The 72,089-nt window shown below is 37.6% G+C and overlaps 3 protein-coding genes across 3 annotated transcripts; 1 reads left to right on the forward strand and 2 right to left on the reverse strand.

The window, feature by feature from the left end:
• The first annotated feature begins 5,395 nt into the window (after window positions 1-5,395).
• Window positions 5,396-5,998, forward strand: LOC143636413 (uncharacterized). The gene has a single exon (XM_077104008.1). The coding sequence runs from the start codon at window positions 5,396-5,398 to the stop codon at window positions 5,996-5,998; it is 603 nt and encodes a 200-aa protein (XP_076960123.1).
• A 9,172-nt stretch (window positions 5,999-15,170) lies between these two features.
• Window positions 15,171-15,563, reverse strand: LOC143636414 (uncharacterized). The gene has a single exon (XM_077104009.1). It carries the CDS (start codon window positions 15,561-15,563, stop codon window positions 15,171-15,173), a length of 393 nt encoding a protein of 130 aa, XP_076960124.1.
• Window positions 15,564-36,075: 20,512 nt separating this feature from the next.
• On the reverse strand, window positions 36,076-53,857 carry LOC143636419 (cytochrome P450 84A1-like). Its single transcript, XM_077104016.1, has 2 exons — window positions 52,931-53,857; window positions 36,076-36,860 (listed from the first exon to the last, which is right to left on the reverse strand). The coding sequence occupies exons 1-2, from the start codon at window positions 53,816-53,818 to the stop codon at window positions 36,234-36,236; spliced, it is 1,515 nt and encodes a 504-aa protein (XP_076960131.1). The 5' UTR covers window positions 53,819-53,857; the 3' UTR covers window positions 36,076-36,233.
• Window positions 53,858-72,089: the final 18,232 nt, after the last annotated feature.

Here is a 72,089-nt window from a genome sequence, read left to right on the forward strand (position 1 = left end):
ATTCAAATAAATTATTTATTAATTTTAGCCTAAGATTTCCAATACATCTTTTACTTAATTTTTTGATTTTCTTTGTGTTAGATATAATTGGTCACGTGTATCATGTCTTCAAGAGTAATGTTTCAAACGTCAAAGACAAAAACAAGCGTACAATGGAGTTATGTGATTTAAGGTACGACTATTTACACTACCATTTGGTGACATAATTTAGTTAATATACTTTATAGTGTATTTAACACTTCTCTTATTTCAGTGGAAATTGTGTATATCTCACACTATGGGATCATTATGCATCTGAGCTCTCTAAATATGTCGTTGATCATTTTGATGAAGCGCAGGCCATTATTGTACTGCAATTTGGTAGGGTTAAGTATTACACCGGTTATGATGGTAAATGCAAGTATGTCTATTATTTTCAAATTAATTGAGCTATAAATATATCACGTTAAACTAATTTTTCATTCAATAATATTCATTTTTTGTAGAGAAATTGTATGTGTCCAACTCTTTTGGATCTAATGTTAGCCATTTGTTCATAAACGACTTTTTATTTTAGATAGAAGAATACAAAAACAGGTATATTATTAAACCAGTCATTATTGTGTTTAGTACATAGATTTTGTTATGTAAATTTTAGATTATCTTAGTTTTTCTTAAATTTGTAAATTTTAAATTTGTAGCTTGTTGGGTTTGCTGAATGGCAATGATGTCGTTGTTCGTAAACCGATTCCAGTGAAGATGTTGTCGTCTGTTGATGATGAGTTTTTGAAAGCCAAAAATTTGTTTAACATTTGTGATATTTGTACCATTATATTTGTAAGTTAATTATTAAATTCTCTATTGTATACTATTTATCTTTGAAGATTTATTGAATATTGCAGATGTGCTTTTTACTTATTTGCAGCCTAAGAATAACATTATCCTTGGTACAATTAATGTCACCTGTCCAGATACAGAGTGGTATTACATTGGGTGTAATACTTATTGTAGCCGTAAACTCATGGAAAATAATGGTGAAGGGGGAAATGAATATGAATGCAAAACCGAAAGATGCAATGTGTTAGGTGTTCTTCCTACACCTAGGTACTTATTGAAAATAAATTCAAATGTTTACTTTGTCCAATATATAATTCTATGTTTTTATTGCTATTAACCTATTTTTAAAACTTATTTAGGTTCAAGATTCGACTGGAGTTGTGTCATTGACTCTCTTTGATAGATATGCTAAAATGCTGAAATAGCATCTGATGATTGATTCTCAAAAGCATGTTTGTTTTCAATTATTGTATTTTACTGTTTCGAACTAAGTCTTACACCAATCGATGCATATCCTCCTAACAATCAAAAGCCCTAAAACATTGGTTTGAAATTCAGAAAAAACTATAACGACGTTAAGTCATATTTAACGGGGGACCATTGGGGGCCAACTTTTTTGAATTTGGGACCGCCAGTGGCATTAAAATGAATAGGGATTATTATCGGCCAATACCATTTAATAGGGATTATTAAAATCCAATATTCCTTTTCTTTATTATAGATCATTGTTATTATGTTGTTTGTTTAACAATGATTAATATTATATTTGGTTTCATCTTATTTTATTACAGAATATGGTGGAAACGATGGATTCCCTACTGAGTTGGATTGTCTTTTAGAAAAGAAATTTGTTTTTAAGGTCGATGTGGCAGACTTCAATTTCAGAAACAATGTTGAAGACCATGGTATAAACAAGCTTACTGATGACACAAATATTCTCACTGAATTACAGAAAAGGCATAATGGTCGTTGAGTAATTATTTAATACTAACATTATTTTATAGTTAATGTTATTTTATAAGTATTTCAATTAACAGATTTTTTGGTTACACTTTGTATTTTCAGCAAAACGATTCTAATTCTGTTTTATTGGAGCATCTACTTCAGAATTCCAGTCATCCGGTTCGGTTTCCATTAAGGTATATAGAATTGTTTAATATATTTATTGAAACTTATAAATATAGGTAACACAAAGATGTCTAACATTATTTTGTGTTGTTGATTACTTTGTTAATAACAGATTTTTGATATTGGAGATAACCAAACTCCAAGTTCAAATGCTGATGGTCAAGATGTGGCAAATGATACAAAAGGAATTCCAACGTCTTCTAATGATAAACTTAAGAGAAAACTGGTTGAAGTTTTTGAAGTTGACGATCAAGCTATCATGTCGGCCACTAAGTTTAAGTCAAAGACTATTCAAGAGATGGGGAACCCTAGTGAATCATGTGATGGTGTAACTATTTTAACTTCTAAAGTGGAGAAGTATTCTAAGTGAATGGTTAAACTTTGGTTTCAAATTTATTCGTTTTGGTTTACCATGTTAAGTATTTTTTATAGTTTTGGATATTTTATGTTTGGTTTTTTCCATTTGTTTTTTGAAGCGACTATCTCTGCTACTTGGTTGTTTTGAACAATCTATCCTTATTTGAATGTTTGGTTATATTTATGTTTTGAGTTATTTTGACTTAATGTTTGGTTTTCTGTTCTATATATAATCAATTAATAAGGACCCTGCCATGCATTTTGAATTTTTGAATGTGACACAAGTTTAATTTATATTCGAAATAAATTTTTAATTACAATAACCTAAGATTTTTATAATATGAAAATGGCTTTTGGTTGATATTTTTAAATATACTATTTTGTGCTTTTCAAGTTTTGTTTTCGCTAGCACCTTTTTTATATAACCATATTGTCAAATTTTGTATACCAAGCTTTTTATTTAATATTTTTGTTACAAAGATAAAATTTATTTTCTAAAATATTTTGTATAACATATTACTAAATGTTACACCCTAATAAAAATACACTTACACGTATTGTTCACTATATATGTTAGACAAATCATATATTATATATATTTATCACTCAATTAATTTTATTTTATTCGATCTTATCAATAAATCAAAATTTATTTTGATTTGAGTTATAAATATAATAACTTATAAATGTTTGTTACATTTTTAAAAATCTGAGTTTAATAACAAATCAAAAAAGATTCTATTATACATGTTAAAAATATATTATTTATATATATTTTTATTAAATATTTAATTTAGAGTGTATTTTGGTAACAAATTACTAATTGAATTTAGTAATACAATTTATAAGTTTTTTAAAAATGATAATTTAAATCTTAGAAAAATAAAGAGAATTTTTTATATTTAATTATAATTTAATTTATGCATAATTTTATATCTTTATAACAAGATCCATTTGAATAAGCCCATTAATTGAGGCCCATACATATCTTCTTTTATCAATTTTAAAATTAACGACTCTTCATTTATATTTATGTTAATTATCATAATAAATTATATGTTCAGTCAGATATAATAATGGATAATAAAAGTGTTGTTCCATACAACAAGACTCTATTAAAAAATTTTCAAGCACATATTAACGTTGAGTGGTGCAATCAAGATGGACCAATAAAGTATTTGTTTAAATACATTAATAAGGGTCCAAACCGAGCAACAATTTCGCTTGTACAAAATAACAATGGTGATAACCGAGATCCTAATTTAGATTAAATCAAAGCGTTTTATGATTGCATATATGTCTTTGCATGCGAGGCAGCATGGAGGATATTTGCATTTGACGTGCATTATAGGCTTCCGTCTGTTATGAGGCTTGCTTTTCATTTACCCGATAACAACAGATAATATATGGTGCTAATGAAGATATTGAAGATATATTAAACAAAACAACTATTGCTTCTTTGATGTTTACCGGTTGGTTTGAGTGTAATAAGAACTATGAGCTTGAAAAGAGTCTCACATACTCTGAGTTTCCAACAAAGTTTGTTTGGAAAAAACAAGGTCATAAATGGGAGCCTCGGCTAAAGGATTTTGAAATCGGTAGAGTTCATGCTGTTCCACCCGCATTTTATGAGGCTTACTATCTAAGAATATTATTAAATAAAGTTAAAGGTCCTGAATGTTTTGAAGACATTCGAACAGTTGATGGAGTTGTGTGTGAAACTTTTCGAGATGCATGTTACAAAAGAGGTCTTTTAGATGATGATAAGGAATACATAGAAGCCATTGAAGAAGCAAGTCATACTTCTACCAAATATTATTTAAGGAATTTATTTGCTACAATGTTGATTACTTATAGTTTATCTAGACCTAAGTTTGTTTGGGAAAGCACATGACAACTTTTTAGTTGACGGTATACTATACAAACAACAAAATGATCAAAACAACCCCGGTACGTTTTATGTTTTTATAATGTTTTCAATTATGCCAAATATCTAATATCCATAAATATTTATTATATACTAATGAAGAACAGCTAAAAAACTTAGCACTCTTGGAAATTGAAATTTTTTTAATTTGCAACAACTCCAGTCTTAGAAGACATCAACAAATGCCTTTTCCAGATATGGATACAATTTCAAGAGCAACTAATCCGTTGATGGTGGAAGAGCTTTCATATGATACCGAGACAATGTATAACGAATTTAATAATCTATTTGATTCGTTAACAGATGAACAAAGAGGGGTTTATAATGAAATAATGAATGCTTTTGTTGATAAAAAAGGTGGCGTGTTTTTTGTTTATGGTTATGGTGGTACTGGAAAAACGTATTTATCGAAGACCTTATCTGCATCAATAAGGTCAAAGGGAGAAGTTGTGTTGAATGTTGCTTCAAGCGGTATAGCTTCTTTGCTTTTGGAGGGTGGAAGAACAGCACATTCGAGATTTTTAATACCCATTAATTTGACCGAAGATTCCATTTGTCCGGTAATATTACAACCTACTTTCTGTTACTTTTAGTATGAATCTTTTTTTAGTATATATGGTTTTATTTGTTATTCGAATATAAATTTACTTTTAAATATCTTACGTTATATATATATATATATATATATATATATATATATACATATCTTGTAATTAGGTTAAAGGAAATACTGGCGTCTATGAATTATTGAACAAGACAAGCTTAATAATTTGGGATGAAGCACCCATGATTCATAAGCATGCTTTCGAAGCTTTGGACAGAACTTTAAACGATGTTATGAATGGTGATTATGCAAATACTTCCGAAGCACTTTTTGGAGGTAAGGTTGTCGTTTTTGGTGGTGATTTTCGGCAAATTTTGCACGTTGTAACGAACAGTACAAGAAGTGAATGTGTCAATGCTTGTATCAATTCTTCTTATATATGGTCAAAGTGTAAGGTTCTTAAACTAACTAAGAACATGAGGCTTACAGTTGGATGTCGATCTTCAGACGTTGAAAACATCAAAGAATTTGCTGATTGGCTATTAGACATAGGTCAAGGAAGCGTGGGTGGTCCAAATGACGGAAAGTCGGTTATTGATGTAGTATAAGAAATTAATGAACGTATGTTAGCCCTCTTTCCTGGTGAGGAAATCGAGTATCTAAGTTCCGACAGTTTAGCTGAATGTGAAAACGTTTTAGACGATGTTGATCCAAAGTTGTACTCCCCTGATTTGTTAAATGGTTTAAGGATGTCAGGAATGCCTAATCATAGATTGGTTCTGAAAGTTGGTGTTCCTATCATACTATTAAGGAATATTAATCATAAAAAGGGTTTATGCAATGGAACGCGCCTTCAAGTCATTAGTCTCGGTAGATGTGTAATTGAAGCAAAAGTTGTCTCTGGTACGAATATCGGATATCACACTTTAATTAGTCGAGTAAGCCTTACACTAACTGATAAGAAACTTCCTTTCAAATTAAAAAGAAGACAATTTCCTATTTCCGTATGTCTTGCCATGACAATCAACAAAAGTCAAGGTCAATCATTGTCAAGAGTTAGATTGTATCTTAAAGATCCAGTATTTTCTCACGTTCAGCTTTATGTGGCTTTGTCAAGAGTGAAGAGTCGAGATGGTATTAAGTTAGTGATACTTGATAAAGAATCAAAGCTTACAAATAAAACAACAAATGTTGTGTACAAGGAGATTTTTGGAAACGTAGAATGATAAATATTATATTTGTTATGTAATTGAAATTGTTCTGTTCTACACTAATGGTTATCATGTAACTTATTTAGTTCTATACTTTTTTATATGTAGTTCAAAAACGTTTTGTATATTTGTTTGCTATCCTAACTTAAAATTTGTTAAATATGTATAAATACATATTTAATGTTAATATATACCAAAAATATCCGGATATGCATGTTTTATCAGATACCATTGTTTATATTTCAATTTTAAATTAAAGTATTTAAGATAGTTATAATAATATCTAATAAAATATTAAAAATATAGGGTAACTATACATTATACCTATTAGATAGATATAATCATTTACATCATTGGAAAAATAAACCGTCACTCCATTAATATATTTTATAATTTTTAATTTAATTCATCATCTTCTTCTTCTTTTGCAATCCAAAGCTTCTCATAACAAACTATATTGCTAAAATGTCTACCATTGTTAACTGGAAGTTTTCTACGGTTTTACGTAAGTATCAATTCGTCTTTAGCGATTTCCTCATGATACAAAAAGATAATATTGAATTTGTGATGATGTTCAATAACCTCTATGAACATCAGATTCATGAGATTGGTGTTAGGAAACTTTCTCCATGTATACAAGAAACCAATCTCATAAATCTTTTACGTGATTACCTTGATGATCTCCACCAAGATGTTTTACCATTTGAACATGTCAGGGATTGGTTTTATTATCCTAATCAAAACAAAGTTGTTATCAAGTTCGAGAATGGGCAGTATAAAAATTTGAATCCTAAACTACTATTGTCATGTGATGATTTGTTCCTGTTAAGAGAGCTAGATATGTTGAAGTTATCTAATCAGAGAAAAGAAATTGCACATCTTGAGTTGGTAAAGGAAGTGAGTTTGAAGGTTAAATGGTTAGCCGAATGTGCAAACTATGAAAGTGATTATGATGATTATCCCGAAAGTTTGTTGTCCGATGATGAATTAGAAGGTAATATATAAATGCTTTAGATATTGTTGATAGATTTAATAAAAGTGGTATATTGTCAACATCTTTTTAGACTTACTAATAAGTATATTTATGAAGTTTAGATTTGTTGGTTGTACATAACAACTTAGTAATGCTTAGATGTTAGTAATTATTAAACATGTTGTTATGTTAAATTTATTTTAATTGAATATTTTGTTGTTTTTAAAAATTTTCTGGTGTTTAGGAAATGGGAGTTTGTGTTGGTTTAATTTTTGAAGACTTTGATGATGTTTTAATATCAAAGAACATGGTTAGTTATTTTGTTAATGTCTTTTGATGGTTCGGTTTAAATTAAGTTATTGTAGTTTTGAAGTTTGAATCTATAGATAATGTAAATTTATAGCAGTTTGGTAACAAACTATGAATAAGTATTATGTTATCTTAAATGTATGTTTAAATTGATTATATGTAGTGACATGTTATTCCATCCGTGTGTCACACGGGTCTATACCCTAGTTTAGATCATTGACTTTCAATTTTACACCCTAACCACCTTACCACCTCATCAAAAAGTAGGAATGACAAGTATGTATCAAAGCTAGCCATAGTCAATGTAAAAAAAAAACTAGCACGTTTTAAAATACTTCAATGTGAATTTACATATTTACTTTGAACAATAATATAAGCTGCTTCTAATTCCAAATCACTAATCATCGTGGAGATGAAGTCTGAAACCCTCGAACGTCTAGTCTGAAGAGGGAAATTTATTTATTTGACACAAAATTAAATTGAAGCAATTTTTCAGTTGGTGAGTACTTGTGAAAATAATTTAATGCATGTGTGAAATAGTTAAAATGTTTAAATGTATGAGTGATCATTGTTAAATTTCTTCACCCATGTTAACATATTGATCAGAGGAATATTGTCAACAGACGTTCATGAAGGTTAACCCTTCACATTCGATCTTAAGCATCGTGTATGTATTGATTATTGAAAGTGAAGAAACACGGATTTACTCCCCCTTAACGGGTCTTAGATCCAATGAGTCTAAAGGGTAGGATACGGATAACAACCAATACGATACAAGCCCAATTCCCCGAAGTCCAGTGACCGGAACCTGCAAAACAGACACCGTGAGCTCGTTACGGGAAGGACAAGAGGGGGGGGGTCTTCCCGTAACCACCCTCCGGCGTGAGAATAAGTACAATCTTGATGAAGATAAGTACTTAAGTATAAAGTGAGAGTAGAGTGGGAGTGAATGAATACGTCATGATGGTTGAGAAGGTATTTATAGTCGAAGAGTGTGGAAAGATGATTGGGCCAGCTCTCCTTTTCAGAAGATGCTCTCGTAACCACCTGGACACGTGTCCCTGAATGATAGGTTCAGTTATACGCTGTATGTGCATGTATAACAACCTGGACGCGTGTCCTATCGGGATAGGATGATATACAACCCTTGCCATGTGCACGGTTATAATGGCATTGCCAGGTGTCCTTTATTTATTGGGTAAGAGATCACGTATTGCCCAAGAAAGCATCTTGGTAGATCTTCTAGAAGGTAATTAGTTATTGATAGCTGTCCCGAGGCATTACCTCTTGGTCATTTATGCGGACAAATACTCCGTCTTGCGGATGACTTCTGAGGGTTCCAGGATGTTTCCGCATATGTCATAAGGGTGTTTCTTCCTTAGATGGTTAAACGGGTGATCCATATGTCCCGTGAGTACTTTATGAGGGACCCTCAACTGACCCGTGGTTAGTACTTAAGGATATTTTGGTCTTTTTGGTACCCTACCTCTATAAGTCCCCTAGTCCAGTGTTTCTTCCGCACGAAGTATTTTATGCGGGTGAATTTTTGGACTTAAGGGTGTTTTTTGGGAATTTTTCTGAAATTTGCAAGTTGTGGTGATGATATTTTGTATTGTATAACCATTCAATAGTACAAGGTGACAGCTTGCAAGCGCGTGTGTCAGCAGATATGACGTTTATGCCGGCTGTCACTGTACCCGACTGTTCACCTTTTTGCTTTTTCAAAATTCCCGCGTGACGTGGCGTCTATTGATTGGATTTCTACATTCTCTCTCCACTGTTCATATCCCGTCGCATTAATTGCGATGGGTATAAATAGTGGTGGTTATCTTCACTTAGAAGTTTTTATCGCCTTTGATTTCTAAATATCTTTCTTCTTTTTCTCTCTTAAGCTTTCAATTAACCGCTTAATTTTTTCTTACAACTGCTCATTATTCATCATATCTTGCTGTAATGACGACTAGTCAATCTAAAATTGACGAGGTAGAGATTCACTAGAATCAATCTGATTATGAAAAGTTGATCAACACCTATGGTATTCCACCGGAGTGGGGACCAGAATTTCCCACTCCGGGATCTATCGCCAATCTACCACCGCCTGGCAAGATGGCTGTATATTCTGATTTTTTTATTTATGGGAATTTCCGTTTTCCCATGACCAAGTTTTTCATGAAGGTGTTAAGTGCTTATGGGATCCATTTATCCCAGTTACATCCTCGTTCTGTTATGCGAATTCGCCATTACGAATTTGTGTGTACTGCACATGGGATGTTACCCCAACTTGACCGATTTCCTATTTTTTACCGATTTGCCAACCGTGGTGGTTGGTTCACGTGTCAGGGACAAGCCGACAGAAGTATTGGTTATAAGGTCGAGAAAGGCTCAAAGGATTGGCGTGGTAAGTTTTTCTTGATATCTGAGGACGTAGTGCCCAATGCTATGGTCCGATGCCCGGCCACCGAAGCGCTCCCAGACTTTGTCACGGCTTCCCATGAGGGTCAAGAGTGGTTTCGTATCTTGGTTTCAGAGCCAACGTCAACGCGGGCATTACCTGAGGAAGCCCTTGTATGGGCAGGCATGAGCCGTTTATGGCCATCTCCGTATTTGGTGCCCGTCTTTATTGGTTTAGACGAGCGTAAGTCGCTCTCTTCCCTTTCCTTCTGTTTGGAATTTCATGATTAAGATTTTTTATGTTTATCTTTCAGGTCCAGGACCTATGCTAAATGCGCTTTTTGAGGACAGAGGCTGTGCGCGGAAGAGTATTCGCGACGCGAAAGATAAGCCTGTCCTTGAAAAGACTGAGGGCCACTTCCTTTTTCCCGTTAAGGTGTGTGCCGAACCAATTGTTTCAGACGCTACCTTTCAATCATGTGCGTATGTTTTAAACTCTCACCCACTTAATGCCCTAACTTCTGATGGGGTAATCGTCATTCTATCATCGAGTGACGATTCTGTGACCCAAGAAGAAGAAGGCTTTGATGATGCTTCTGAAATTTCATCTGTCTCGCACCTGTTGGTAGAGTTGGCGCAAATGAGGACTTTCAAGTCTTTTCAAGCGAGCGATATAGGCACAAGTGCTGCGGGTACCAAGGGTGAACCAGCGGCTAATAAGCGGCGGACTCATCGTCCTAAGAAGCCGCAGTCTAGTCTTGCCGAACGTATGAAGACGGTAACTGGTACGTACTTCACTTTCTATATTTCACTACTTTGACAGGTAATTAAGTGTGATTTTCTTGTGCAGATCCATCGATTATTGGAGACGATGTCTCAGAGAAATTACCATCACCAACTCCTATGTTTGAGAAACAACCATATTCTCCTCCAGAGAAGGAGACGGAAGATAAGCCTCCTACCCCTCCTACTAAGGCAAATGTGGAGGGGTCGAATCTCCAGTCTGGGACTAATGATTCTTTGGACTATCTTTTTCAGACTGGGGATGCTACCGGTTTCCAGGAGAATAACCCAGCTGTGAACGAAGATGGTTGCAGGACCCAAGAGTCCCCTCCTCGACCTCCTCCTCAATCTCCTTTCACTTCCTCACCTCTACCTACGGGTGCAGGAGGAGAGTTTTGGTTTAGGAGATTTTTCCATGATTTTGGATGAGGGTCGACACATGGTGTTCCTCAGCAATCTTCCTCTATCCCAGTTCGCCTCGACACGTCGAGTTCTGATTATTACGGGGAGGCGAACCCAGGGGAGGATTATCACTTGTTTACCCCAAATTGGGATCTTTTTAATGGGTCTCGCTTTACTGACCCGGGTGTATGCATGGCTTTTATTAAGAAATGTGTGCCACCCGCGGAGCGGATCCATCAACGTGGTCGCTCTCGCCGCGATCTTCACATGGACTTTTCTTCGTCTTTAGCCAACACTTTGGCATGCGGACAAGAAATTTTACACGAATGGCGAACAACAGGAGGCAAACTTTGAGAAGCTTCACGAACCGTCGAGGAGGCTAAAAAAGAAGTCGAGGGGCATCGGTCAGCGGCAAACACGGCGAAGTGGAAGCTCTCTGATGCCGAGAACGCCCTTAAGGGTGAAAGGAATGTCACTGTTGCCCGTCAATGGAAAGAAGCCTGCGAGAGGCAAAATGAAGTTCTTGAAGCTGCTCGCGCTGAAACCCAGAAGAAGAAGGATGACTTGGCGGGGGGCCTTGAAGCTAATTCGGCCTTAGAAAGCCAGGTAACCCGCCAAGGCAACTGGGTCCAGGAGCTTGAGGCAGAACTGAAGTTGCAGAAGGAGCGATCTGAGCTTAAAGACAAAAATGCTGCTGAAATGCAGTCTGCTTATGACTCCTTGCTGCAATCTTGCGTGGAAGCGGAAGCTCGTACCACTGAAGCTTCAAATGACAAACAAAGAATGGTTGATGATGCGAGAGCTTCGGAGCAGGGCCAAGCGCGCAGGGCAAGATCGCCATTGGATGCTCACCCGAGGACTTAACTCTGTAAGTTTTTTTTGCACGACATTTATTTGCACCTTCGATGTTGGTGCTAACGAACCATTTTTGCTTTCGTCAGGTCATTCGACACATTAAGGGAAGCTCTGAATTAACAGACAGTTTTGCCAACTTGATGACTGCTTCCTCTCAAGCTGGCCGTATGAAGGGTTTTAATGAAGGGATGGTGTATGCTCAATCTGGGCGTTCCTTTGAAAATCATCCGCTTCACGTCCTCGATGTTAAGCAAGAATATGATATGCCGATTAGGGAGTATGACAATCTTGTGTTTCCTTTGCAATATATGCTTTCGGAGTTTGCCTCATTTGATGACGGTGTGCAACAGCTGAGGAACTACCTGGATGATAAATCAGAGGATGCCTCGGCTGAGGACACTCCACCAACCCCTCCGGAGGATGCTCCAACTCCTAATCCATAGGATAGACCAGAGCTTGTAACTTATTTCCATATTTTTGTAACCATCTTTTGGATATGTAACTTCTCAAATCTATTAATCTTATGACTGGTGAGAAGAAGAATACCCCGGCTATTCACGAAGTTGTTGTAATTTAAAAGAAAAAGACTATAATGACGTCGTCCACGTGTACGGTTTGACGCTGGAGTGGGGCCCGGAACGTCCGGCCGACGGTTCGATTGCTACTGAACCTCCGGCGGGAAAAATGGCCGTACACGTTGACTTTTTTACGACGGGGAACTTCGGGTTACCCGTAACGAAGTTTATGAAGGCCATCTTGACGTCCTATGGTCTTCACTTGTCTCAGATTCATCCCTTTGGGATGTTGCGTGTTCTTCATTTTGAATTCTGCTGTCAGACCAACGTTATTGAGCCTACAGTTAGCCGGTTCGCCGTTTTTTATAAATTGACGAGCCGCGATGGGTGGTACGGTTGAGCTACCACCAAGAAGGGTCCTATCGGTACCGAGTGGTACCGGAGCCTTTACGAATGGAAACCCAAGTTTTTCTGGATTCGGGAAGATGCAATTCCATTCGTGATGCCCGCCGCAAAGCGAATGATGCTTCCCCATCCGTCACCGCTACCACCGAAATCAACCTTCCTTGGTATACCACTTTGACCAAGACACCCACGCCACTACGGGCGATTCATGAGGGGGAATTGGTACATGCGAAGATGAGCCGCTTATGGTCATTCCCAGACTTGGAGCCGTATTTTGAGAAGTCTGACAAGAGTGAGTTTTTATTTTATTCTTCCGGAGTTTCATCTCATAATCCTGACACTTTCAATTACAGGTGAAGGTTCTATTCTCTGCTCCCTTTTGGATAAAGTGGAAGGTCTGATGGTGCGCCGGCCTGTTCATCCAAACGAGTCACCGTTTCTTGAACGCACCCAACATAATTTTTTATTCTCCACCCGTCGCCCAGAACCTTTGGTGTCTGAAGCTATGTTTGCGAAAGGTGAGGAGTTCATATTGAAAGGTGAGGGAATTTTGCAAACCCGACCTATTACTGCTGCCACCTCCGGCGGAGTGATAGTACTTCTTTCGTCTAGCGAGGACGCATCACTCTGCGAAGGGGGTTTGACAGTTGATGCTACTAATCTGTCGCGTTCAACTGTAGGTCTAACCCGAAAGCAAGATTCAAAGGCAACCACAACCCTGGTGACGGGCGACGAGGGTAATCACCAAACGGTTGGTGATGTTAACGTTGAGGAGGACCCTCAAGCCGTTGGTGCGGGTGTTTACAAGGCAGCTGGCAAACGCAAAGTTCAACCCACCAAGGCTGCTCCGTCCAAAAAGTCAAAAGAGCCAAAACTTGTTAATTTGGAGATACGCCTTCACCAACTTGATTATGAAGATATTTCTTGGGTAAGTTCAATGCTTCTCAAATTTGTCCATTACTATGGATCAAATACATATCTGATGTACTATTTGACGTTTTACAGTAGCCCGGAAAGACTTTTCTGAGGATGTTTCAGGTCTGAAGAGCTCGACTGCACCACCGCCTCCGTCTACACCATCCTCACCACCCGAGACCGCACAAGATCCGATCATTGTTGCGGATGATTCTCCCCTGAAGGAGAAAAAACATGGTCATTTTGAAGATCCCAATGTCTCCACATCCCTCCACACTACCCAACGCTTTAGGGATAATGGAGGAGTTAGTGCCTTTTCCTATGGGCCCCAATAATCTCCCTCCCGTCGTGAGGAGGAAGCTCCCATACATCGTCCGCAATGGAACGTACGCCAAAATTCGATATTTAGAGATACGGACGTTTGTATCGAGTACTTACAAGAGAGCCTTCCTCCCGCCGAAAGTGAGCGTCAACGCCATCGTATTCGCGAAGAACTGCTGAATACGTATTTTTATCATTCGGTGAACGCTATGTCTGCCAGTCGCGAAATTTGCCCGAGACTGATTGGGGATGAATCATTCCTGGGATGATCTGGAGGCTAATTTGGCCGAAGCTACGAAGGAAGCCCTCGGGGCTATGAATGAGGCTAAAGAGAGCCGTCATGCCTTGGAAACGGAGAAGACTAACCGTCTTGCTGCTGAGGAAGCCAAGAATGTTCTCCAAAAACAGTTGGATGAACGAGATATATTGATAAAAACTCTGCAGGCTGACTCAGCAGCCAAAGATGAACGCCTCGCCACTCTTGCTTCCAAGAATCGGGAACAAGCTTTAGAATGCGCTGGCCATAAGATGGAACTTTTTTTGGCCAAAGCGGATAAGAAATGGCTACTAGCAAAGGGAGTTCTCGGTATTTTTCTTTTTCAACCGGAAACAACCAAATTAGCCATAATCACTTATGTTTAATTATTCTAACATGTTATTGCTTATGTTCGGAATGGTGACGAGCTTGGGGACTGTGTTTTCGTGCTTCTGAATGCGTCCAAGCAAGACGGACGTCATATAGGTTTCCGGGAATGTTACAACTTTTCCTCAAAAGGCAAACTTCCGGAAGAATTTATCTTGCACAGCCAGGATACTGCTGCAATACTTATTGAGAAAACGAAGACTTATGACAAATTAAAGTTTTCGATTGAAGAGCAGATATCAAAGCTTGCATACAAGGAAGATGGAATAGAACAATTAAAAGATCTCCTTGGTCTTGATGAAGAGGATGAAGAACCTTAAAACGACGCGGAAGGCGAGAACGCGGAACACGAAGGCGTAGCATCGTAGATATAACCTCTTCTTTTTTTTTGTAGTTATTCTCCTTTTGTAATCCCTTTTGATGAATAATAAGAAGTTTTTTCTTAGTTCGGTACACTTTGTCTTATACTTCATAATATAAGTGCCTTTGTAGGACCTTCGTTGTTATCAATAAAGGATTACAAACTCAACAAAATTACAAGAGACTAACATAAAATTTCATAAATCAGGCATAATTCGAATTACAAAAAATGAAATTACATAGTTTCTGCTAGTCTATTTGTGCACGCAGGCCAAAATCAGAAAGGAAAATAGTCGTACTACATGTAGCACTTTTTCAATTAAGCCCCGTTCGAATTTTAGGAACCTCGGTCCCGTCCAAATTTTCTAACTTGTAAGCACATTTAGATAATACTTGTTTAACTTTGTAAGGTCCCTCCCAAGTTGGGGCTAATTTGCCCGGAGGCTCTTGGCCAGAAGCCTCATTATTGCGGTAGACAAAGTCTCCCGCATCGAACTCGCATTTTTTGACCCGCGAGTTGTAATATTTTTGCAATTGGCGTTTATAACTGTGCTCACGAATCGATGCTAATTCCCTTCTCTCCTCAAGGAGGTCAAGATTCATCCGGAGTTCATGATCATTATCATCGATCATCAAAACTCTTGCGGATGGAATCCCAATTTCGGCTGGGATCATGGCCTCAGTGCCGTAGGTTAAACTAAAAGGCATCTCCAAATTACTGCAATTCTTTTGGGTACGGAAGGCCCTAAGTACATGGGCAACTCGTCAACCTAGCCCGTCCGTTTATTTCCTAACCTCGCTTTGATCCCTTCCTTAATTGTTCGGTTAGTTCGTTCAACCTAACTGTTTGCTTGCGGATGGGCTACAGATGTGAAATTTTGAATGACTTGAAGTTCTTTCAGCCATTCTTGCAGTCCGCTGTCCACAAACTGGGTCCCATTATCATTTACCAGTTCCTGCGGAAGACCAAACCGACAGATAATGAATCCCCAAAAGAATTTTGATACTTGATGCCGTGATTGATGCGACTAGTTTGGCTTCCACCCATTTGGTGAAGTAATCAATGGCCACCATCAGGAATTTGACTCGTCCAAGAGCTTTCGGGAAAGGTCCCATAATGTCAATAGCCCATTTCTAGAACGGCTAGGCGGATGTCACCGGAATTAACTAGTTCTTTGGGAGCATGGTATTGGGTGCATGACGTTGGCAGGAATCACATTTCCTGATTTCTTGCACAACGTCTAAATGCATGCAAGGCCAATAATACCCCGCATTCATGAGTTTCGCCACAGTCATTCTAGGACCTGCGTGTAAGCCACATATGCTTTCCTGTACTTCTCGTATTATGTAGTTTGCATCTTCCGCGTCTACACAACGCAACAGCGGTCCTAGAAACGATCTTCGGTACAACACGCCATCATTCATTTGGTAATTTAAGGCCTTGTGTTTTATCTTGCGGGCCTCAGCTTTTTCTGTTGGGAGGATTCCAGATGACAGATAAGCCTTGATCGGTGTCATCCATGATTCGACACCTGTATGAATGACCAGAACTTGATTTTGTGGAATAGACGGGTGGTCAAGGACTTCAACACGAATATCCTTAGCGAAGTGCTCAAAATTTGTTGAAGCTAATTTGCTAAGGGCGTCTGCAGACTTGTTCTCGCTCCTCTTGATGTGAATAATGTTGAAAGAGGAAAATTGGCGAATTAAGTCCTTTGCTTGCGACAGATATGAAGCAATGACATCATTCTTAGCTTCGTAAATTCCATTAATCTGTCCCGAAATTAGCAAAGAGTCCACCCGTGCTTCCAAATGTTTTACCCCGAGCTTTTTAGCTATCCTCAAGCTTGCCAGGAAAGCCTCATATTCTGCCTTGTTGTTAGTGCTCTTGAAGTCTAACTTTATGGCGTATGTGAACTCATGGCCTTCGGGATTGACTAGCATGAGGCTTGCGCCAGATCCCTCATTGCTTGAGGCTCCGTCCATGAACAGTGACCAAATTTGTCCTTGTTCAGGAGGTGTTTGGGGTTGCTGCTCGATCAAACATTCTTTTTCTTTGTGCTGCGGAACCTTAGTAAAGAAGTCCGCCAGCACCTGCCCTTTAATTGCTGGTCTGGGTTAATACTCTATCGCATGTTCTCTTAACTCGATGGCCCATTTCGCCAATCGCCCAGACAATTCGGGTTTACTCAGTACATTCTTGAGCTTGTATCCCGTTTGCACATTAATGGGATGACCTTGAAAATATCTGCGGAGACGCCGGGCAGCATAAACCAGTGCTAAAACTAGTTTTTCAAGCATTGAATATCTGGTCTCTGGATCTGACAACGTCTTACTGACATAGTAAATTGGAGTTTAAACATTCTTTCCATCTGTCAGTAGTACGGCTCCAATAGCGATGTCAAAAGTAGACACGTATTGCGTCAAGGGTTCTCCCGTATAAGGTGCCGTAAGAGTAGGCAACTCTATTAGGCACTGTTTGACCTCTAGAAAATCTTGTTCGGCTTCCGCGGTCCATTTGAAGTGTGCCTTTTTTAGGCAATTTCTCAACGTTGAAACGAATGGGTAAGATTTAGCTACATGATTTGCTAAAAAGCGATTTAGCGCCACTAATCTCCCATTGAATGTCTGAACCTCCTTGAGGGTAGAAGGAGAAGGCATGCGGTCTACAGCTTGAACTTTATCAGGATTGACTTTGAAGCCCGCACCCGTCACGATGACTCCAAGAAATTTCCCCTCTTCCATCCCAAATGAACATTTGGCTGGATTCAGCTTCATGTTGATACTTCTCAAGGTTTCAAAAGTTTCTTCGATGTCACTTAGCATCTGATCTTCCTCGGTGCTCTTGATTACTAAGTCGTCCATATAAACTTCCAAATTTTGACCAATCTGCTCCTTGAATGCTTGATCCATTAATCGCTGATACGTGGCGCCCGCATTTTTCAATCCAAAGGGCATCATTTTATAACAAAATGTCCCTTGATCAGTGCGGAATGCTGTTTTATCCTCAACACCAGTGGCCATGCGGATCTGGTGGAGCCTTTGTAGGCATCGAGGAAACATTTATACTTGAACGGGGTCACGTCGTCTACTTTGAGATCAATCTATGGTAATGGATAACAGTCTTTCGGGCAAGCTTCGTTTAAGTCTTTAAAATCGATGCACATCCGCCACGTTCCGTTACTCTTTGGAACGATGACTGGATTAGCTACCCATGTCTGGTACTTGATTTCCCGGATGATTCTGGCGTGAAGTAGATCTTGCACTTGCTCATTCATAGCTTTCGTCTTTTCTGGGCCCATCTTCCGCTTCTTTTGAACAATTGGGGTAAACATCGGCTTTACTCTTAATTTATGTTCAGCAATGCTCCGCGGGACACCAGTTACGTCCGCGGGCTGCCAAGCGAAGATGTCCATATTCTTGGTCAATAGCTGCTTTAAGAATGTTCTTACTATCTTAGAGATAACCGGCCCAATCACAATTGTCTGATCGGGGAACTTCTTATTCAATACCCACTTTTCTGGCTCGGTCCTCTGAGTTTGTTTTGGGACTTTGCTGGGTTTTGAGCTTTCTTTTGCAAAGTAGTATCGATTGACATGAATGATTGCTACGCCTGTGCGGGTTGGAACTCCAACCGCACCATGAGTTGTGGACGGATGAGCGTTGAAATCGCCAATTGCTTCCCGTCCTAGAATGATATCATGTTTGAAAGTTGCTGGTAAGACTAGAAATGAAACTTCCTCAGTTCTTGAATGAATCCCGTCACTGAGAGTGACCGGGAATGATATTACCCCTCGCGGTGCATTATCTCTCCTCCAAAACCAGATACATGAGCATGAATTGGTTTTAACCTCTCTTTGTCTTCATCATCGAGCTGTTCGAAGCATTGTTCATACATAATATCAAATGTACTACCAGTGTCGAAGAAGACGTATTGTGATCTGTAGTGACCAAAGAGAGTGGTTATAATCAAGGAATTCTTGTTACATGGCCCGCCTTTAACTCTTGGGAAGATCACTGGTTCATTTTTCCATTCCTCATCCTCCAATTCTCTTCTCTTCCCACTTATTTTATGTCCTCCTTGAATCATGTAAGCATTTAAGTCCTTAACCTGTTTTCTGGATGGGCCCTAGTTATCTCGCGCGGAGGCCTTATCAGTCCCAGGTTTCACACCTTTGACTAAATGTTCAAGTTTGCCAGACTTCACAGCTGCTTCGATTTCATTGTTTAAAGCCACGCACTCGTTCGTGTTATGTCCGATATCGTTGTGAAACGAGCAGTGCTTCTTGGCGTCCAGGAAAGATCTTCTTGCAAGCGGTTGAGGTTTGCGGAAATTCATATTCTCAGTTGTGAGAATTTCTGACGGAGTTTTTGATAATGGCGTCCAGCTATTAGAGAACCGAGTTAACGCGTTCTGTTTGTTTTTATTGCCAATCAAAGATCTTGTGTCAAATGGCTTCGAGGTTTCCGCATTTGGCTGGAGCCTGGACAAAATTGTTCCTTTCGCTTGTTTGTTCAGTCTTGGATTTTGAAATTCTACCTTCAATTTTTTCTTTGAATTGTTATAGCCCAAAATTTTTTCAGTTCTGGCATATAACTTCGTCACAGTCATAATGTCATCCCACTCTTGTGGCATTCGATCTCTGCCAGTCAGCGTTCGGATTAGCGTGTCACATCTGACGTTCTTGCGGAAGGAACCGAGAAGCATGTCTTTGCTAATCCCACAAATATTCAGACTTTCATCATTAAATCGAGTGATAAAATCTTCCACAGATTCATTATCCCGGCGGATAACGTCCAAAATTTCTGACTAATCACAAGTGTGCTTCTTTTTTTGATTGAATTGCTAGGAAAATTTTTTCACTAAATCATCCCAGCTGGAAATCTGACCGTCCGGAAGTTTTTCAAACCATTCACGCGCTACCCCTGTTAGTGTCAATGCGAACATGTGACACCAATAAGGGAGTTTCCACCCGCTTACACCTCCCACTGCCATAAAATTTTGGAGATGATCGCTTGGATCAGTCATTCCATTATATTTTCCAACCGACGTAGGTATTTTGGCATTAATCGGGAAGGGTGCGGTTGCAATGCATGTTATGAATTTCGATTTTTCAGCAAAAGTTGTTGGGCGATATGGTTTAGTAAAATCTTCCTCTTCATCGCTGTGATATTGAGTATGACGGTCTACGTCTCGTGGACGGCTGATCTCCACCTGCGAGCGTAATCTGCTATTACCAGTGTAGAAACTGTTACCACCCGAGTGATAAGTTGAATCATAACTGTCTAGTTTGTCTATGTAAGATGGCATCTCCATGTGTATGCGAGGAAGGAAACGTAATATTTATATTTCACCAAAATCCTGCTTTGCTTGTTGACTGTAACGGATCTGACTTCCTCTCCCCGTAGGTGGGGGAGAATGAGATCTTATGGGAGTTTCATCATAATTCAGAGTGCGGACATGAAAATGCTCGTTGCGCACTCTTCGTTCATATTCAGCTTCCATATTTTCTTGTTGAATCCGGAGCCATTCCTCTGGAGATAATGGCCTCCTTGATCTGGAATTATGGTGTTGAGTTCTTGCCAGATCAGATTCGCTAGACTCATCTTCCAAACCTAACCCTGAACGAGTTCGGCGGGTCTCCCTCATAATTCGTCCAAGTTCGCCCAAATTCGTAGCTTCTGGTGCTGTGACATGTCCCAAATCGGTAGGAGTTGTTCCGATTGGTGTTGTGACACGCTCGAGGGTATGACCACTAGGTGTTATGTCAGATGTTCGTGAACCAGGAGCTGTGGTACGTGCAAAAATACTCGAAGCAAAACCTTCAGGTATTTCTGTCCCAGTAACACGTGAAGTAGGAGCTGGAATTCCCGTCGGCTCTTCAGGAATTTGACTGATATCGTACAACGAACCAAAAAACACTGAATTATCGATGTAATATCTGACGTATAACTTCGTCACAGTCATAATGTCATCCCACTCTTGTGGCATTCGATCTCTGCCAGTCAGCGTTCGGATTAGCGTGTCACATCTGACGTTCTTGCGGAAGGAACCGAGAAGCATGTCTTTGCTAATCCCACAAATATTCAGACTTTCATCATTAAATCGAGTGATAAAATCTTCCACAGATTCATTATCCCGGCGGATAACGTCCAAAATTTCTGACTAATCACAAGTGTGCTTCTTTTTTTGATTGAATTGCTAGGAAAATTTTTTCACTAAATCATCCCAGCTGGAAATCTGACCGTCCGGAAGTTTTTCAAACCATTCACGCGCTACCCCTGTTAGTGTCAATGCGAACATGTGACACCAATAAGGGAGTTTCCACCCGCTTACACCTCCCACTGCCATAAAATTTTGGAGATGATCGCTTGGATCAGTCATTCCATTATATTTTCCAACCGACGTAGGTATTTTGGCATTAATCGGGAAGGGTGCGGTTGCAATGCATGTTATGAATTTCGATTTTTCAGCAAAAGTTGTTGGGCGATATGGTTTAGTAAAATCTTCCTCTTCATCGCTGTGATATTGAGTATGACGGTCTACGTCTCGTGGACGGCTGATCTCCACCTGCGAGCGTAATCTGCTATTACCAGTGTAGAAACTGTTACCACCCGAGTGATAAGTTGAATCATAACTGTCTAGTTTGTCTATGTAAGATGGCATCTCCATGTGTATGCGAGGAAGGGGACGTAATATTTATATTTCACCAAAATCCTGCTTTGCTTGTTGACTGTAACGGATCTGACTTCCTCTCCCCGTAGGTGGGGGAGAATGAGATCTTATGGGAGTTTCATCATAATTCAGAGTGCGGACATGAAAATGCTCGTTGCGCACTCTTCGTTCATATTCAGCTTCCATATTTTCTTGTTGAATCCGGAGCCATTCCTCTGGAGATAATGGCCTCCTTGATCTGGAATTATGGTGTTGAGTTCTTGCCAGATCAGATTCGCTAGACTCATCTTCCAAACCTAACCCTGAACGAGTTCGGCGGGTCTCCCTCATAATTCGTCCAAGTTCGCCCAAATTCGTAGCTTCTGGTGCTGTGACATGTCCCAAATCGGTAGGAGTTGTTCCGATTGGTGTTGTGACACGCTCGAGGGTATGACCACTAGGTGTTATGTCAGATGTTCGTGAACCAGGAGCTGTGGTACGTGCAAAAATACTCGAAGCAAAACCTTCAGGTATTTCTGTCCCAGTAACACGTGAAGTAGGAGCAGGAATTCCCGTCGGCTCTTCAGGAATTTGACTGATATCGTACAACGAACCAAAAAACACTGAATTATCGATGTTCTAACACAAGAACGGATGGCGCCAATGAAGAAACACGGATCTACTCCCCCTTAACGGGTCTTAGATCCAATGAGTCTACAGGGTAGGATACAGATAACAACCAATACGATACAAGCCCAATTCCCCAAATTCCGGTGACCGGAACCTGCAAAACAGACACTGTGAGCTCGTTACGGGAAGGACAAGAGGGGGGTTTTCCCGTAACCACCCTCCGGCGTGAGAATAAGTACAATCCTGATGAAGATAAGTACTTAAGTATAAAGTGAGAGCATAGTGGGAGTGAATGAATACCTCATGATGGTTGAGAAGGTATTTATAGCCGAAGAGTGTGGAAAGATGATTGGGCCAGCTCTCCTTTTCAGAAGATGCTCTCGTAACCACCTGGACACGTGTCCCCGAATGATAGGTTCAGTTATACGCTGCATGTGCATGTATAACAACCTGGACACGTGTCCTATCGGGATAGGATGATATACAACCCTTGCCATGTGCACGGTTATAACGGCCTTGCCAGGTGTCCTTTATTTATTGGGTAAGAGATCACGTATTGCCCAAGAAAGCATCTTGGTAGATCTTCTAGAAGGTAATGAGTTATTGAAAGTTGTCTCGGGGCATTACCTCTTGGTCATTTATGCGGACAAATACTCCGTCTTGCGGATGACTTCTGAGGATGCCAGGATGTTTACGCATATGTCATAAGGGTGTTCTTTCTTAGATGGTTAAGCGGGTGATTCATATGTCCCGCGGGTGCTTTATAAGGGACCCTCAACTGACCCGCGGGTAGTACTTAAGAGTATTTGAGTCTTTTTGGTATCCTACCTTTATAGGAAGTTTGAAACTACGTTGTTGGACATATGTACCAAAACTAGTCAATGTAAAAAAAAGCATGGTTTAAAATACTTCAAAATTATTATGAAAGTGTCGGCAAGACATCCATGTGATGGATGGCAAATTTTTCAAATCAATTATAGGAACATGTCCCCTCAATAGTAAGACTTTTGTGTATATATATCTACATATGTAACCGAAGAAGATACACCATAAAAAGTTACTGAATCATTTAATATCTTATTCTCTTGTTTTGTTATCTTCAAGTTCTCACACTACCAATAATCTTGTTATAGTTAGAGCTAATATTATAACACGTTATCAGCACGAGCCGCTTATATCCTAACCAAGAAAGGTAATAGACACAAAGGTATCTACATAAGCATCATAAACACTTCTTTAATTATGTACATTAGATATATATCTATGCATATACATATACTAACTAATATATTGAGTAATAGCAATAATGTGTATAAACATTGTTATTAAAATTTGATAACTATTCTAACTTTTATTTATATATGCACACTAATATCTCATTTAGAAGTTAGATTTATTTACACTAACAATTCTATTCTTATTATTGTGCATACTAATTATATATATTTTATAAAATAAACTGTATTTAATATCTTATTTATTATCTTACTTTAAAATAATTAATATTATATATTATATATATATACACACACAAACGGTAATGTTACCGTTATAAACGGTAATATAACCGATATAAAAGGGTTTTAAATTTTCACTATAAATAACCAATCATTAACCCCATTTCATTTACAACAAATATTCTTCTTATTAAATTTATCCAAGATAAAATTCTCAAAATGATTCACCCGGTTTTGATGTTGGTCACTATAATGCTTATACTACTTCTCATTCTAATTTTTAATCTCCCATCTGAAGATTTTGGCATTTTCTTTTTCTTTTATATGTTTATAGCTCTACCAACGTATTGTATCTCATTGTTGATTGATATATATGGATTCTAATATTTATCTTATTATTTGCTCTATTATGTTTAGCAACAAAATGTCAAATATAGCAAAACTCGAATTCCCTGCACTCAACATTTCTGGAGAAAATTATATGTCTTGGACAGCAAATGTCAAAAGACATTTAAAATCTATGGATGTGTTAGACGCAATCCAAGAATACAATGATTGCTCTGACCAGGATAAAGCAAGAGCTGATGTTTTCATCCATAAACATATTGATGAATTACTACAGCATGAGTATTTTAATTATGATAACCCATATATGATATGGGAAGATTTGAAAAGCAGATTCGGTCATCTAAAGGAAGTTTTACTTCCTACTTCTAGAGATGAATGGAACAGTCTTAGGTTCCAAGATTTTAAGAGGGTAAATGATTACATCTCTGCTTTATACCGAATTTGTTCAAAGCTAGAATTTTGTGGGTATCCCGTAACAGAGGAAGAAAAGTTAGAGAAAACTTTCTCCACGTTTCATGCATCAGATATAAACTTGCAAACACATTATCGTTTGTAGAATTTTAAGAGATACTCTGATCTAAATGCATTACTCTTTGTAGCAGAGAAAAATAATGAATTATTGATGAAAAATCATCAATCTCGTCCCACGGGTTCATTAGCAATACCAGAAGCACATGTTGCTCACAAAAGTTCTCATAAAAATTTTGATCATAAATGGGAACAAAGTCGAGGACGGGGCCGTGGACGTGGACGTGGTCATTTTGACAAAAGGCATTTTAATGATCGTAAGCATCCATTCAAATGGAACAATAACTCTTACGGTCGTGGTCGTGGCCGTGATCGTGGTCATAACTAGAGAGCCAATAATTATCATGTCCCACACAATACCAATTCCAACCACCAAAATAAATGGAATGAAGCTGGTAGGTCCGAAAACAATGGCACTTCATGTTTTAGATGTGGAAGTACAAACCACTGGGCAAAGGCTTGTCGCACAGCTCCACATCTGTGTGAACTGTACCAAGCCTCTCTAAAAGGAAAAGAGAAAGAAGTGAACCATGTTGATAACTTTAATAATATCAATGTTGAGCTGAGCGTTGAAGACTTTGGGGTAGAACTTTGAAACAAAGTTGCTTGACCACTATAATTAGATGCAGTTATTAAGTGTGTTCTCATTATTTTTAATTATGTAGTTCCTCTTTCATGTACTACTTGTGTTTCAATTAAATATAGTTCTTATTAAAATATCATATGTCTTCGTTATACACTAATTTTTTTTCTTACTATTTTTCAAGATTTAAAATGAAAATCACCGGAGCACAAGATCAAACAAATGAAGAAGATATATGTATAGCGGATAGTGGAGCCACGCATACTATACTTAGATCTAAAAAATATTTTTATAAACTGAAACCAACAAAAGGGATCATCAATACAATATCAGGTCCTACAAACTTGATAGAAGGAGTGGGAAAAGCTAATTTAGCATTACCAAATAGTACAAAGCTCAAAATAGAAAATGCTTTATTTTCCCCAAAATCAACAAGAAATTTGTTGAGTTTCAGAAACATATATCATAATGGATATGATACTCAGTCAAGGACTGTTAGTAACGAAAAATATTTGCATATCATAAGCAAAGATCAAATATTGGAAAAATTGTCAATGCTCCATTCTGGTTTGCATTATACATATATAAATGTGCCTCTAGCACATATGGCAGTCAAAGAAAATTGTTGCGATTCTGGTATCATATACTTATGGCATGACAGATTAGGCCATCCAGGATCCACAATGATGAAAAGGATCATTGAAAATACACATGGGCATCCACTGAAAGGTCAAAAGATCCATAAAATAGATAAAATGCCTCAATGTACATCTTGTTCTCTTGGAAAATTAATTACAAGGCCTTCGCCATTAAAAGTCGATAAAGAAACACCAATGTTTCTTGAAAGAATTCAAGGTGACATATGTGGACCAATTCATCCACCATGTGGACCATTTAGATACTTCATGGTCTTAATAGACGCATCCAGCAGATGGTCTAATATCTCTTTATTATCGACTCGTAATGTTGCTTTTGCAAAATTTCTTGCTCAAATTATCAAATTACGTGCACATTTTCCGGATTATACCATTAAAAGAGTAAGGCTTGATAATGCGGGAGAATTTACATCACATGCTTTTGATGATTATTGCATATCTGTGGGGATTGTTGTAGAACACCCTGTTGCTCATGTACACACACAAAATGGCTTAGCCGAGTCGTTGATCAAACGCCTACAGCTAATAGCTAGACCATTAATAATGAGGACAAAATTCCCTGTTTCTATTTGGGGTCATGCAATTATGCATGCTGGATCATTAATCCGCGTGAGACCAAGTGCAAATCATAAATACTCTCCCACACAACTTGTTTCTGGAAATGAGCCAAATATCTCTCATCTTAGAATTTTTGGTTGTGCTGTGTATGTTTCAATTGCACCACCACAACGCACAAAAATGGGTCCCCAAAGAAGGTTGTGAATATATGTTGGATATGAAACATCTTCTATCATAAGATACCTTGAACCTTTAACAGGTGATGTATTTACAGCACGTTTTGCTGATTGTCATTTTAACGAGACAATGTTCCCGACATTAGGGGGAGAAATGAAAAAGCAAGAAAGAGATATATCATGGTGTGTGCCATCATTGTTACACCTAGACCCAAGATCAAAACAAAGTGAGACAGAGGTTCAAAAAATAATACATCTACAAGAAATTGCAAATCAGTTACCTGATGCATTTACTGATATAAACAGGGTCACTAAATCTCATATACCAGCTGCTAATGCTCCAGCTCGAGTTGAGATTCCAAACAAGCAAAACCATAATAATGCACCTCATGAATCTCAAAAACGTTTAAAACGTGGAAGGCCAATCGGTTCAAAGGATAAAAATCCTCGAAAAAGAAAGGGTTCTGAGAAGGATACTGACCCTAAGGAAGGAATGATTGACAAAACCTTCCCTCAGGAAAGAATAAATGATATAACATTTCCTCAGGAAGAAATAAATGATTCCAATAAAGAATTGTCAATAAACTATGGTAAATCACATATAATGTGGGATCGAGATGAAATGGAAAATATTGATGATATATTTTCTTATTCTGTGGAAGCGATATCATGGAAGAAAATGATGACCCTGAACCAAAATCTGTAGATGATTGTAAAAATCGACAAGATTGGAACAAATGGAAAGATGCTATGCAAGCTGAATTAAACTCACTAAACAATCGAAAGGTTTTTGGACCTATTGTCATTACACCAAAGTCAATGAAACCTGTAGGATATAAATGGGTTTTTGTGAGAAAACAAAATGAGAAAAATGAAGTTACAAGATATAAAGCAAGACTTGTAGCTCAAGGTTTTTCTCAGAGGCCAGGAATTGACTATGAAGAAACGTATTCTCCTATCATGGATGCTATTACGTTTAGATATTTAATCAGCTTAGCAGTCTCTAAAAATTTAGAGATGCGCCTTATGGATGTTGTCACAGCTTACTTGTATGGATCAATAAATAGTGACATCTATATGAAAATTCCCGAAGGATTTAAACTCCCCGATGCAATAAGCTCAAAGCCTAAGGAAATGTATTCCGTCAAATTACAAAGATCCTTGTATGGACTGAAACAATCTGGAAGGATGTGGTACAATCGTTTGAGTGATTATTTGATAAGCAAAGGATACACAAATAATCTTATTTGTCCATGTGTCTTCATCAAGAAGACAACATCAGGATATGTGATCATAGCTGTGTATGTTGACGATCTAAATTTAATTGGGACACAAAAAGAAATTAATGAAGCAATTGCTCTTTTAAAGAAAGAATTCGAAATGAAAGATCTTGGAAAAACCAAATATTGTCTTGGTTTACAAATTGAGCATATGCATAATGGGATACTTGTGCATCAGTCAACTTATACTGAGAAACTCTTAAAACGTTTCAATATGGACAAAGCAAATCCTTTAAGCACACCGATGGTTGTTAGATCACTCAATGTTGACAATGATCCATTTCGTCCTTGCGAAGATAATGAAGAGATTCTTGGTCCCGAAGTACCATACCTCAGTGCAATTGGAGCACTTATGTATCTTACTAACTGTACAAGACCTGACATTTCTTTTGCAGTTAATTTATTGGCAAGATTCAGTTCATCCCCTACTAAAAGACATTGGAATGGCATTAAACATATTTTTCGGTATTTAAAATGAACTGTTGATTTAGGTTTATTTTATCCTAACGATTCAAAAGAAGGGTTAGTTGGTTATGCAGATGCAGGTTATTTATCTGATCCCCATAAAGCAAAATCTCAAACTGGATATGTATTTAAGAATGGAGGAACTGCGATTTCATGGCGTTCTCAGAAACAAAACACTCATTGCAACATCTTCAAATCATGCTGAAGTCATTGCATTGCATGAAGCTTCAAGAGAATGTGTATGGTTAAGATCTATGTCACGACACATATTGATTTCTTGTGGACTAGAGAAAGATCGAATTCCAACTCCTATCTATGAAGATAATGCAGCTTGTGTCTCGCAAATGAAGGAAGGATATATCAAAAGTGACAGAACAAAGCATATACCACCAAGATACTTTGAGTATACTCGAGACCTTATTAAAGACAATCAGGTTGAAATGAGATATGTCCAGTCCAACAACAACTCAGCTGATCTTTTCACAAAAGCACTTCCCACAACAACATTCAGGAAACATGTTCATGATATTGGCATGCGCCATGTACGAACAATGTAACGACCTTCAATTTGAGGGGGAGCTATATACTGCACTCTTTTTCCCTTAGCTAAAGCTTTTTCCCATTGGGTTTTTCTTTAGCAAGGTTTTTAATGAGGCAGTACTTCAAGACCCCGAAGTTTGAAAAATGTGTCATCCAAGGGGGAGTATTATAAAAGTGTCGGCAAGACATCCATGTGATGGATGGCAAATTTTTCAAACCAATTATAGGAACATGTCCCCTCAATAGTAAGGCTTTTGTGTATATATATCTACATATGTAACCGAAGAAGATACACCATAAAAAGTTACTGAATCATTTAATATCTTATTCTCTTGTTTTGTTATCTTCAAGTTCTCACACTACCAATAATCTTGTTATAGTTAGAGCTAATATTATAACAAAAATGAATTTATTTATTTATTTGAACAATAATGTAATTTGCTTCTAAATAGAGGAACTACTTTACAGAGGGGGGAAAATCCCCTTTGGTGGCATGAAATTTATTTATTCGATACAAAATGAGAATATTGATGTAGTTTTTTCGGCTGACTTATTTAATCTTAATGCATCTCTGCCCAAGACCATGTGTAGTCAAAACGTCTCATCCTTATGTATTTTGCGTCATGTGGCATCCCCGTCATCAATTGAGAGTTATACAAAAAATGGCGTAATGGTCAAAATGTCATAACTCTTCTACAAGAATACATTTATTCCCTCTCTCTCCTCTCCCCACACACAATTTTATCAAAACGCCAGCCACCTTCGCGTTTTGTAGAAAAAGCTACCCCCAAAACGCCGAGGGGGGCGGTGTTCCCCGGCGTTTTGGGTCCAAAACGCTTGCACTACGGACGATCTAAATTAAAAAAAGTTAAAATGTATGAGTAGTCTGATATATCTTTATCGTATACGTTGTTCCTAATAAAGGAAATTAAAATGCATGAGTGATCATTGTCACATTTTTTCATCCATGTTCATATCGAGATCTAGGGAGTGTTGTCCACCGACATTCATGAAGGTTAACCTTACTTCATAGTTAAAAGTCGGACACTTGTGTGTTACCTTTTAATTTTATTATTATTATTCTTTTTCAAGTATCGTGTATATAATGAAAGTACATTGTCAGACATATGTACCAAAACTAACCAATGTAAAAAAAATTAGTATGGTTTAAAACCCTTAACCAAGAATTTATTTATTTATTTGAACAATAATTTAATATGCTTCTAGTTTTAAATGATTACTCGTCATGGAACTGAAACCCTCGACCTCCTGAAAATGAAACTATTTACAGAGAAAAAAAATCCTATGGCAGCATGAAATTTATTTACTTGATACAAAATAAGTATATTGATGTAATTTTTTGGTTAATTTGTAAAAATAATTTTAATGTGTCAGGAGTCTATTTGTATAATTAAGAAAAGTTTAAAAGTATGAGTAGTCTGATATATCTTTCTCGTATACTTTATCCATCATAAAGGAAATTAAACGTATGAGTGATCATTTTCCCATTTCTTCAGCCATGTTCACATAGAGATCATAGGAATGTTGTCAATCGACATTCATGAAGGTTAACCTTACCTCACAGTCATAAATTGTGCACTTGTGTGCTACCTTTTTTTATTGCTATTTGTTTTTGGTATCATGTATGTAATGAAAGTTTGAAACTATGCTAGCTATCAGATGTATGTTTCAAAACTAGTCAATTTAAAAAAAGTAGCATGCTTTAAAATACTTATACATGAATTTATTTATTTATTTTCAACAATAATAAAATCTTCTGTTACTTTTAATTTATTAATCATTGTGGAACTGATACCCTCGACCACCTAAAGATGGGAACTACTTTATAGAGGTAAAAACCCTTTGGTAGCTTGAAATTTATTTATTTCATACAAAATAAATATAATCATTCAATATTTTAATTTACTTGTGAAATAAATTTTAGTGCATCTGTCGTCTAATTATATACTTAAAAATAGTTTAAATGTGTGAACAGTGTAATATACATTTCTCATATACGTTTTCCATCATAAAGAAAATTAAGTGTAGGAGCGATCATTGTCCCACTTCTTCACCCATGTTCACTTCGAGATCAAAAGAACGTTGTCAACCGACATTCGTTAATACATCTAAGAGTTCATTGCAGTTTGCACCCTCAGTAGTCAGCATGGTTTTGCTGGTTGCAACCCTGGTCTCTGATTTTTGGCATCCGACACTCTGACGTCTGTAGGGTATGGAAAATCAAATCCTTCCGTCAGACAACATTAAAATTGACCGTCTAATTTAGTATTACCCCATGGGTATGTTGGTAACTTCGTGTCACATGAGCTTATAAAATCCTAGAGTCGTCGTTTAGCTAACACTATTCAACCCGTAACAATCAACTGAGGAGCTCCGATCGTCATCGCCTTCATTCAAATGGTATTTCGATACCAAGAAATCATCCAGACCTCATTGTTCATAGGTTAGTTGTTGATTTCTTAATTCGATTAGACGTTTTTGAAATGAAATTGATCGAATTTTTAATGGAATTGAAGGAGGAATTAGGGTAAATTCTGTGACATTCGTCAATTTCGGGTCTCGTTTGTATTCGTTTATCATGTAAACCGACCCATTTTGTAAACCAAAGCTTATGATATAATCAAAATGATGGATTTTATGTTACAATATTGTTTTACATTTTTTGGGTCTTGAAAACATCCTTTTTGGTCCTTAAAACTCCTTAAAAATGACTTAAACCAAACTTTGGGGACTATTATTGTCATTTACCAAAAACTTGTTTGACCATTTCAACCATCACATGCATCTTTACCCTGTTTATATGAACCATACTCTTACCATTATAAAAGCAAGGCTCCATACACTACTTTGGTTGTTCATCTTCTCCAAAATCTCTCTCAAATCCAAGTATTCATCTTCAACATTTTGCTATTTTGACTACTTAAGGTCAAACTAAAAGCTACCTTGTTCTAACTAATTCTTATTACTTGAATATGGTGGTACAACATATATATATATATATATATATATATAGACCCATTTTGTAAACCAAAGCTTATGATATAATCAAAATGATGGATTTTATGTTACAATATTGTTTTACATTTTTTGGGTCTTGAAAACATCTTTTTTGGTCCTTAAAACTCCTTAAAAATGACTTAAACCAAACTTTGGGGACTATTATTGTCATTTACCAAAAACTTGTTTGACCATTTCAACCATCACATGCATCTTTACCCTGTTTATATGAACCATACTCTTACCATTATAAAAGCAAGGCTCCATACACTACTTTGGTTGTTCATCTTCTCCAAAATCTCTCTCAAATCCAAGTATTCATCTTCAACATTTTGCTATTTTGACTACTTAAGGTCAAACTAAAAGTTACCTTGTTCTAACTAATTCTTATTACTTGAATATGGTGGTACACCATATATATATATATATATATATATATATATATATATATATATATATATATATAATGCACGCCCCTTGTTACCTTTGGTAGTTACTTCTCCGACTCCGGTTGGTTAAGTTTCGGACCTCGTAAGGCAAGGCTTCGTGTTCTTGATATATATACACACACATAACTTGTTTGCACATACTAACCATGACTAACTTTTACTCTTTTTAGTTTTTTTTTGTCATATTTATGAAGTTCAATGGTGGGGGTTTGTAGAGACTAACCTCGGTTTAACCGTAAATAGTCTGAACCGTGAACCGAACTTTTGCTTACTAGTTTTGTTAAAATAGTTGTTTAAACATGTTTAATGTTATATTCGAGTTTCAAAAATCATTTTTACAAGTTCTTTGATATTAAGCATGTGGAATTCATCTATGAACTCGTTAGGAGATGGAAATTGAACCAAACCGAAACTTTTGCTTAAAAGACTTGTTAACTTTTTAATTGTAAAACTTAAATATTTTTCATTTATAAATTATTATACAAGATCAATGATATTTGGGCATGTGAAAACCATCAAGGAACATATTGTGAGATGGAAAACAAACTAATCCGATTTTTACTCGCTTAAGACACATAAGTGTGTTTTTAGCTATCAAGACTTGTATATTTCTCTAAAAATAGTTTACAAAATGATCTTAATTATTTTCTTAAGTACTTGGAAATGTTGGATCAACTTGATCTCATAACATAGTTTGGACCGACAAACCGAACACTCGCTTAACGTACGTTGTTAGTTCTAAAACAATAGATCTACATACTTGGTTAAGTCTTATAAAGTTTTATTGAGTTATCTCATAATATTCATTATTTTGGAAAGTTGACTTTGGGTTTGACCAATTATCAAGATCCGAACCAACAACCCGAACACTCGTTAAAGACCCGTTTTAGTATCTTTGTCCCAAAGGAACTTGCATTTAGCATTTTCTCACCTTATTACTTAACATAGGTTAAGTAAATATTAAGGTTAGATCCTTTAACCCGGTTTCGAGCAAACTTACATTTTTAAAGGGTTATTATTATAAATTCTTAAATAGTTACATTATAAACCTTGAACTTTAATTGTTTACTTTTTGCAACAATTATTTTATTTAAAGATCTTCAAGACAACCTTTCTAAATCCAAGACTTTCTTTTATTTAGGCTTCATGCGTTAACTCGTCGTTCGGGCGAATCTCTACATAATCAATCTTTCAAGTTTATTACTTGAACGTGAGTAACTTCATACCCCGTTTTCTATCTTTTGTTTTGGGGGTGACATTTCATCTTATCTAAACTAAATATTTTATACTTGGGTCTTAAACCACAAACGTTGTTGAACACTTTACTTGAATAATTGCTCGATTTGTTGTTCTATGCTTATTTGCCTATGTGTTTATCGCTTTTGGATGGTGGAACTATAAATCCTAGACCATTTGGCAACCCCTCATGGCAAGGTGTCGTTAACGTAATGCAATTAACGATAACTATAAAATCCTAAACTATTTGGCATCCCCTTATAGCTGGGTGTCGCTAACTTGTTAGCGATAACTATTTTATCCAAGTTTATAGCTCTTATTTATTGTTTCGTATACTAGTTTGTGGCTTTTCTTACTATATACTATCGTTGCTCAAACTTATGAATTGTTCACCAACCTTTGTGTTGACAAACTTTATTTTATGAAATGTTACGGGTTTACATCTCGGTTGATTTGATGCTTGTGGAGAAAATAAATGTCAAGACCTTTAAGTTATTAGCAAAAAATGAACAATATTTGAATTGCTATATTTTGTTATATTTTGTATTGACTATCTCTTGAATATTGTTATGTGACATTTTCGATGATGTGAAATGAAATAAGTTTGTTAAATATTATCGCTTTAATTAGTGTCATGCGCTTATGGGCAATCGTTACACCTCGGCATGTCCCGCCGCCTTTCGTCGGGGTGTGACAAATTCTGTCAGCAGAAGTCTTCGGATGCTGCATAAGGTTGTTTTTTGGACTTGGTCAGGCCTGAATTTTACCTTACGACTTGAACGAGTCCTGGATCTTAGCGAGTAAGTTTAATTAGGTTTAATACATTAATGACTTATGCCTTATGCTTTTAGTATGATCAAGTTTGTTTTGATGATCAAGGTTATATCTTGATCATGGTTTTACCTTGATTTTGGTTTAATTAGGTTTAATGTAATAACTTTTTTATGAGTTATGACTTATATGTATATTATGGTAATGAATGTTAATTTTTACTATATAATTATCAATTGTTCGCCAATTTGTACATGAGTTTGTGCTATATGTAGTATATTAGTAGTGTAAGTGTGTTTAAAGTTGTGTATATGTTAGTTAATAAGTTTCATGTAAATAATAGGTTGGTTAAAGTTCAATGTTAGTTTTATGTTAATCATGGTATAGGGTTCTTATTGGTTGTTCATCCTAGTTTACTTAATCAGTAGCATATCCTAAATCTTAATCATGGATTTTGCTCATGCAGCCTGTCCTATACGCTTAATTATAAAGGCTCTTTTAACATGCAACACGTTATGTATATAAATATAACAAATTTTGTCTAGTAATCTACTACATAAGTATGGAAAGGTATGCAATGTGTATGCATGCAGTGAATGTATGAAAAAGTTTGATTGCAAATTATTGTGTGTGCTGTGTTTTATAATATAGAAAATGCATATTTATGATGAAGGCAGTGAAGAGTGTTGGAAGGATTGTACTAAGTATCAGGTTATTTAATCTTATGATTGAAATGCTCCTGAACCTAACACAATGGTTGCAACACTTTAAAAATAGGTAGTATGCAATGACTGGTCTCACAGTGATTAAACACACACTACTCAAACAAATTCAAATTCACAGTGGTCAAAGACACACTGGTCGAACAAAGTCAAACTCACAATGGTTAAAGACATACTTGTAAAAAAAGTCAAACTCATAGTGGTCAAAGACACACTGGTCAAACAAAGTCAAACTCACATTGGTCAAACACACACTGGTCAAACGAAGTCAAATTCACAGTGGTCAAACACACACTTGTCAAACAAAGTCAAACTCACAGTGGTCAAACACAATGTTAAACACAAAGGTCACAAACATTATTCATATTTAGAGGAAAAAACAAACGAGAGTTCAAGCTTTATATTTTTAAATACCACAAAGATGGAAAGTGCAAAGGGGAGGGGTATAATAGTATTTTCATCGAATTTCAAAGGGTTGTTTGACGACATTGTTTAATTTGCCACACCCTGCAGATATCAGGGTGTCGGATGCCAAGAATTGAAAACAAGGGTTGTAACCAGCAAAACCGTGCTTACCACATGGATGCAAATTGCAATTAACTCTACTTCTAGCTAAGTACATGTTCATTATGTTTAGTGAATTATCTGAAATAAGTTAAAAGTACTTATGTTTTGTTTCTAATATATTTACCTTGTTGGTTAGTCATCAATCTCGCTAAAGTTTCGTTAGTTTATTAAAAAATAGTTAAAACATTGTTAGAATTTACTAGTTAGTGTAGTTAAGGTGTAAAGTGTAATTAGTTAACTGTTTTTGTAAATATTGTAATTAGTTAGAAATTAACCAGTGTGTTGTGTTTGTTTGTGAAATGTTGCGACGATAAGAACGAACTTTTGTTGACCTATAAATAGGGTCAGTATCATCAGTTGTAACCATCCCGTTTCAATACAAAATCAATAATACATATTCATTCTTCATAATTATTGTTATTTACGTATTAATCATTGTTTTGTTAATCGATCCTGAGGCTATCACACTTTATGTTTGAACTTGTTTCTAGTACTTTGAAATCTTAATTTTTTTAAAGGGTAAAATAGTTTTAATAGAAACCAACACGTCTTCAGCAAATTTGAAAACAAAAGCTTGTCTTATTTGGAAGAAATAAAATTTTAACATTATCACAACATACAAGCAGTTTAAATTCAAACATGTATACATAAAAATACAATTTTCATGTTTTTTTTTCTTTCTCTTTTCTTTATAATGTAAAACATTACTAGTTTTCATTCTTTTAAGTTGATGATAGTTTTAATACAATGGGCACAATAGACGTGGAGTTGGTACTGCCACAAGTCGAGTTGCCTTTGGTGCAGTGAGTCCAAACACATCAGTCATATCAATCTCACTTGGTTTCATACCATCCGGCGGCAATTGCCATGTGAACGAGTGAAGAAGATGAGCCACCGCCATCTCCAATGCGTGTAATCCAAGTTGCATCCCCGGACATGATCTACGCCCGGACCCAAATGGAATAAACTCGTAGTTGCTTCCTTTAAAGTCGGGAGCCCCACTTTCCAAGAACCGTGACGGGTTGAAAGTGTTAGGATCCTTCCAAGCGTTCCTGTCACGGTTAACTGCGTACGCGTTAATCATGACTCTGGTGCCTTTAGGGATGTGGTAGCCTGCGACCTCGGTAGCTTCAGAAGATTGATGTAAAAGGAGTGGAATTGGCGGGTGCATGCGGAGTGTTTCTTTGATAACACATCGAAAGTAGGTGAGTTTCTCCAAGTCTGATTCTTCAACACGACGATCAAGACCGACCACATCAGCTAGCTCTTGTTGTACACGCTTGAGTGATTCAGGGGTGTGCATTAGCTCAGTCAAAGCCCATTCAATAGCAGAGGCCACGGTTTCGGTACCTCCAAACATTACATCCTGTAAATCATGATTTAAAGATGTTAATAATTTGATTCCAATAACGTAGTTATTTTTTTTTTATAAATAGATCTCTCTCACACACACACACTCGCTGGATACTTTGAGAACAGCTTATTTGAATTTGAGAGCTCGTTTATTTAATTTGATAGCTCTATTTAACAATAACTTAGTTTTTTTTTTCTTATTTATTAGATGTAAACAGCTACAAAAAAATAATAATAATATACATGGATCGACTTTGTATACATGTATAACACACACATACACACACATATATATAGATATAAAACGTTCGTTACATCTGTTTTAATAGTCGATAAATATATGCCTTTTTAGATACAACTTACATGTATAATACATATAAAAAAAGTACTAAATGTATTTCTCTCGAGTTCTCATGCATTATTTCTCATCTTCTCTACAATTCTCAAAACTATAAACATAAGTCGTTAATTCATAGAGCCTAGATATGTGTAAATAGTGTGTATTAATAGTTCCTACAGTTGTGTAGTTAACGTTTAAAAAAATAAATAAACAAATTGATTTAATAGTTAGAGAGAGAGAGAGAGAGAGAGAGAGAGAGAGAGAGAGAGAGAAGTGAATTAACATACAATAATCGGCTAACGTATATTGCATACGTGAAATACGTTCAAGGTTAAAAACACTAAAACGTTCAAGCCAAATTCCCAACCCTAAAACGTTCAAGGTTAAACCTTTAAAAGTTCGGGTTAAAAATCTAAAGCGTCCAGGCAAAAAATCTTAAACATTCAGGCTTAAATCTTGATACAATCAAGGTTAAAACTCATCATTCAAAACTCAAAATTGATCAATTAAAGTTTCAAATTGATGATTAACTGAATCGATTTCAAAGATTAACTAATCAATTGGCTTTACTTTCAATTTCAATTCTTATGAAAAGCAAAACAAAAACCTGTGACACAAGGGGAGCGGTGTTCGTGTATTTTTGGCGAGTTGCAAACTCTCGTTGTCGACTCCGGTGATGATGAAGGAGGTGTGTTAATGCCGGCGAGTGGTGGATTGGTGGTGGTGGAGATGGATTGAGGGAGAGCGGCGGGGGGCATATGAGTGTATTGTGTGATTAATGGTTTCTGAAATCAACGTTTTATGTGCTAGCGTACGTAATGTACAATAATGAATTAATGTATCGATCTTTTATATATATATATATATATATATATATATATACTATTTTTTATCCTCGTATTACGGGGGTTGTTTTATATTGTTTGTTTTAATATTTATTTATTTTTCGAATATAGATTTTTTTTATTGTATGAAAGTTAATAATATACTTATGGTTTGATGATAAATTGTTTCACAAATAAATGAGATGTTATAACCCGGTTTAAAAGCTATATGGTTTTGTTGAGACCCAAGACCCGTTTATTTTTTTTATTATAAAATTGGTTTTTTAATTATAAATAATATTTATGAAAGTTAATAATATACTTATGGTTTGATGAGACCCAAGACTCGTTTATTTTTTTTACTATAAAATTGGTTTATTAATTTAAATAATATATATATCTTTTTTAAAATAAATAAGATCTTAATTTTTACTATATCCTATTTTATAGGATTTTTACATCAATATTTTGGTGAGAATAATTTTTTATTTAATTAGATGTTATAACCCGTTTATAGGATATATGGGCTTGGTAAAACCCATACCCATTAATTCGGGTTAAATGCATGAGAAGCTTCCATTTAAAAATCAAGTAAATCTGATGACTCCAAAAAAAGGAGAAGCGATCACATCGCGACACGTACGATTTTTATATTTGCGTTTATATATAGATTATACATAGATAGATATACAAACACGTGTGTGTGTGATTTGATTATTACAAATATGCTACTTATACATGTATGTATTTTGTTTGTTACATGCATGTAGTTCGTCGTTATAAATATTGTTACAGATTAAATTTTATTTTCTGTCATATAATTTATATGATTGCGTTATGTAGTTCCGTATGTTACATAGATTAAATTTTATTTTCTATCATCTAATTTCTATGATTGCATTATGTAGTTCCGTATTTAGGTTACTATCAGCTTCTTGATTACTTGCATATTAATGGAATCCGACATTTTGCAATTTTTCTTTTTAAGGAAAACCAAAAACCTATAGATAGAGAAATGAAAAATGCTAGTAATTTCTTTCGATAGTGTACGTTTACAAAGTCAAAAGAATGTAAAACTTTTATTGTATCCTTAATGAAAAATAGCTTATTAAATTTTAATTATTAACAAAGTATAATTACTTACAGTAACATTAACTAGAACCAATATAACTAGGTATGACAATAAAACCCGAACCGATGAGAAAAATTCAAAACCCAAAATATTTGAAACAGTTATTAGCCGTACCATTAGAAATTTAGAATATGAGACGAATTTGAGATGACTTTTGAAATTTTTTACAGATTTGAGACGGGTATGGGATTTGTCATATCCTCACTTACCTGACCCGATGACACGATAACATAGATATACCCGAGTAACCCGACATAACTTTCTTTTTATTTATTATAAATATATAAGAAAGAATGCCCATCTTTCTTCTTATTTGTTTCTATATTAACGTGAGTTCTGATTTAATTTATAAACAAGAAATTGGGGTTGTTGAAATGAGAAAGAAGAATGTGAAATGAAACTAGCAGTTCCAATACAAAACATGTATTTTATTTTTCTCCCACGTCGATCATAAAATCATTATATAAAGAGATGCCTCTTCAAATAAATTAATTCATCCATCTACCATCTTTCGACTTGGTTGGCCATGCTAACCTAAGAAGCAGACTGTATTAGTTTAGTTTCCATTCTAACCAGAATTATTTTTACAAATGTAATGGATTACTTGATTAGTTATATTTCCTTAAAAACCTGATAGATACCAATTGGATTTAGGCCAAGTTTACATGACGGGGATTTTCTATAAGCTAATGGGTAATCTCAACATCCATGGGTATACCCGATATCAAATTAGTAATTAATAAATCGAAAAATACCCGAGAGGTTTGAGACGTATAGAGGTAGGGTACCAAAAAGACCCAAATTCCCTTAAATATCACCCGCGGGTCGGAGGGGACCTCCTCATATGTTACCCGCGGGGCATATAAATCACCCGCATAACTCAAGACAAAGGAAGAATGATCATACATCCTAGAGACTATGCGCGGGAGAACCTAGACTCCCTCAGAAGTCATCCGCGGGGTACTGTTCTCCTCGCAAAGATGGCCAGAAGGCAACGTCATATGACAGTTGTAATTAACCAACCTCCTTCTAGAAGATCTACCAAGATCCTTTCTTGGAAAGCACGTGATCCGTTAACCAATAGAAGAAGGATAGCTAGCCAGGTTGTTATAACCGTGCACATGGTCAGGCATATCTCGTCCTATCACGCACCAACACGTGTCCAGGTTGTTACAACTATGCACGTGAGCCTTATAGCTCAACCTATCACAGGAGGACATGTGTCTAGACACGAGAGCATCTTCTAGAAAGTGACAACTGGGCAATTATATTCCAAATCTTTTGGCTATAAATACCTTCACAATCTTCATGAGGTATTCATTCACTCCCAACTATCTACTCTCAATACTCTAAGTACTTTATCTTCACCGGAATAGTACTTATTCTCACGCCGGATGGTGGTTGCGGGAAGACCCCCCCTTGTCCTTCCCGTAACGAGCTCACGGTGTCTGTTTTGCAGGTTTCTGTCATTGGACTTTGGGAGATTGGACTCGTATCGTTGTTAGTAATTGTTCGTTCCATACCCTGTAGACTCATTGAATCTAAGACCTGTTAAGGGGATTAGGTCCGTGTTTCTTCAAGACGGGTTTTGAGTAAGTTTTAATAATCAGCATGGGTTTAGAAATACCTAATTCCGTCTCAAACCCTACCCGTTTTTATCCCTAAATAAAACAATGATCATTAGTTAGAAATGAGTTTTCAAAATCTAGTTGTTTAGTGAGAGAGGGAGCGATTTCTAAATCTATCCCAATCCGAGTGTGACTTGACCAAACGCTATCCCAATTACACCTAATAATATGCTTATTTTTATACTGTTTAATTAAAATAAAAATAAAAATTCAAAAAATGAATTAAAATAAAATAAATTTGGGTGAAAGATTTGTGAAGAAACACTAATCGACCCCGGGCAGATTACGGATAATCTGGGGGTTAAATAGATGTTTCCCACGAGGGGTTAGATCCGGCGAAGATGGTTCTTCTGATAACCTGCAAAACAGACACCGTGAGCTCGTCACTGAGAAGGGGGGGTACCTCGTTGTGACCACCCTCCGGCGTGAGAATCAGACTAGATTGCTCTTGAATATAAGTGTATATTAAGAGAATGACTAGAGCAGATATCAGGTAATATATCAAGATATGAGATATGAGATAAGATGATACCATTCCAAGGTGTTGGAGTATTTATAGCCGAAGGTAGGTTTCCAAGAAGGTACAGCCGGCTGAATAGTGTTCCTGTTCTGCCAACTGTGGGCTACGCACATGCCATGCTGGTGGTTGGTGGGTAGGCAGCGGCTGATAGTGACCAGGCCGGTTGTGTACTATTCCTGTTCCACCAACTGCAGGCTATGTACGTCCTCCGACAGGTTGGTGAGTAGGCAGCGGCTAATAGTGACATACAGTACAAGAGCGTGCTGCTCGTCATACTGTTGTCAGTGAGCTGTCGTATCCTTGGTCAGATCTTTTGTCCATACCTCGTCAGGTACAGTACAAAAGATCCTCCGGTATCGTACGGACTGGCTCATTTGGGCGGGAGTTTTCCCGGCTTTGTGCGGGAGTGTTCCCGGCTTGCTCACTCCTTCTTCAGGTGACATTACTGAATTATTTAAGAGTTAAGTGCCTTGTGCGTGTAGCCTTGCTGCGCGGGTAGCCTTCCCTGATGGCTAGTATCCGTTGCTGCGGGAACAGGCGGAGTACGTCGACCATTGGGAGGCTTTTCCTGCGGGAACAGCTTGCGTACTGCGCGTAAGGACGTCACGTCTCTGAGCATGGTGAGTCATGCGGATCCAGTTGGTTTCTGCGCAGACGTCTCTTCAAGGAGTCTTGCGAGTTTAGTCTTTGCGCAGACGTCCCTGTTGAAGGTGAGTCTTGCGGGTTCAACTGCGCAGACGTCCCTCTTCGAGGTGAGTCTTGCGGGTCCAACTGGGCTCTGCTGGGACCTACCTCTTCAAGTCCCCCCAGTCCAATGTTCTTCTCATGAATTGTTAATAAGTGAGGTGAACTTTTGGACTTAAGCAAAGGGTTTTGAAAAGGGTTTAGTTTTAAGGTTTTCCATGGGGATTTTTCCCGCGGAAGTCCTAATGTCACGTGCAGAAATTCCCGCCTTTTCTGCTTGATCTTTGGGTATGATGCGGGTAGGTCTGTAACCTCCTCGCAAGTCAGGAGCGTTGAGTTCCACTTGTATAGATTCTCCATGAGGTTTTGGTAGTTTTGAACATAATGATCAATTATGTTAAAACAACCAATTCCATATTGGAGCTTCAAACAATCTAGTTCTCTACGTTCCCGCTATGCGGGGATGTTATTCCCGTTTCCGCAAGCATGGCCCAGAAGATTCTTCTTGGTTTCAATTCCCTGAGTAGTCCGACGGCTTCTTCTGACAGTTTCAGGACGTGCAGGAAGTTATGGCGACGTGACCGTATATGGTCATTCCAGACGCTTTTTCAGGCGCGTGGGCGCGAGTTTTCGGGCGCGTGGCCGCGAAATTTATGGCACGCGTCCTTTCAACAGCTGTTGCCCGCTTGCTCTTTGCCACGTGTCATAGTTTCATTGCACCTGCGATTTCTCTCTCTTCCGCATTAAATTCACCGCATTTATTGCGATGAGTATATAAAGGGGGAGAGAGTGCATCTTAATCCACACTTTCACTTCTTTCTTCTTCAAGCGATTTACGGCGAATACTCAACCTTTCTGTTGAGCATTCTCCTGAAATCGTTGCCTTTCATCCTTCCAGAATGTCTTCTTCCCATGATGTTGAGGCAACTGCCGAGGAGTCTGACGTGTTCGTCGAGAATCCGTCGTCCACTTCTGATAAGGACGATAAGAGTACTGTTGGCGAGTGCCAGTGTGCTCTTCCCGTCGGCCAGTATCAGTATATCGTCAGGAAGTTCATGCTCGAGCCTTTCGAGCCTGAGTTTCCTGAGCCACACCAGACGGTGTATGATGCCACCAAGGGCAAAATAGGGGTGTATGTTGCATTCTTCATCCATGGGAATCTCAGGTTCCCATTGACGAAGTTTGTATACCGTGTTCTGGAGAGACACGGTGTGCACCTGACGGAGGTACACCCAATGGCGATCGCAAAGATCCGCCATTTTGAATGGGTGTGCCTCATTCTGGGCGTGGAGCCCCATGTCAACCGCCTGATGACCTTCTATTCTTGGAGGTGCATCCAGGGGTGGTATACCTTGGTCAATCGGATCAAGAGTCTGAAGATTTGCGCAACCGAGCGCAGTCTTCGGTCTTGGAAGCGGGAGTTCTTCTATATCTCCGCTCGCGTCGTCCCGATAGCGATGACGTTTAAGAACGGGAGAGCTCTCCCGAACCTTCACGCCTCCAACTATGAGGTGGCGGAATGGTTCGCCAAGATATCCCGGATCCAATCTCCGGTTTACCGCTTTGCGGAGTCTGGGATGGTGATGCTCGGAATGAGCCGGGTGTGGAAGAATGCTGGGGCGGAGGCGCCGCAGATTCCCATCGTCCTTGAATACGGTTTGAACTCTATCCCTTACGGTATGCTTCACATCTTTTTGTTGATTTAGGGTTTTTCCGCTAAACTGTTTTTTTCTTTTTTCAGAGGGAAACGATTTGCAATCGCTTCTGTACCCGCGGGAAGCTGATGGTCCCGCTCGGATGGGTACCCATGCTCTTGATGAGAACGAGTTACCCATCTTGGAGCAAACGAGGGATCGGTTTGTGGAGGTCTACCCGCCGGGCCACCCGATTCTGAGCGCCACGCGGCCAGGTAAGGAGTTATTTGACCCTCGCCCTCTCAATGCTGAAACCTCTGCTGGAATTCCTCTAATTCTGTCATCTTCTGATGAGGAATCCGCAGACGGTCCTTTCTTGACGCGGAAGAAGAAGGCTGCTGGCGGAAAGGGCAAGGCGAAGGTTGCCTCCACCGTCGATCAGGGGAACCGGTCAAACTCGGAAACCGAGAGCGAGGAGGCGGCGGGGAACCCAGGTGGTGTTGAGACCACTGCTCCGGAGGCTGAGACGACTGTCACCTCCGAGCAGCCCAGGACGACGACAATGACCGGTATGAAGAGGCCGGCTCCATCGGGTTCGTCCCCGCCTGTTCGCACCTTTAGGCTCAAGAAAACCCGTAAGTATAATCTTCCTTTACTTTAACTGCATAGCTTTCCACCATTATACTTGTATCTTCTTTGTGCAGGCGTGGATGCTACCGCATTCCAGGGTGGAGCGGGGAGGAGCACCTCCGGACCCATGACGGTAGGCTTGGTCAACCTACCTGAGGCGATGACCCAGGCGACTGCGCCTGCTTCAGTTGGTTCAGTTGCTCACCCAGTTGAGCCAACTGTTCCAACTGTGACCACATCTCCGCCGGCTGTCAGTTCCATATTCACTGATTCCTTCACTGAGCCGGCGGTGAGTGTTTCTGTGGATTCTTCCGCAGCCGCGGCCACGGTTGTGAGTTCACCTCCGTTGGTTTCCACCGCAGCGGCTTCGACCGTGCCTCCCGCGCCGGCAACTACCTCGCCCCCGGCCGGTTCAGCAGGTATGTTTGGGGCTTCAAGCCAATCTGTGCCTCCTTCCCATCTGCCTGACCTCTTGGATGGATATCCGTTAGGTTCAGGTGATGGGTTCGGCGGCTACCGGACTGTTGTCGACCCTACAGGTGCGTAGGGTGAATTTGGCCTCTTTTTTTTTATATATCATCTTTTCCTAACTGCCTTTTGTTTTTGCAGTGTCGGATTCGAATGAGGTGTTTGTTCCGCGGTGGAACATCCGCCGGGGAACCACCCTTCGGATGCCTGTAGACTGCGTTGAATGGCCCGCCACGCCGCCCCCGCTGGTGCGCTGTGGGAAGCAATGTCAAGCTACCAGGAGGGTAGGTTGACAAATGAGCTCCGGATTCTCCTAGCCCGGATGCAGCCGCGCGTCGAGCTGCTTTGTCGTGAAAACGACAAGTTAAAGGCAGCTCGGATCCAAGAAGTAGCTCAGGCGCGGGCTGTCCGAGAGGAGAACAGGAGGCTCTCCGCTGTTGCTGCGGAGAAGGAGAAGGCCTTCAAGGCCCTTGAGGTTGAAGTTCAGGCCCGTCTCGAGGCCCGTTCCAAGGCTGCCAAGCTGTTAACGAACAGCTTCGGCTGGCTAAGGAAACTGCACGGAACGCAACTGAGAGGGCCACCAAGGCTGAAGCTGTTGCTGAGCCTCTACGCCTCGAGAATGAGGAACTTAAAGCCAAACTAGAGAGGCTCCAACAGGCTCATGATGCCTTGGCCATGGAAGACGCCAAGAAGCTCCAAGAGATCTTGGACCAGAGGGGCGTGCTTGACCATACTGAGCGTAAGCTTAAGGGCGTCGAAGAGGCTGCGGCTAAAGAAGTGTTGCTTGCCAACCTTAACAAAAGTGAAGCCAAACGTGCCCGTAACCAAGCTCAAGCTGCCCTCCAGGAGGCTCTGGTTACCAAGGAATGGCTTCTACGAGAAGCGTTGTCGCAGGTAAGCTTAGCTTCATAATGTCTTCACGCTTTTCTTTATACTTAGAAAAGGTTTTGATAGTTGTATTTTTGCTTTGTAGGTTGTGCATCGGGTCTTCACGGACACATCATATGACGATGCCATGAGCTCAGCCCTCAACGCTTCTCATGAGGATGGGGAAAAGGCTGGCTTCCTGCTTGGTCTAGGGTTCGTTGAGAAGGGCATCCCGCCTTCCAACTTCCCTTTATATGATGTAGATACTGAAGCTGCTTATGACCAAGCAGTGAACCAGTATGCTGCCTTCCCGCATCCAGTGGTGGAGATGGTGAACGAAGTTGCTGCTGCTGATGATGGGTTAACCATTCTCAAGACCTTCCTTGAACCGCCACAGCCAACTGATGGTGCGGGTACAAGTGGGTTTGGAGGGAGGGGTCCTGAAGCTTGAACCTTTAGATCCCTTCCCACTGTTAGGATAGCTTTTTGTATAGATTTACACTCTTGTAGGCGGGTAGATACCCGGCCATTCTTGTAATACTTGAATTTATATGGAATGTAAATCTTTTGTGCGGGTAGGACCGTCACTCTTGCTTTATAAACGTTGTACGACTTGCTCATGCATATTATAGTTTAATTTGGCACTTGTTTTGCGCATAAACAATGTATGATTCGCTTGTGCATACTGTAGTTTAACTTAGCAATTTCTTAAGTACTTTGAATAAGTTAACCTATCAACGTGGCAGATAATAGTTTAAAGTTTTGCTTACTCTTTCGTGATTGTGCCGGTAAGACCGTCACTTGCACTTAGTAGGATGGCTAAACTTTACCTATATCTGACCTGCGTGGAGGTTTTCCTCATTTTTCCCTTGAAGATATTTTCTAAGTGTTCTGAACAAGTTAACCGTTCGACGCGCGGTTGTCGATAAGTTAAAGTTCAGTTTCCTCTATCATGATTGTGCGGGTAAAACCGTCACTTGCATTTAGTAGGATGACCAAACTTTACCTATGGCTGACCTGCGTGAAGGTTTTCCTCATCTTTTCCTTAGAAATTCTTGCCGTTTTTTGTGTTTATGCGGGTTTTGCCGCCTTCCACACGCAACGACTTCTTTTCACACTTATTTATGCGGTGAAGACCGGCATATCAGTGTTTTGAATAAATTAACCGTTCCACGCGCTGTTGTCAATAGGTTCGGTTTCCTCTATCATGATTTGTGCGGGTAGGACCGGCACTTTCATTTAGTGGGATGACCGAACTTCACCTATAACTGACCTGCATGAAGGTTGGCCGTTTTTTGTGTTTATGCGGGTTTTGCCGCCTTCCACACGCAACGACTTACTTCCCCACTTATGTATGCGGTGAAGACCGGCATATCAGTGTGGAAAGTTCATTAAGTATAAATGTAAGGTTATCAGCATCAATGTGATAAGGAGAATCATTTCCATTAGAAGTGGCTCTGGGCCTTTTCTTTTACAAGTTTGGAATTGATCTACATGCACTGTGTAATTGAGCTCCCTTCCATGTTGTTTGGATGGGAGTGCCATCGAGCCGATATGCACTTGGTTCGGAATCTCGTTGTTTACGCAGTATGAAGTCTCCGATATTGAAGCTGCAGTTTTATTCGTGTTTTCCCCAACTGGGGTTCTACACGCATTAGCCTGCTCAGCGTTCATTACGCCACGAGGTGTGCGAGCGTCCCATCTCTGACAAATGCTTCGACGATGTCCTTCAAGTCTATGCATTCTTCGGTGTTGTGGCCTTTTGCCCTGTGGAAGTCACAGTATTTGCTCTGATCAGCGTTGTGACGCTCTCGGATTATTAGAGCCTTTGGCCATGGGAGCCTCTCGGTGTCGAATATCTCGGTGACGCTTTTGGTAAGTGGCATCCATTTGGAGTTACGGTACGACGACCGCATGTTATCCTTTCCGCGTAACCGAGGTTGCGAGCCGGATGAGGTGTCAAAGTTTACCCTTGACTGCCAAATGCCTAGCTTCCTCTTCTTGTTTAGTCGGGCGGTAAGGACATTGTTTTCTCTTGTTTTCTGGGTGTAGAGGTTTGTGCTCTGAGGGAGATCTCTACCCAGTTGCTTTTCCGTTTCCGCGAAGCGTTTAGCCGCTGTCATGATGGCATCCCATGTGGATGGCATGCCATCTTTACCCGTTAAGGTGCGGATGAGCTTTGGGTCTTTAGCGCCGTGGATGAAAGCAGCACGAACAAGATCTTCGCTAATGTTGCCCAGACTTAGCTTTTTTGAATTGAAGCGTGTGATGAAGTCTAGTAAAGACTCATCTTCCTCTCGGATGCAGTTGAGGATTGTCCATTGCTCTTCAGTGTACTTTCTTTGTTGACTGAAGTGTTGGCTGAACTTCTGTTGGAAGTCTGCCCAATCGTAGATGTGGTGGACCGGTAGACGGTCGAACCACGCTCTAGCCGCTCCCACCAGCGTCATCTGGAACATATAACACCACGTGGGTTCCGTCCAGTTGCTGACAGTTGCCCCCGCTATGAATCTGTTCAAATGATCGTCTTGGTCAGATATACCATCATAAGTGCCGATGTTGGACATCTGTTTGGCACTTTTCGGAGCGATTGCTTCCGCAATGTCCCTTGCGAACTTGGACGTTCCCGCATTTGCAGCAGTTGGTCTAAAGGTTTTGGAGAAGTCACGTGGGTTTCCCCCCACGTTCTTCGGTTTGAAGGTTTTCTCGAAATTCCTTCTTGGCTGGAAATCCGTTTCCTTACGCTTCCCTTTCGCCCTATGGCGAGGGTTTGCGTCGGTGTCGGATTCCGCCTGGTCATCATCCGAGTACTCGCAGTCACTGCTCATGTTGAGCTGTTGAGTGCTTCCAAATTCGTCAGCCTGTTGGATGGAACGTAAGCGTTCGTCCAACTCAGCTTGGAATTCCTTCTGACGTGCTTCCGCCCACGCTTTAACTTGTTCAAGTGTTTGGCGGGGGAGCCTCGTCTGTTGTTTCTCCAACTGGGCATCGGTGAATCCCAGGGAGAAATTTACTACACTTGCCCCGGCTTGGGTAACTGGGGTAGTGTTCGTAAAATTTACTGCACTTGTCCCGGCTTGGGTAACCGGGGTAGTGTTCGTAAATATTGTGTGCTCGCCGGTGTTCCCCCCAGTAGCTGGGGTTGTGGTTACCGGGGCTTCTTGGTCACTCGTTGGCCTTGGCAACGGAGTAACCTTAACCATCTTTCCAGAAGTTTGAAAAAACTGAAAAAGTAGATCTAGCTTTTATGCACGGATGGCGCCAATGAAGAAACACTAATCGACCCCTGGCAGATTACGGATAATCTGGGGGTTAAATAGATGTTTCCCACGAGGGGTTAGATCCGGCGAAGATGGTTCTTTCGATAACCTGCAAAACAGACACCGTGAGCTCGTCACTGAGAAGGGAGGGGGGGGTACCTCCTTGTGACCACCCTCCGGCGTGAGAATCAGAGTAGATTGCTCTTGAATATAAGTGTATATTAAGAGAATGACTAGAGCAGATATCAGGTAATATATCAAGATATGAGATATGAGATAAGATGATACCATTCCAATGTGTTGGAGTATTTATAGCCGAAGGTAGGTTTCCAAGAAGGTACAGCCGGCTGAATAGTGTTCCTGTTCTGCCAACTGTGGGCTACGCACATGCCATGCTGGTGGTTGGTGGGTAGGCAGCGGCTGATAGTGACCAGGCCGCCTGTGTACTATTCCTGTTCCACCAACTGCAGGCTATGTACGTCCTCCGACAGGTTGGTGAGTAGGCAGCGGCTAATAGTGACATACAGTACAAGAGCATGCTGCTCGTCATACTGTTGTCAGTGAGCTGTCGTATCCTTGGTCAGATCTTTTGTCCATACCTCGTCAGGTACAGTACAAAAGATCCTCCGGTATCGTACGGACTGGCTCATTTGGACGGGAGTTTTCCCGGCTTTGTGCGGGAGTGTTCCCGGCTTATTCACTCCTTCTTCAGGTGACATTACTGAATTATTTAAGAGTTAAGTGCCTTGTGCGTGTAGCCTTGTTGCGCGGGTAGCCTTCCCTGATGGCTAGTATCCGTTGCTGCGGGAACAGGCGGAGTACGTCGACCATTGGGAGGCTTTTCCTGCGGGAACAGCTTGCGTTCTGCGCGTAAGGACGTCACGTCTCTGAGCATGGTGGGTCCTGCGGATCCAGTTGGTTTCTGCGCAGACGTCTCTTCAAGGAGTCTTGCGAGTTTAGCCTTTGCGCAGACGTCCCTGTTGAAGGTGAGTCTTGCGGGTTCAACTGCGCAGACGTCCCTCTTTGAGGTGAGTCTTGCGGGTCCAACTGAGCTCTGCTGGGACCTACCTCTTCAATTTGTGAATCATTTATAAACTTCCTATCACCATTTAATGTTTTTTAATTCCATTCAGTTGAGACCAATAGCGTGAAGATCAGATACGACGTGCACGTTACATCAACATATATAGACACATACATATACCCGTTGGGTGCCACGCGACCCAACGGGGTGTGAGCGTAACCCGACATTAAACGCATAATTAATGTCAGTACATGCATCACCTGATAACAGTATGCACGTAAATCTTGCAAAGCCAATACGCATGCAATCGACACCAAGAGTTACGTTGCTGGCAATAAACATGCTGAACTGACATCGATTGTGTAACTGGTAATCACGTAAAATGATAATTAAATAAACCTAATCCAGTTTTACACATAACCCCAGCTCGCTCGACTATACATGTTGCCGGTTCTAACTGGTAATCACGTAAAATGATAATTAAATAAACCTAAAAACGTATAGCAATACCATACTCAAATAAAAGAGAATTAAATACTAGTTTTTATGGTGTTTTTTTTTAAAAATATATATTAATGTTTAAAAAAGTTATGGTTGAAAAAAGTCACGAGGATAGTTGGTTTTGAATTACAACCCTAATCTAATTTGACACATGACCCGAGCTTGCCTGACATGTTGTTGCCGGTTCTAATTGGTAATCACGTAACATGTTAATTTTATAAACCTAAAAACGTATAACAACATCATACTTAAATCAAAGAAAATAATATACTTGTTTTTATGGTGTATTATTTTCAAAAAATATTAACGTTTGTAAAACGTTATTGCTGAAAAAAATCATGAGAATAGTTGATTTTAAATTATAGATATACGTGTAAGTATTATTTAAAGTAACCAAACTTTGGTGAAGTTGTAGTATCAAATAAGTATTTTCGAGCCAAATACGATTTATAGTACATGAAGTATCAAATGACCAGATTACCCTTAAAATAAGAAAACTTTATACAACGTGGATTTATTTTAAGATGTCGCTGTAATCTGCTATATATATAGAATAGATATGTCTCGATACAAAATATGGTTTTATGGTAAGATGCGCCATCTTTATTCTTTATTCTAGAGATCAAGGTGGTGCAACTATAAATATCTTATAAAAAGGTATTTACGAATAAGTTAGAGTTTATAGTCTACTCCCTATCTATATTCTTATCATATTCTTTAAAATTATATGAGAGAAATTTATAAATTATAGGGTGTGGTTTTAAATGGTTCTGATTGTAAATTATAAGATGAAGAGAGAAAATGTAATAATTTTTTATAAATTGGTGAACCAAAGCTTGTCCATATTTATTTTTTAACATTAGTTGAAATGGTTGTGAGTAGAGAAAAAGAAAACTATAATAATAAACGTATAAAAAATATTATTTAATTGAACTTAAGTTAAATTATAGTGTTTGTTAATATATTTATAGAGATAAGAATATGAGATATGTTGAAAATGCTCTAATTACAGTAAAAATCATTACTCTCTCTCTCTCTCTCTCTCTCTCTCTCTCATATTTAATTAAATAGGACATTCTTATATCTTTATCATTATGTTTTCTCACTTCTCAACTCACAACCACTTATAGAAAATATTAAAAAGTTATACGGTGTAAACACGTAAACCCAAAATTTAATTTTCCCATATAATATTTTTCTCGTCTACTTCCAACTACTCATAACCATAACGTATAATTTACAAATCATTCTTACATATTTGTAGGGAACGACCTATTCTTAAAAATACGTGGAGGAAATTTGTAAATTATATGGTATAGTTATAAGTGTTTGTAAGTAAAGAAGAGAGAAAATGTTACATAGAAAAGTTAAATATGAGGTTTCACTGTTCACACAGTATAATATTTTAATATTTTTTGAAAGTGAATGAAAGAAAGCGAAATACTAATGATAAAAGTATAAAAATGTATTATTTAATTGAAAAGAAGATATAAACAATTGTGATTTATAGTATAGTTATATGATATATATGAATGAGTAAACGGCAGTTTTCGTCCCTATGGTTTGTCCAAATTTGCGGTTTTAGTCCAATAGTTTTAAATTTGCGATTTTCGTCTATGTGGTTTCATATTACTTGCAATTAACCCGATTTTACTAACCCCGTTAAATTTTGACGTTAAACCCTGATACGCGCCCCTCACGTGATGAGCAATTTTGTCTTTTTTCTCATCAAATACAAACCGGCCCCTCACATGAGGGACTTCCAAATTAGGACTGGATTTTATTTTGAGAGAAAAGAACAAAACTGTGAGGGGCACACTGATGGGTGTAATGACTAGACTTAATGGGGTTAGTGAATTCGGGTTTAAATGCAAGTAAATTGAAACCACATGGGCAGAAATCACAAATTTAAAACTATTGGACTAAAATCGTAAATTTTAACAAATCATAAGGACGAAAACTACAGTTTACTATATATATTAGAAAACTGAAGGTGAATACTCTTTGTTGTTTAAATTTTAAAAAGAACATATACACATATATAATATATTTAGTTTTTATCCTACTTATATTAAATAACAAGATATTTTCAAATATTCGCACATATGTTTCATATGTCTTTAATAATTTTTCCAATCTCACAAATTATAGATAAAAAAAACTTATTTCAAATGACAGTTGATACTCATGTTAAAGATAAAAAACATTTGTTATTATGGTGAATATTATTTTTTAAAATGTTGTATGAAAAAATTATAGACGTTTTAAAATAATGAGAGAATTGACATGTGTTTTGTATGTAAAGAGAGAAAATCAATAAAAGTGAATTATTGCCTTCTTATCATTCCCATCAATTTTTATTTATGAAATTAATCTCAACCATTATTAACTTCAAATCTAAGATTAATAAACACCATTTTCAATTTTTGTTGTTCTTCGTATTCTAACTTTATATGTATAATCAAATTTCGTTTATTTAGAGAACATATTGTAGTAAAATTTAATAATAACTTAGGTGTATGCTATGTATTAGAACTATATATGTATTAAAATTTAAGAGGTAACCTATACCATAATAATGGCTTTGATATTGTTTCGGGTGAGTCTAATCGCATTCTGCAAATCCTCCCCTTCGTTAATTCTTCCTTGTTCACTGTAAAACGCCAACATCTCGTCCACCATATCATTATCAGCATCATCACCATCTCTCGTTTCCTTCCCTAGGTGTTCATCGATGATCTTATCGATGAACCCATCTAAAGCCGCCCGGGCTTTAGCTAAGCGTGTGTTCAACCCGGCGGGGTCGATAAACCCTAACCACGGGATAAAATCCGCCAGGTTGAACGCACCAAAAAGCTTGGTATATTCTTGTAAAATTTTAATAAACTCTTCTTTCCCTTCATGTGAAATCGACCCAAAAGCCGCTCGGTAAATAATATCATGTGTCAACCCAAACACAAGCTCGCCCAGGTTAACAGAGCAACCCGAGCTTGCAGCGGTTATCCTGATCATGGAATCAACTTCGTCCCGGACCGAGTCCCATGACTCGGCTCGTTTCCGGCTGAACAACTTCATGACACAAAGCTTTCGCATCTGGCGCCAAAAGGGTCCGTAGTTGGCAAAAGCCATGTCTTGACAGTCGTATGTGAGGTACGATATGGCGATGGTGGCCGGACGGTTGGAAAATATGTTGTCCTGGACTTGAAGTACTTGTCTGGCTATCTCTGGTGAGGAAACTGCCACGGTGTGGCTGAAACCCATCTTCAGGTGAAGCAGGCCACCGTATTTTTCAGCCAGATTCGCAAGCCCACGATGTGTGAGTTGGTCCATCATCAGCATGTTTCCGATGATCGGCCACCCTCTCGGTCCTGGGGGAAGCGGTTTTCCCCGAAAACGGGAGAGGAGGAGTAGGGTTAAGAGAGGGAGTGTAATGTAAAGTACCATAGGCATGGAGTCCATTGTTAAAAAAATAAATATTATTAGGTTGCTATGTAAAGAATGAGCTAAGGGGTGTTGTATATATACTGATTAGAGAGGCTGGGGTGGTTGATAACTGGTGGGGTAGTAGACTGTGGCTCGAATGAGTTTTGAGTCTGCAATCTGTTTTTTTTTTTAATTTATTTATGATATTTTCACAAATGAATCATGTAACTTCGACTAATTTAGCATCTCCTTTTACATTTAAATCCGGATAACTTCTTTTTTAATCCTTTTGAATAATTAGAAGACCTTAGAATCACACCATTAGCCGTCTTTTCATGTCAGGTAACATATATCTTTTTTTATTTGTTAAGATATTATATTATATTGTTTGATTAGCAAGTGATGACCGATTCATGAGCATATAAAAACATAATTCTTAAATTATTTAGTTAATTATTACTATACTAGTTTTAGAACCCGTATAATACATGACATTATCCAAATTATAAAATTACAAGTAAATAAAACAATTACATAACATATATGAAAAAGTGTATGCATGTATACTATGTATATATAAATTGATTTTATTTACATCACAATGATTCTTTTTAAATAAACTTAATAAAAAAATAAACATGCAAAAACGTACTCGAGAACACTCCTTTTATTGAAACTTTCATTGTCAGTATCATATATGTATAAACAGTATCAGTGAAAGAATTCAGAAAGAAAGCTTCTCATACAATAGTTATACAATAGTAGTTCTGACCATTAAGCCTAAATACTGAAGGAGCGTTACCTTTATTGATATATTTATCAATTTACAACCCATAGAAGAAAATGAGAACATTAAATTATAACGACGTGTTCTTCAAGAACTATGTTTTTCTGAGTTAAACCATGAAAACGATTTTGATAAGTTTGACAACATAAAAAATAACATGCTAACCCATTCAGTTTTGTGAATATTTTGCTTTATTTGAGCATAGTTTTGCATGACATGCTTCCCATACAACGTTTTGATCACTATTGAAGGAAAAATTAATGCTGACACAAATGTTTCAAATTTGATACAAGTTAGTAGCATTGATAGGTCTGGGGGTGGCATGTCATAAGTGTTCACCATCTATTCTTAAATTTCAATAGTTGGGGGAAAAATAGTCAATTTACCAAATCCTAAACATTTTGATTTTATTTTCCAAAAATGTCATTCAAAATAAATTTGAAACCCAAGTCATGTTTAAAATTCTAACTTTCATTCGTTGGACATTTTCAAGTCAACACTTTGAACCCGTAACAAATTTGATGATAAATCTATTTGCTTTCTCAAACTTAAAAAAAAAACCCTTAGATTTCTTATTTTTGACCCATAACAAAATTGGAGCCAAATGTAGTTAACTTGTATCAAACAATCTATTTACCAATTTTTGGCTGTTAAAAACAAATTTAAGTTCCACAAAACCCGAAACAATCCTTGTTAAAAAAACAAAAAATTAAATATGATAAATTTTGTTATATATGAAAGTGACTGGTATATAATTACTAAATTAACCAAAAAAATATAGGATTTATCAAATTAATCGAAAAAATAAATTGATAAATTTAAAGCATATATTTATAATTTATAAATTTGTATGACAATTTAGAATAATTAATAGATAAATGGATTGATTTTAAAAAATGATCAACTTTTAAATATAGATCTATGTTTTAATAATTAAAAAAAATTAATTTTTTAAATTAAAGTATATTCAAGTTTTGTTTTTTTATAATCTTCAACAATATACATAGTAATGATAACATTTGAAATTATATTTATTTTTCTCAATCATTAAAAACATGGTTTGTTGTTAGTTTTTGAATTAAGAAGTTTGGTGACGTTGGACAATGATTGGTCCACTTGACATGCTTTGATTAGGCTACACAATATATATTGTTTTTCTTTTGTTATATATTGATAATTAAATGGGTATTCGAGTCGTCTAACCATCTGGGACCGACAACGCTCGGGTTTTACCAACTAACCGCCGTAACACCCAGGACAACAAAGCTCCGGTTTTACTAACAATCGGGTTTTACCGGCATGTTTGTTTTAGTTTTGGTACCATGATGAACGTAACTAAAATCGACCGAATTCGCGCCGACTCACCCCCAGAACACCCATGACCGAAAACACTCGGGTTGTTGGGATGAGAAAATGACTAAGGAAGATTCTCAACCTCTTGGGAAAATGGCTAAGTATGGAAACCAAGTAAACTTAGGCCTTCGAGCAAGCCCAGACTTAGTCAAGCAAGGTATTTTGCTTTCCGAGCAAAGTTATATTTTTGAAGTCTTCTAAGTGTTAGTTCGAGCAAACTACACTTCATCAAGCAAGGATGTTCTTCAAGTCGAGCAAGGTTTTTTTCAGAGCAAACTCTTGACTTAACCAAGCTAAAACCAAGTTTATTGGTGGATCGAGTAAGGTTCAATAAACAGTGGTTCCAACATACTTGAAAGAAGTTTATTGAAGAAAAGGACTTCCAACGAGCAAGGTTCAACCTCGAGCAAGGTTACAGTGTCACCAGCACAGTTAACTTGTTCAAACAAGTTAAGTAACAGAGTGTTGAAGGGATTCAAGAAGAACAAGTTTGAGCGTAGGATATATATCGAGCAAAGTTTGATATATATCAGAAGATTAAAGTCTGCTTGATGAATATTTTCTAAGGAAAATATTCTAGGTAAAGCTTACTCGGAGAACTGTTCCTAAGCACAATTAATGGTTACCAGGTCTGCTAGAAAAAGACAAAAGCTGTCAAGCTTACTCGAAGACTTGTTTACACTTAGTAACTTTTGTAATATGTTTGAATATGTTTTAGAATCATTAAGTAGGGTTTCTAGAAGGTGACATGTGTGCTTATTTAAGGAAACAATAGGGCGCACCTATGAAAGGAGAAGAGAACTGAGCGAATATTGTGATTTGACGGCTGTCTCTTTCCTGAAAAGAATATCTTTGTACGGAAAAGGCTGCCACAAATAAAAACATACCACCTAGAAACCCTAATCGATTTTCGTTGTATCTTTCACAATATAAATGGAAATCTTTTGATTTTATTTGTGCATTTGTTACTTTTATGTCCTTATCAGTAATAATTTGAGTATCATTGATTCCGCATTTGATATTCATCGTTCTTTCACAAAAGTAGCACTTCGTAACCTTCTTGTCGACACGTGTGTGTGGGTTACGAGTGTGATTGAGTGAGATAATCGGGACCGAAAAGTGGTATCAGAGCTTGTGTTGTTGTATTTGTGAAGAACTATTGCTGATTTGTTGCTAAAAACTGTTGAATTTGAAGATGAAGAATGACGTCAGCTGACAAATGTTTCATTGCTTGTGAAGTCAGCTGCCTTGTTTTTCATTTTTCTCAGATCTACGGTTGCGTTGATGTTTAAAAGTGTTCTTTACTCATATTTACTTTGATTTCTTACTTTTTGTTTCTAGATCTTGTTATTATCCATCCAGGTTCATCATATCTAAGGATTTATGTTGGGTTTGTAAGCCTTTTGTTTTGGCCCGGTTTATTAGTCGAAGTCCAAAGGGTAGACGGGTGTAGGGTGGTCAGACCGAAGCCCGACCCTGTTTGGATTTCTCGTTGGATAAGATGCAAACCCTAGTTCAATCTATATATAAACAACTCTATGTACTTATAATTATTTGTCACTCAATAAAAGAAATACCTAGTTGCCACCCGTGGACGTAGGTCAGTTTAGACCGAACCACGTTAAATCCTCATGTTCGTTTATTGCTTTCGTGTTCGTGTTCGGTTCGTGTGCGCGTTTAATCCTAACAAGTGGTATCAAGAGCATAGGTTCGTTACACACAAAGAACACGTTGAACCAGTTACGCTCATCACCACTGCACCAGAAGTAGGAGCTAGGGTTACGTCAGTTTCTGTTTGCCGCCGTCGCAGTCCGTTTCTTGCCGCCGCAGTACTGCCGCTAGAACTGACCATCGCGGGTCTGAGTTGCAGTTTTGTTCCGAAAGTCATTTACGCATCACCACCGTGTTACTTGCGCTGCTTTCCGCCACTGATAAGTAACCATTTTATTTTTTTCCTGTTTGTTTGGCAATTTACCATTGACCCGAAAGAAAAAAGTTATTATTTATTTTTTCTTGGAGTTCCTGCCATAAAATGGTAAGAGAAAAGCTACAAGCCTACAATTGTTCGTGTGGCAGAAGTGTGACCAGTTTGTTTGCTTATTTTTGGGAGCAAATTCTTATTATTTTTTGGGCCTTAAAACACAAAGAAAGTAAGCCCAGTTTTGTTAAGTTTGCTTGGGCCAAAAAGTTTGGGTAGTTTAGCCCAGAAACATATCGGGTCAAGATCATATTTTGTGAACAACGAGCCAAGAACAGTTGGATCAAGATTCTATTTTTGTTGAAGATTCATTGTCAATTAGAAGAAGTGTTAAAGAAACCCAAACCAGTGCCAACCACGTTTGTCAGGTTTTATTGTTTCAGTTAAAGTTTCGGTTTTCTGATTTATAGTTCGTTATTCCGCTGCGTTTAAATAGGTTGATTATTTAACAGAGTTCAATAGAACAGCCGTTAAGTTCAGGCCTGTTCCATTGTTGTGTTTGTCTATGTTTTTATCTAGGTTTTCGTTTAGTCATTGCCATGGCAGAAGACTGAAAGATTTTGATACAGAAGTTTGACGAACATAAATTTGGTTGGTGGAAGATGCAGATTGAGGCACTACTTTGTCAGAATGACTTGGATGTCGTGTTTGAGGATGAAAAACCAGAAAAGTTGTCAGAAGAAGATTGGAAGAAGTTAAACAAGAAAGCTAGGGCTTGTACTACTTTGTCATTGTCAGAAGATGTGGCTTTAACGACATGAAGGAAACCATAGCCCGTGGCATGATGAAGGCACTACCCAACATGTATGAGAAGCCTTCGACAACAAATAAGGTCTATCTTATCCGGGAGCTAGTGACAACCAGAATGAAAGAGGGTGGGCCAACAACGCATATTAATAATCTTAATTCGAACCTCTCCCGCTTAGTGTCAGTCGACATTAAGTTTGATGAGGAAGTTCAAGGTCTTTTGTTATTATCCTCTTTGCCCGACAGTTGGTCGCAAACAGTGACTGCGGTTTGTAGTTCGTCTACAAAAATTACTTTTGATAGGATTCGGGATTTGATTCTTGGAGAAGATTCAAGACGCAGAAGTTCAGTGAATCATCAAGTAATATATTAGTCACAGAAGGCAGATGTAGGGGAAAACAACGAGGCAGTGTGAGCAGGAAGAGGAGTCAGTCTAGGACTCGTAAAGATATTGAATGTTGGGGTTGTAAAGAGAAGGGACACTTCAAGAATTAGTGTCTGAATGGTAAGAAAGAAGTGAACGTTACAGAAGACTACACAGATAACGGGGTCACTAGTGATGAGGCTTTGGTTTGCAATGTTGAGAGTAACGTTGATGCTTGGGTGATGGATTCTGGTGCGTCGTTTCATGCCACTCACTGTAGTGAAACGATGATGAATATAAAGTTTGGGGATTTTGGAAAGGTTCGAATAGCGAACGATGATATTTTAGAGGTTACGGGTATGGGAGATGTTGATTTGATAACTTCAGCAGGTACTTCTTGGACTTTGAAAGACATGATGGTTATCCCAAGTTTGAAGAAACGTTTTATTTCAGTTGGGCAGTTGGATGACCAGGGGCACAATGTTAGGTTCGGGAATCGGCAGTGGAAGGTAGTCAAAGGGAATCTCGTGGTTGCTCGTGGCAAGAAAATGGGTTCGTTGTATATGGTCGATATGTCATCGAAAGGAGTGGATCCAGTTTTGGTGAAAGACAAAGTCCGGTTCACAGAATCTCATGGGCAGAAGAAGGTTCGTTTTGCAAGTAACAAACCCAGAGCCAAAGTGAAGATTCATGATGAACGAGCTAGGAAGGTTAAATCAGTCAAAGGACATCATGACAGTGGAAGCACAAGTCGTGTTTCAGTTACAGTTCTAGGTCAACAGTGGATTAAGAAAACCAGTATTACAGCTGTAAAAATCTCTCCAGTGGATTACTTGCTGAATATGGAGAGTGTTTGTTCTTAGGGTATCTCAGGATCCGGTTGTTTATTTCAATGGGAGCCGGTAGGGACAGAGAATGGGTCAAGGGTAGTTTTAGCCTTGACTGACGTGTTGGAGCTCCGGGGAGCTTCAACGGGCCTTCAAGTTAATTGATGATAAGGCGCTGGCAACTAGAAGATGTTTAGATTACAGAAGTACGATCAGGGGTGCAGACGCGAGTACTCAAGGCCTCTGAGTGGGAGATTGTTGGGTTCGTAGGACTTTTGTTTTGGCCCAGTTTATTGGTTGAAGTCCAAAGGCTAGACGGGTGTAGGGTGGCCAGACCGAAGCCCGGCCCAGTTTGGATTTCTTGTTGGATAAGATGCAACCCTAGTTCAATCTATATTTAAACAACTTTATGTACTTGTAATTATTTGTCACTCAATAAAAGAAATACCTAGTTGCCACCTGTGGACGTAGGTCAGTTTATACCGAACCACGTTAAATCCTCGTGCTCGTTTATCGCTTTCGTGTTCGTGTTCGGTTCATGTGCACATTTAATCCAAACAATTTATTTCACAGATCTGGTTATTTTCAAAAGTTTATTAAGTTTTAAGTAAGTTTTGTTTCAAAAATATTTCAAAATACCAAAAATATGTCTGGGATATTGGATGAACAAGAGGCTTCAACTAACAAAATTCCAAGATGATAGGATAGGAAAATTATATCAAATGGAAGATTATGTTTGAGGCTGCCGTGTGTTATAATGATGTGGAAATGTGGAATTCGATCAAAAATGAACCTTATGTCCCTGATGGCACAAACAAAAATCAAACGGTTGAAAGACAGATGAGAAAGAAAGATGATAAAGCTCTGTCAATGTTAAAGCCTGGTCTGTCTTGGGAAATATTGACAAGTGTGGCTCATCACACCACTGCAAAGGCTATGTTTAATGACATTGGGGAGATGTTTGAGGGAAACACTGAATTAAACGACATCAAGAAAGACAGATTGAAGCAGAAGCTTGATAGGTTCAAGTTCAAAGAAGGAGAAATATTGAAATCTGTTTTGCATAGGTTTGTTGCAATTGTCAATGAAATCAGAACCACTGACCTTGCAATAACAGATTTCGATCTAAAAAAGAAGCTATTGTCATCTTTGTCTGGAGAATGGTATACTGCAAGCAAATTCATCAAGGAGAAAGCCAACTTTCAATCTTGATGATGTGATCTGATTTTTGCAAGCTGCTGAGCATGAGATGATAGAGAATAACATGATTAAGGAAGACAAGCCAAGTTTCCAAGTGGCTAATGCTCTTATTGCTCCTATGGGGAATATGTCTACCAAAAACCAACAACAAATCCCAATAATTGAAGAACCAAGTGAGTATGGTGGGGAAACACCAATAGTTTTTGTTGCTGGTCTGCCAAGTAATCAAAATGGACAGTCAAGATTCAATGTTCAATTGATTGATGATAATGATACTTCATCTATGGCTAGTGGACATGCTCCTTATGTTGCTGGAAATGTGAATCATGGAAATTATTATCAAGCTCCATTCTCCATGTTTATGGAATCTTATAATGCTTTTGTAGCCAAGAATCTAATTCATACTAGTGTGGTTCAAGAATATCTTGAATAAATTGATGATGATGACTTGGAAGATATGGATCTGAAGTGGCAGGCTGCAATGTTCGCCTTGAGAAGTAAGAGGCTGTACAATAGAACTGGAAGGTCTTTGGTCTCTGGTCCAAGTGACATAATGGGCTTTGACAAATCAAAAGCAATCTGCTATAACTGTCAACAACAATGACACTTTGCTAGAGAATGTAATCAGCCAATGCAATTTCAGAATAATCAACAAAGAAATCAGTTTTAATTCCAAAACCAGAATTAAGGTCAACAAAGGCGGTTTAACAACAACAACAACTTTCAACAACAAAATCATCAACAAGTGATCCCACAACAACAACCATATCAGAGAAATCAACAAGTCCCTCCACAAGCTCCTGTTAATCAGAACAGAAACAATGCAAATCAACCAAGAAGTCAAGAGAATGTTGCATTAGCTCAACCACAACAAGAAGGTGTATTTTTAATTAGAGCAAACATGCTGATGATATTGAAAAAGCCAATGTAGCATTCATGGCAAAGATAGAGAATGAAGCAGAGTCCTTTTCATCTCAGGTACATTCAAATCTCACAAATCTTGAATTGCTTGAAATGAACGATTCTTTGAAAATAGAAATTGGTAATTTGCAAAGTGAATGCTTTAAGAAACAAAGCATTATTAATGTGTATGAGATGAGTGAAGTGACATATGACAACAAAATCAAAAGTTTGGAACAAGATTGTATGGACAGTTACATCATTCAGTTAAGATATGTTACTGAAATTGAAGAATTGAAGAAAATGTATCTTGATGAGAAGTTGAATAATACTTAACTTCAAGTTGAGGTAGACTTTCTAAGGAATTTGGTGTCAACTAGAAATATTTGTGGTAAGTTGAAAAGTATCAAGGAAGAAGATAAGTATAAAGTTGTTCCTCCATATTTTAATGATAATTACTCATTGAAAGTGGATAAAGAAAAGAGAAATGCTTACCTTAACCAATTTAGAGAGGTGTTTAATGATAGAAAGGAGTTTGTTGAAAATTACAAGTTGGTTGAGGCTGATGAAAATGGTGATTTTGTAATGAAGGCTGTTGAAACAAAGGTTGAAAATTTTGTTGGTGTGCAAGTCTCAAAAGATGACTTTGATGTTGATCTATTGGATAGAGATTACTTGAGTGATTTAAGTGACAAAAGTTCAAGTAGTGAAAGCTTAAAAAAAGAAAAGAGAGGCAAACAGAAACCAAAGAACAAGATTCCTTTGCTGCCAAAGATAACTCCCAAAATGAGGAAACATCATGAGCAAATGAGAGGAGAACACAAATCATTTGATATATGTGATGGTTCCAAGGCAAAGAAGAACAATTAAAGATCAACCTACAAGATGCCACAAGGAAGGGAAAGTGTCAAAGAGAACAAAAAAAAAAAAAAAAAAAAAACAGAAGAAACCATGAAAAATGATGATCTATTCATTCTTGTCTATCCTTTCTTATCTAATCAAGAATTGTTTGATGTAGGAGAGGTGAAAAGCATGGAAGAATATGAAAGAAGACAGTCAAGATTTAGAAGCAACAAAGATGACAAACCAATCAAGATGGAAAAGATAACCTTTGTCAAAAGTTCAGTTGAGAGACAGGATATAAAGATTGAAGAATTTGTACCTTTCTCAATTAACAATGATGGTCTCTTTACTCAAAAGACTATTGGAGTTGATCCTCTTAGACCAAGTGAAAGGTTTAAAAGGGGAAACTCAAGTGAAAGTTTCAAAGGACAAGTTTGGTGCAAAATTTGTGAAGTGTATTGACATCATCTGATTCTTGTAATGAAAGGTTTACTTTCAAACCAGTTTATGTCCCTGACACAACAAAGTCTGGACAAGACTTTGGCTTATACAAGAAAAAGTACAATGATTACTTGGGAAAAGGTAAGAAGATGCTTGATGATCCAGTGAACAATGTTTCAGAGGGAAGTAATAAAAGAATTGAAATAGTTGATAAGAAAGAGAAGAATAAGGATTTGATAGAGAAAAAGAAGGCTCCAATGAACTGACAATCCATCAGAATTAACCCTAATATGGATTCTAAATCAGTGAACTCTGTTGTATTTGAAAAATCACCAAGATGTGAAGAGAAGATTAAGAAGAATGTGTTCAAGAAAAGAAGTCAAAAGAACTAAATGGTGATGAGAAATTTCTTTTGAATCATTGGGTTGAGCAACATGGATTTTTGTGGAAACCTAGAACGAAAACACATGTAACAATGGTTAAAAAGGAATATGTGATTGAAAAATGCAAAAGCATAGTTTCTTATGTGGGAGAATTATGTGAACATGGTTATGAATCTGATGATTCATGTGAGATTGTTTATGAGGACCCCAAACCAGATGCAACGGTTGGTCTTGTTCATGATGTTTTGCAAGCTGATTTAGCTTGTATTTCATCACTTAACTGATTCCTTTTCTTTGATTTGTGCAGGAACAGTCCACACCAATGAATGATGTATGGTATATGGACAGTGGATTTTCTAGGCACATGACCTGTGACAAGAGGCCACTAGTAAATTATGAAGAAAAATTTGAAGGACTAGTTGCATTTGGGAGTGATGAAAATGGAGGGAAAATTTTGGGGAATGACATTCTCACTAATGGAAAAGTATCTTTTGATAATGTTTTCTATGTGGAAGGATTAGAATATAACCTATTGAGCATATCACAGATGTGTGATAAAGGTTATAAGGTTGGATTTGATGATTCTCATTGTTTCATCCTCAAACTGACTTTGGAATTCCTCCTGATATGATAATGATGATGGCTCCTAGAAATGGAAACCTATATGAACTGAGAATGAAAGATGCCATTTCTAGAGGGGGCACTTGGTTTGTGTCATAGGCCATTGAAAATGAAACAAAGTTGTGGCACATAAAGCTTTGTCATGTCAATTTAAATAATATGAACAAACTTGTTAAAGGTGAGCATGTCATTGGTTTACCAACAAGGGAGTTCAAGCTGGATGCAAGTGCATTTCATGTCAAAAAGGAAAGCAACATAAATCATCACACAAGACAAAGCTCATAAACTCCATTGAACAAGTGCTAGAAATACTTCATATGGATCTCTTTGGTCATGTGAGTATTCCTAGTATTTTGAAGAAGAGATATTGTTTAGTGATTATTAATGATTTTTCAAGATATACTTGGGTTTACTTTCTGAATTCCAAGGATGAGGCTCATGAGTTAATTAATTGGTGTGTGACAAGGATTGAGAATCAACTAGATGTGAAGGTGAAGGTAATGAGAAGTGACAATGAAACTGAGTTCAAGAATGGGGTTATGACTTAATTCTGTTAAGCAAGAGGAATTCTTCAACAATTTAGTGCCCCTAGAACTCTTGAACAAAATGGAGTTGCAGAAAGAGAAACGGAACATTGATTGAAGCTGCAAGAACCATGATAGCAGATGCTTATCTGCCTGTTACCTTTTGGGCATAAGCTATTAACACTGCTAGCTATGTTCAGAACAGAGTTCTTCTCAACCAAAGTCAAGACAAAACTCCATATCAGATTTTGTTCAAAAGAAACCCTACAACAAGTTTCAATCAAAATCTTTAGATTGTTTCTTTGTTAGATACTCCACACACTCAAAAGCTTATAGAGTCTATTTGAAAGATCACTTGAGTGTGATTGAATCTTCAGATATGATATTCAATGAAAATTAATTCAATACTGTTGATGGAGTATCCTGGTTATTTGATCTTGAGAAGTTAATCAGGTCTTTCAAGATTTATCCTGAAGACTTTGATGAAACTTTGTACAGAACAAGTGTCCATAAATAAAAATCAGAAAAGAAGGTTGATTTGGATAAATTATGGTCCAAGGTTCCTGACAGAAATGCTGAATTCTCTTTTAATAAAAAATGCTTCTGACATTGAATCAGAAGATGAGCAAAATGTTAATATTTAGCAACCACCTGTTCAAGAAAGTCCTGCAATGAATGATGTGCAAACTGATAACCAGCATGATCAAGAACAAGATGAAAGATAATAAACTTTTGAAACTTTGTTTCAAACTTTGAACATTGGAAATGATATTGCTTCAACATCCCAGCAGAATGTTGAAGAAGAGGCTGAAATGAACAATACAACATCAGATTTGGTCATTGAGGAACCTGATCTTAATGATACAAATCTTGACTCAAATATTACTTCAACTCAAATCATCCACATTTCCTTTTTGGAAAGAAATCATCCAACCGAGAAGATAATTGGTGACCTTCATGAAAGAGTAACAAGAAGTGCATCTGAATATGCAAACATTTGTTTATACTCCTGCTTTCTATCCCAAATAGAACCCAAGAACATTGTTCAAGCTTTGAAAGACAATAGTTAGGTTGAAACAATGCAAGAGGATTTGGCTCAATTCAGAAACTTACAAGTGTGGGAACTTGTAGATAAGCCAAGAGGAAAGTTTGCTTTTGACACCAAATGGGTTTTTAGAAATAAGAAGGATGAGAGAGGGATTGTTATGAAAAACAAAGCAAGACTAGTTGCACTAGGATGCTTACAAGAGGAAGGGATTGATTTTGAAGAAGTGTTTGCACCAGTGGCAAGGCTAGAAGCAATCGGAATATTTTTAGCCTATGCTGCTTTAAAGAACATCAGAGTATTTCAATTGGATGCCAAATCTGCTTTCTTGAATGGAAATATCGAAGAGGAGGTATATGTGACTCAACCTCCAGGTTTTGAGGATCCTGAGTTTCCTAATAGAATCTATAAATTAAACAAAGCTCTATATGGACTACACCAAGCTGAAAATATGTGTTTGGAATTTGAGGAAGCTATGAAGTCTAAATACTGCATGAGCTCAATGGGTGAAATGAATTTTTTTTTTGGGATTTCAAGTTCAACAAAGAAGAATGGTATATTCATTTGCCAATCAAAGTATGTGCAGGACATTTTGAACAAGTTCAAAGGTCAATACTTGAAGACTGCTTCTATTCCAATGGACACACATGAGAAGATGATAGCTGATGAAAAGGGGGAGCCTGTTGATGAACATGAATATAAAGTAAAGATTGGATCACTGATGTACCTGATTGCTTCAATACCGGACATTATGTTTGCTGTGTGTGTGCAAAATTCCAATCATGTCCAAAAGTCTCATATGACTGCTGTCAGGAGGATCTTTAGATATTTGAAAGGAAAACCAGATTTGGGGATATGGTATCCTAAGAACCATGCCTTTGATCTATTTCACTGATAGTGACTATGATGGTTGCAACATGAGTAGGAAGTCTACATCTGGTGGATGTCAATTTTTGGGAGACAGGCAAGTGTCATGGCAATGCAAGAAGCAAACAACTGTGTCAATCTCTACTGCTGGAGCTGAGTATATTGTTGCATCTGCCTGTTGTGCACGAGTCATTTGGATTCAAAATCAACTGCTGGATTATGGTTGGAATTTATTGAACACTCCTATTCTTATTGATATATTGCTGCTTAGTTCATAGTTAAGAACCCAGTACAACACTCAAAGATCAAGCACATTGAAATCAGACACCATTTCAATAGAGATTGCAGTGAGAAATGTCTTATTGAAATGAAAAGGGTTGATACTAGTGACAACTTGGCAGATCTATTCACCAAGCCACTAGATAAAACTTTAGGAATGATCAACTCTGATGAAGTCTGATTAATGATATGTGCTCAATGTGCTAACTGATTATTTTTGATGAGGTCTTGTGAGTGAAAGTTGTGTTTATGTGCTTGATTATGTGATTGTCAAACTGATATGTGCTTTGAATAACAATATGTGCAACTTAGGTGTCTATGAAGCATAGGTTTGATTTGAGTAATTGTTGATGATATCTTGATAAGCGAGTCTATATGTGATTTAAAATGATAAATCTGTATGCTAATCTGATATCTTAAATATGATGAATGATATGAAATTGTGAAGTGCTTAGGACAAGTTATTTGATACATAGTTATCTTAATTGAACATTATATTGGTCTGATTGATTTAATGCATATCATTTATTTACTGATTATTTTTTGAATATGTTGCAAATTGTTTGTGTCAAAACTGTGTTTTTGTGATAAACTTGTATGCTCAAATTTATATTATGCAAAAGAAGTTTTTCCAAGAAAATCATTTTTGACAAGCTGAGAAAGTTGATGGTGCTGAGATATGATAAGATTATTCAGTTCAAAGGTTCTTAAACGGGTTTCAATGAAAATTTATCCAACCTTTAAGAAATGATATTAGACTGATTATTTATGCCAATCATATGGATTTAGTAGGCTAAAAAGACTATTAGAGCAGTCATTAATATGTATGGTTGCTTTCCATTATGTGTAAAAATTGAGGTGATATAAACATAATGAAAATGCTAAACTTAATGTGGAGATACATTGTTGAATATGCATGTTTCAAGATAAATCTCTATGAATGATAGGCAGAAAAGTGATTACCCAGTCATACACGAGCCTATTGGTATTTGGTCACCAAAAATGAAACATCTTATGTATATGACAAAGAACAAATGTGAGCAAAAATTTTAACATCAACCAATAGTTGATAAATGTTCCCAAATTTTGAAAGAAATGCAAACATGAGGGTGAATTATAGAACTACAGAGGTGGGGCATCAATATAAGTTCTTTGACACCTTGAATAAAAGGTTTGTAATTCCAACGTTCAACCTCAATATGTTTGAAAATTTTGAAAAGAAAAATTCATAAAAAAAAATTTATATGTTCTGTCATAAAAATATTTTGACCAAATATCAGGGGGTTGAAGTCAATTTGGGTGATCTGGGGAAAGTCAAATAAGCTTTGAGAAGATATATGTAACATCATAGTGCAATAAGTGTTATCCATTTTTGTGTTATGCAACTAATTGAACTCTAAGAATATCACCCAAATGTAGTGAAAAATTCATGCTAAGTCTAGACATGCTATTAACTTGCCTGATCTGTTATAATAATGCTGAGAATGAAGTACTGAAATGTGACTTAATCAATATGATCTCATGTTGAGATCTTTCCATAAAAGAGAAAAAGATTTAAGAGAAGAAAACTGAAATTTGATCTCATAATGCACCATTTGCTCTTAAACTTTGAACTTTATTGAGAAAACTGTTTGAAGAAAAGAATAAGTCAAAAAGTGTTGCATTTTACCATGAATATGTCTGCATATGTTATTTCGAGTAAACTTTGATGTTTTCAAACCTTCGAGTAAACTTAATTGGTATTATTTGAAGTTTTTAATACATTTGCTCTTAAAATGGTATTACTTGAAAACCAAAGCCCAACCCAAAGCCGAATCCAAAGCCAAACCCAATCACCAACCCAAAGCCCAACCAAAAGTCCAATCCAATCACCAACCCAAACCCAAAACCATACCCAAGATCAAACTAAACATGAACCTGACATACCTGAATATATCTCAGCCCACCTTATAAACCAACCAAATTCACCATACCAGTCTCCAACACATTCCCAAACATCTGACCAACCATTTATTCCTACAATCCAAACCAGAAACCAACTGCCCTCAACTAGAGAAAACATTATTAAAGCCCAACTCATAAACCCCACCAAAACCCAACTCCCTGATCCATTTCCAACCTCACTAATAAACTCCCCTCCCCCTGATGCTAACATGAGACAGTTTGACAGACACATGGATGTGTTAATTGGAAATTATAACTTAAAAAGGGATAATGAGGATTTGAAGAAGAAGAATGCTGAATTGGAATCCCAGTTGGAACACGCTTTACTCAAAATTCAAACCCTGGTCAGTGAGGTTGGAAAGACCTCAGTTGCACCAAAATAGAAGGAGAATTCACATGTTACCAATGTGGTTGATGTTGACATTTTAAATCCTTGAATGATATGTATGGAAGTGAGGAGGAGGATGAAGAGGAAGAACGGAATGATGATGGTGGTTATGAAGCAGATGTATCTGAAGAAGTTGTCCAGAATTATGATTTGAATAATAATGATGACATAATGGTGGACAATACTGAGGAGAATGAGAATGAGATGGTGGTTGATGATAATGTTGAAAAGATTGTGGTGAATGAGGATGAGAGGGAGGTTAATAACAATGAAGATGATGTGAATATGAATGATGTGGATGAAGGTGTGAATGATGAGGATGATCTTGATATCCTGTATGGAGAATTTGAAAATCTTGAATCCTTGATAGTGGTGGAAAAGGAGAAAGAGACTGAAAAGTTAAAGGAGGTGGATGATGAGCTAAATGAATTATTTGATGAGATAGATAATTTTCCCGATGACCCAACTGTGGTTCAGGAAGTATGTCCATCCAGACCTGTAACTGTTGATGAGGAGTAAGAAGGATGAAGGGAAAAGCTATGGCAGAAAATTAAGAACAACTATAGCCATTGAAAATGAAAAAGATTTAAACAAGTGACGAGGTTTGTTTGTTGATGAATTTGCTGAGGAGGCTATAAAAAGACATAATGAAATTGTAGGTGAATGGATGCAGAGGGAGATGATTACAAGGTTTCTATCTGACAAAGAACTTGAAGATCAGAGAATAATGATGGAGGAAATTGAATTAAAGAAGAACCTTGATGAAGGAAAGGGGAAATTGAGCAAGAGGTAATAAAATGGTTGCTGAAGTTGTAGCACATGGAGGAGGCTGACAACTCACTTTCTATTGTTATATATCAATTCCAGCAACCCAAATTCTCTGAAACTAAAACCAAATCTTCTGAGCATGAACAAACTATACAACTGCCACTGATAAGCCTGAAAATGAAAATTCTGATAGGCAGTTGGTGTCTGACATCCATGATGCCAAAACTATTATACAAGAAATGGTTCAAAAGGCCAGTAAAATATGGCATCAACAGGTGATTGATGATATAAATAAGAATGAAAATGTAACGATTCCGGCAAATCCAGGTATACCCTAGCCGGTATATACTATTTACGTGTTATTTAATATTGATTATATGAGTTATAGCACGTTGATACGAATATATATGGTACACAGTATGAATCATACTCAATTATATAGTGAATCGTATTGGAATTACAAGTAATCAATGATCGGTTATTGAAACCCGAACGAATCGGGAATTTCATCATAGACGAAGTATATAATGTTTAGTGATGTTTACGAAGTATTAATGCTTCGGGATAAGTGAATTATAGCACAGAAAAAAGATTTCGATTTATTAGTACGTCGGTACGATAAACGAAACCTTTAACATCAAACCAAGCAAGAGACGATCAATCAAGCCGAAAAAGATGCGTAATTATTAATAATATGATGTTTTAATGTCATGGTTTAAGTTTTTAAAGTTTTTAAGTCGGTTTTATGTAAATTTTATTTTAACCCGAAAAACGACCATTCTATGCTCGTTTTAAGCCGAATTACGAGTTTAAACGAGAAACGAACTGAGCCAGATTATCCACAACATTATCCGGATTGCGTAATCCGAATATGTGGCTTAGAATGGATTTGTGGGGCCCACCCCCATCCACCTTATGGACCGATCGGTCCTTGTGTTATTATCATCCACTTCATTTTCTTTTTTTTACAACACATTTCACACAAACTCTCTCAAATCTTCAAACATACATCCAAGCTCTTGAGTTTTTAACCAAAAATCACAAGGTATGAACATGTTTTGATGCTTGAATCCTACTTCTAACTCCATGATCTTGAGAAAAGGAAGTTTCAAATGTAAATATGGGTGAAAACCCGAGATGGAACCGATTCTCGTGTGATCAAGGGATGTATACAAGTTATACAAAGGATCTTGATCCAAGTAATGAGTTAAAAGTGTTTAGAATAAAATTTTACGGTTGAAATCGTGTAAAATGAGTTTTCCATGTGAAAGACGGGTAAAAGTCCGAGATGAAACCGACTCTTGCATGATCAAGAGATGTATACATGTTATACAAGGGATCTTGGTCCAAGAAATGAATAAAAAGAGTCGAGAACGGATTTTTACGGTTAAAACCTTTGTTTTTACGTAAAAACCGACACTAGGAAAGAAATAGTTTGATTGTTGGTGTAACTTGCTTGGTATAGTGTTATTGTGCTTGTAAGTGTTGTATCTAGCGGCTAACAAAGGCTAGAAACCGAGATCCTTGCGATCTAAAGCTAGAAAAACACAAGATAGTTCGGTTTTCGTGTGGTTATGAAATTTGGACAGATTGTAGCACACTTAGAGTCGGGTCACGAAATTTCACAGAGATGATCTACACATGAAAATAAGAGATCTGTGAATTTTTGGTAATTTTTGAATAAAAGATGAATATTTGGTGAATTTAATGCTCGGTTTTGGCCAAAAATAGTGAAAAATAGCTAAACTTGATGAAAAATTCTGGAAAATTTAAGATAAGCTTTTTATAACATATAAAAGTCACCCACAAAATTTGAGCTCAGTTGGACAAGTCTAAGTAGGCTTTTCGGTGAAACGAGTTCTAGGGCTTTCTAGCTCGGTTTTGGGTGAAAATGGCTTGAAAAATGAGTTTTAAATTCTGGAAAAATTCCAGGGAGTTATGAGGAAGGCAAGGATCATCCCAGGAAAATTTGGGATTTTTCTAAAGTGTTTTGGTATTTTTGACATATTTGGTGTATTAAAAAGGTTTAAAAATAGATAAATAAATGT

The sequence above is a fragment of the Bidens hawaiensis genome, unplaced genomic scaffold (genome assembly GCF_021521415.1).
Source record: "Bidens hawaiensis isolate Kalapana, Puna unplaced genomic scaffold, B.hawaiensis_p1.1 tig00007915_1, whole genome shotgun sequence".
Taxonomy (NCBI): domain Eukaryota; kingdom Viridiplantae; phylum Streptophyta; class Magnoliopsida; order Asterales; family Asteraceae; genus Bidens; species Bidens hawaiensis.

Coding starts and splice junctions, on each gene's coding strand:
- LOC143636419 (XM_077104016.1), bottom strand. CDS start 53,818: ATGGACTCCATGCCTATGGTACTTTACATTACACTCCCTCTCTTAACC. Junction 36,861..52,930: donor ATATCAAAGCCATTATTATG/GTATAGGTTACC, acceptor CATGATTTACAG/GATGTAATGTTTGGAGGTAC.
- LOC143636414 (XM_077104009.1), bottom strand. CDS start 15,563: ATGCCTTTTAGTTTAACCTACGGCACTGAGGCCATGATCCCAGCCGAA.
- LOC143636413 (XM_077104008.1), top strand. CDS start 5,396: ATGTTAGCCCTCTTTCCTGGTGAGGAAATCGAGTATCTAAGTTCCGAC.